Source organism: Macaca mulatta, chromosome 14 (assembly GCF_049350105.2).
Source record: "Macaca mulatta isolate MMU2019108-1 chromosome 14, T2T-MMU8v2.0, whole genome shotgun sequence".
NCBI lineage: Eukaryota > Metazoa > Chordata > Mammalia > Primates > Cercopithecidae > Macaca > Macaca mulatta.
Window position 1 is genome coordinate 105,571,506 of NC_133419.1, and position 72,089 is coordinate 105,643,594.

Sequence of the window (72,089 nt, forward strand, 5' to 3'; positions counted from 1 at the left end):
CTTAATAATTTTTGAGGTATTATAGAAAAGTGCCAGAATAGCTGTGATCATCACAGATCATCAAACATGATCCCAATTTTTCAAAGAAACAACATCAGGAACTACAAATGCATAAGCTTGATATCAGATTCTAGAAATACTCTATAATGTATTTTAGAGCATATAGTGAGCTTATTGAGAGCTGGAGTTACAGAGTAGATCTCTTGTAACCGGGGAACGTAATACATAGCACATAATAAATAGAACACATAATACATAGTAGGTGCTCAAGAATTATTTGTAAAACTAAGCAAGTAGTGTTGGGTTGCAAGACCAAAAAGATATCATTTCTAGGAATTAGCATAGATGAAGAATCAATATAGGAAGACAACCTAACTCCATAGGTTCTTTTAATCAGGTGACATCTAATTAGATTGGCCAAGCATAGGAAAGTCACAAGTAAAGCTTATTTGGATTTCAGCAGTGTGTTAAAATCTTTCATGATTTATTTGTTTACCAGTTGGAGAAATGTAAGCCAGGTGTCAGAAAAATCAAGTATTGACAGAGTTGGATGAGATAGATCCAAATGATTGAATGATGGTTTCCCAAGAGTCATCACACAGGATTCTGTCTTAAGCCTTGTCCTCGCTAAGATTTGTATCAGTGACTTGGATAAAGACAAAAATGTATGCTTATAAAATTTTTAGATAACAAAAAGCTGAGAGAAATGGTTAATGTGCTGCATAACAATCAATATTAGAAAAGATCTTGACAGCAATTTGTGTGAAAAAGACTTCAGGATTTTAAAGGACTGCCAGCTCCATCAGCTGTGACTGCCAAGGAAGTTAAATGTGTGTCTTATATAAATGCAGTAGCATGTGTGTGTGTTTGTGTGTGTGTATATGTGTGTGTATTTCACACATGGTTGTTAGAAATTATCTCTTAGGAAATCAGTGAATCTAGTAGAATTCACTGACAGAGTTGTCCTAACCCAAAATTCTTGGGTTTCCTCTCACAAGTCAGTTATTATGATTGTGACCAACCATGCCCTAGTGTGTGCTAGTGTGACCCAAAAAGCAGTTGTCCTAAGTGACCTTATTAATGCAGGAAAGTAAATTGTAAAATGGTATTAGGGCTTATTTCAATAAATATGTATTAAATTGTTTAAAGTGACCCACTGTAGCAAGAATTGTCTGTTACTGGTTGCTTTGAGATCAGAAGGGAGGAAAGATGGATGACCTGCCACAGAGCCACCTGTAAGTGGAAGTGAGAAAACAGGAAGTTTGTAGTTTATTTAAAATACCTGCCCCCAAAAAAGAAAAAGAAAAAATCCTGTGTGAGAAGGAAGACTGTTAAATTAATAAGCAAATCATTTTAAGTGAAACAGAGAAAGTCAAAATTTAAAAATATTGTTGGGACAACAGAAGTGTTCTAGCATGTTAAAATGGTTTCTCTGTGACCACCACCACCCTACTGTGAGGATCTGTAAGGCTCAGGAAGCTGCTGGGATTCTCTTCCTGTCGCCTTCCCACGTAGGTCTCTACTGGAGCTGTGCTCTCTGTACTGCACAATGCCCTTCAGTGAATCAAGGGGTCACACATCTCGTAGCTTTACTCACTTGCTTGCAAGGGAACCTGCAAGGTAAGCATGTGAGAATATAATTACTTTTGCTAATAAGGGCCTGGAAAGGGGACCACAGGTGAATACCGTGATAAGCTGCTGAAGTAGACTAGAAGGAATGCTGGATGTTAATACTTCAGCAAAAGCAGAAGGTGATTATTTTTTGCACAATTAAAGGCAGAATGTTAATTATGGCTATGTTTGTCACAAGAGAGTAAATGTGTAAAATATTTGGACAAATTGATCAGGGCTAGCTCCGGAAAAGACAAATAAGCATGAGTGAACTAGGGCCATCCGTTATCAATCACTGTCTTAACATGAAATAGCAAAAGATAGGCCCTAGGCTACTTGGAAGGAGTTAGGTTTATATCCTTTAAAATAATAATTTTTATATATATAGTATATATTTTACATATGCATAATTATATTTGTGTAATAAATTATACATAAAATAAAATAAATAATGATCTGTTATATAGACTTTTAAGGTGGGAATATAATTACTTGTTCTAGTTTTGTTAAATGAAACTTAGAAGTTTTAGATCATGCATTTATCCATAGCAAATTATTCAAATATCTAATATTTACTTGGAATTAGGGTATTGCATGAAATCATTAGCCTTTTACAGTGAAGAGTCTAGAGGGAGACAAGAAGAAGTATATCCTCAATTAAGAGATATTTACTGCCAATAAATTACAACTAATAATACCTTTACTTTTCTCAGTGACCTGGCTCATGAGGAAGAGAAAATGTTTGTAAGTTTCAGATAGAGAGAGAAAAAAAGAGACAGAGAAGAGATTAACTTGTCCATTTCTTTTCAAGGTTGTATTAGATTATAATAGCATCAATCATCATTAAACAAGGTAACTCCAACAAACAAAATTCTCCCTACTACATGGTGGCTGAATTAACTTAGAGAAAGTAAGGGGAATGGGATTAGAAGAGGAAGGCGTATGGTTTGGCTGTGTACCCACCCAATTCTCATCTTGAATTTTAATCCCCATAATCCCCACATGTCATGGGAGGAACGTGGTGGGAGGTAATTGGATTATGGGGCAGTTTCCCCTATGATGTTCTCATCAATGAGTTCTTGAGATCTGATGTTTTTGTAAGTGTCTGGCATTTCCCCTGCTGGCACTCATTCTCTCTCCTGCCGCCCTGTGAAAAGGTGTCTTCTGCCATGATTGTAAGTTTCCTGAGGCCTCCCCAGCCCTGTGGAACTGTGAGTCAATTAAACCTCTTTTCTTTATAAATTACCCTGTCTCAGGTATTTTCTTATAACAATGTGAGAATTGACTCATACAGAAGGCAATTGTATAAATAGCTTAGTTGAAAAAAGAAATACGAGGGAGGATTTACAGAATTAAATGTAGTCTGCAAGGATTCATTTCAACGTCATCTTAGGCCAGTTTCTTGGAAACAGACTCTGAGCTGACAATTTGCAAGCAGGAGGCTTATTGGTGTGTAACTGAGAAATGGTAACTGTAAGTAGTTAAGGAAAGAAGAACTGGGTGAAGGGAGAATTTGAACTGCAGTCCAGTTCCCATAGAGGCCTCAGCCAATCACACAATGGCCTATGGGACTACCATAGTCCTTTAGAGTTATAGTGAGTTGAAATAAATGACCCAAACATTGCCCCTGGCTCCCTTAACCAGTTGTTGGATCTGAGCTGCCCTTGGGAAAATGGCATTATATTGAGTGAGAGAGCTTTTATCAAATAAAAGCCATTTCAGGGAGTGACTCAACTGTGAGTGATCAATAGCCACTAGGGAAATAAATGTCAGGGATAAGGAAGGAGGTGTCTGGCCTGACTGTGTGACCCTGGTATCCATTACAGACATCTTGATGAATCCCATTCACTAGTTTATCCCCAGAATTTGCCTCTATACAGAGAGTATTCATCAGTTTTAAAGGCAAATACACAGGCAAAATAGTCCACCTTAAGGGGATTATATAACAAATAAGTATTTATTATATTTTATGTATAATTCATTATACTTACATAATAATATATGTATGTTATATGTACTACATATAAAACAGTTTTAAAGGATGTAAGCCTGACCCCTTTCATTAGCTTTCTCCTCCACCCAGACTCTCAGAATTCAGCTAAGTAACTCAAGTTTAGAGTTAGTAATCAAAAAGCATTTGGAGGCAGTTTAGAAGATGAATTGCAAGGGAAAAGGGGTAAAGGCTCTGAAAAAAAAAATAATATTGGTCACAGAAAACAGAATAGTGAAGTCAACATTCACAAAGTTAGTGTGCCAGAGGGGATTAAAGGGAAAGACCTGCTTGCATTTTTTTCCTTAGACCTACTTTCAGAGGTGTAGCAGACAAATTACAGAAGATAGAATTAAAATTGATTCCACCCATGGGGTCTGCCACTATTCCACCTAAATAATACAGAAGAGCCAGGAGCAGGCATAATGAGAATTCATAATTTCACAGCTTAAATAAAAGCTATAAAAGTCATCAGAATGTTAAACCTGCAAGGAGAGAGAGAAATGTGTTTTTATTTTTTTGTTAACTCCTTGGTGCAACTCCAAGAAAGGAAGCAAAAATTTCTAGAGGCCAAGAAATAGAAGCACAAGGGAGGCCTGTGGGGAAGGCAGCATTTTTCAAAGAAATGGCAAATCCTTTTTTAAATGAGATATCTCCTGAAATATTCCCTAGGACTAAAATTAACTCATAACCCCTAATTAAATAAAATACTGATATTTTAATTTATAAACGCATATGAATGGCTGTGCAATATATTTATTAGAATGTGTTTCAGTTGTGCAATCATTGTATACTTCTCTATGCCATAAAATTGCATAATTAGATACACCAGAACTTATATTTAATACCAACATTTAAGTCTTCTTGCAAATGGTGTTGTGTGGGAGTTACTGCATCTGATAAACTTGTCGAGGCAGAGAAAATTCCAAAGGATGCTTAGTCGGGGGAAAATGTATTGTAGATTTCATATGATAAAGTAGTGAATGTGAACTGGCTCTGGCATCTGGATGCCTGGTTCAAACACTAACTTTACTACTTACAAGTTGAGCTCAAACAAGTTATTTGAACTCTGGACTCAGTTTCCAAATCTGTAAATTGGGGTATTATTTGTAATTACCTCACAGGATACCAATTAATGTTTATGGCTTATTTTAGCATCTTGCATATTTTAATTATTTCATAAATGACAACTCTTATTATTAATATTAATCGCTGTAGTGAGCAGAAATATGTCTTTAGAATAGAAATGTATTAGGACAATAGTGTGGATGTGGAGAATATAATGAGTGAGGATCTAATGAGTAGAATCAATTATGTTTAGTAAAACTGAGTTACCTGAAATGTAAAAAAGCTAAAAGACTTGACGTATTTCTTCTTAATAAATTATTTTTATTATTATTTTGAGAAGCTCCTTAGTAATATACATTCAGTATGAGAAGCTCTTTAGTAATATACATTCAGTATGAGAAGCTCCTTAGTAATATACGTTCAGTAGTTTGATCGGGTCATGTGTTGGGACCCCTAATGTTTCTTCACATTTGACGACAATAAGAACAAACATTTATGAATTTTCTCACTGTTTGTCTGATACTGCTCTAAGCACTTTATATGCATAGACCCAATTAACCTTCCCCAAAACCTTTATCAGGTACATGTGAGTCTCGTTTCAAGGGGAAGAAAATATGATAAGAGAGTTTCTAGCAACTTCCATATTGTTAAATCACAGAGTCAAGACAGTCCCAGGCACTCTGGCTTCAGAGCCTGGGACCTTAAACAGTATACTACATTGTAGTATATCTGCTTACATGTGTCCACTGCACAAACATAGTTAAAAACATTGGTAAGTAAACCTGTTATTTATTAAGTCAATTCAAGAGAAAAAAAGTTTTCTGATTTCAGTGGCTCACCACTTCTATTATAGTCTGTCCCTGTTTACACTGTTAAGACTATTTACAATCTCACTTCCTGGTAATTCACAAACAGTGGTAATTACTATTACTATTTACAACCTCACTTCCTGGTAATTCACAAACAGTGAAAATGAAACAGGGTTTTTAGGTTTTCTCTACTCAACTCCTTTATGGCTCTCTGGCCAAAGGCAAGAGTGGGAGCTGTGGTTATGTACGTCCCACAGCATCTAACAATGGTGAGTGGCTTATCACGCAATTATGGGAATCAACTGGTGAGAAATAAGGGTGCCACAGTCAAAATAGCCTAATAGACCAACTATCAACACATGATATTGGCAGCCCCAGGGGGATTGCAGTAGGATTCAACTAAAAGGATTAACTTTATCTTATAGTCACACGTATTTGAGGTAATTTGAAAATCTACTTTCAGACGTTAGATGTTTTCTCTAACACTAAACAGGAATTATTTCTTTAAGATCATATGTTAGTTTGCTAAGGCTTCCTTAATGAAATACCACTATCTGGGCAGCTTAAAACAACAGAATTTTTTTTTTTTTCTGACAATTTTGGAGGTTAAAAGTCCAAGATCAAAGTGTTAGCAGGGTTGGTTTCTTCTTTCCTTGGCTGGTAGATGACTGTCTTCTTCCCGTGTCTTCACGTGGTCTTCTCTCTGTATATGTCTGTTTGCAAATTTTCTTTCCTTATGAAAACATGAGTCATATTAGATTAGGGTTCAATGACTTCATTTTAACTTTTTAAAGACTCTATCTCCTCTATAGTTGAATTCTGAAGTACTAGAAGTTAGGACTTCAACATACAAACTTTTTTGGAGGACACAATTAAGTCCATGGCACAGTATCAGTGGAATAAAAATCATTCTACTCTACCATACTAGAACAATATTTTGTGCCTGGCTCATGGCCCTGTAATCCCAGCACTTTGAGAAGCCGAGGCAGGGGAATCACCTGAGGTCACGAGTTTGAGACCAACCTGGCTAACATGATGAAACCCCATCTCTACTAAAAATACAAAAATTAGCCGGGCATGGTGGTGCACACCTGTAATCCCAGCTACTTGGGAGATTAAGGCAGGAGAATTGCTTGAACCCAGGAGGTGGAGGTTGCAGTGAGCCAAGTCGCACCACTGCACTTCAGCCTGGGTGACTGAGTGAGACTCTGTCTCGGAAAAAAAAAAAAAAGAACAGTATTTTTCCACTGTCACCCAAACTTACATATATTATTTCCAGTCCAACAGAAGCTTTAAGTTAAAAAAGATTATTTTAAACTTTGCTCAGCGTGGTCTACTAATAAGCTGGCTGCATGAAAGTGAGTTGGAATTTCTTCCCCACATAGTCTTTTGTTCCTTTGATGGGAGATGGCAAAAAGGAAAGCTTCGCAAAGTCACACCTCATTTTGCATACTTACTAGAATCAAAGATGAATGTTCAGAATATGCACAGATGAATAGAATGTCTGACCTTAATGTCATTTTTATTAGAATGTACTAAGCCTTTTGTTTCTCAACTAGCAGTAACTATGGTTACCCTTCTCATATTTTCTGAAAACCATTGGTGAGAGCAGTTTTGTACCCAAATATTCTTTGTCTTAATGATCTGAAAAACAAATTACTAGACACTAAATTACTAAACTTTTTATATATTAGGGTCCTCAAAATTTTACAAATTAACTGAAACTAAAAATTCAAGCAAAACAGTGACAAAACACTCAAAATGTAATTTCAAAGTTAGCGATTTTTTGTTAAGTACATAATTATGGAAGAAACATGCATCTTTATATGTCTGAAGTGTTGATTTACATTATTTTAGTTCAGTACTATTACTTTATTTCTTCTCCCAATGTTACTGAGAAGTAAAGAACAGATTAAGTAATTTCCATGTTCTTCCCTATGGCAGCAAAGAAAATATTATTTAAATACTGATACATGGAGTAAGTCTGAGCCTAAGTTAGAACTCTAGTGTATACAGTGGAAAACCGGAGAGGCTTAAGAAAGACTTAAAATCTCGTTTAATAGGAACTTCACATAATGATCCTCCATGTAACCATTATAGATAGCCTCAAGAGTTATTAAATAATGACAAATCCTTTTCTTTTTGATCCATAACTCCACTGACACCCCTTTTCACTTGATTATTTAAAAGTGAGAGCCTAAGCAACATAGCAAAACCCCATTTCTACAAAAAATTACAAATAAAAACTAGCCAGACATGGTGGTTTGTGCCTGTGTTCCTAGCTACTGGGGAAGCTAAGGCAAGAGAAGCACTTGAGCACAAGAGTTCAAGGCTATGGTGAGCCACGATTGTGTCACTGCACTCCAGCCTGGGTGACAGAGCGGGACCCCCATCTCTTAAAAAAAAAAAAAGAAATGAGTTCCAGGCATCAAAAAATTTAGAAATATATGTTTGAGTATGTAACTGTAAAATATAATGGTTCTTAATAAGTACCTCAGAGTAGGCTGGGTGCAGTGGCTCATATCTGTAATCCCAGCACTTCGGGAAGCCAAAGTGGGTAGATCACTTGAGGTCAGGAGTTTGAGACCAGCCTGGCCAACATGGCGAAACCCCATGTAATTTTTGTAAAAATACAAAAATTAGCTTGGTGTGGTGGCGCATGCCTGTAATCCCAGCTACATGGGAAGCTGAGGCAGGAGAATCACTCAAAACCCTGAGGTGGAAATTGCAGTGAGCTGAGATCATGCCACTCTACTCCAGCTGGGGCAACAGAGTGAGACTCCATCTCAAAACAAATTTTATATATATATATATATCACGGTAGTATTCACATGCTGTGCTGCTTCGATTAATTTCTTTTTTAATTAAATGTCTAGTCACTTCACATTTTCTAGATTATCATATATATAGTTATGTATTTATGTATAATAAAATACATGACATATATTTGCCATTATATTAGTATATGATGTATTCAATATATTCAATATGTATTCAAAAATATTTGAAAATTCAAATGCAGTCTCTATATTCCAACTGGTTAAAATGTTGCTTGTCTTTTTTCACTTGCTATCTCCACTTCCCTTTTTCTTTCTCTCTGTTTTTCCTGTCATTTTGCTGTTGTTTTTGAGGAAACTAAGTCATCTGTCCTAGAAAGCTCTCAACACAGAAACTGCTTTTTGCTGACTGTCAGTAATGACAGAAAAACAATTGCCTAAGTTGTCTGTTGCTAAGAATATGTTTTCCAGAATAGGAACAGATGAAGATAGGAGGCAGGGGAAATATTCTCTGATGTCCAAAGTTTGTGTGGAAAACTAGAAAGAAGGCCAGAACAGAGATTAAATCCTGACTCTGAGAAGGACTGACTTGGTATGAGGCAAATTTTTATTTTTCCGGGTGTCAGTGTCCAGGTATATAAAATCACATATAAGTCCATCATAGTTAAATCACTGAAAGCCAAATATATTTTTTTAAGTTGTGAAGGCAACTAGAGAATAAAAGACACGTTTTTTATAGGATAGCAGTAAGAATGATGGCTAATGTCACAATGAATACATAAAACAAGTATCTTGAAAGAAGAGTGGAGGTGAAATGTTTAGTGATGTTAAAAGTTTATGTGAAATATTAAAAGGAATAACCTGTGATAGAGAAACAAACAAACAAAAAGAAATTATATGGTTTAAAGCTTTGGTTTGGGGCAACTGAACCAAGGTCAAATCTCAGCTTCACCATTTTGTTTCTAAACAGCTTGTGGTAGTTACATTGGCTGATTCTTAATTTTCCTTATCTTTCAAATGGTTATAATCATGTCTATCTCATGGAGATGTTGTAAAGATCAAAAGATAAAAATCAGTAAGTTCCTTGATAAGTGTCATAGCTACCACAAATTGACAAATGTGATTAGGGGGAAGAGACTACGCTAAGGAAATATAAATAAAATGACCCTGAATTTTACATTTCGTTCATGTTTATGTACGTGTATGTGAGAGGCTGAAGTGACTCTCATCACAGTAAACCCAATATTTGAAATAATTCATTTGAAAAATTTATTTTCTTTACAGTTATTTTCTAGCTGAGTTAGAAGGTTTTTGGGTTTTTTTTATTTTGGTTTTTTGTTTGTTTGAGATGGAGTTTCACTCTTGTCACCCAGGTAGGAGTGCAATGGCACGATTTCAACTCACTGCAACCTCCACCTCCCGGGTTCAGGTGATTCTTCTGTCTCAGCCTCCAAAGTAGCTGGGATTACAGGCACCTGCCACCATGGCTGGCTAATTTTCATATTTTGAGTAGAGATGGAGTTTCACCATGTTGTCCAGGCGTGTCTCAAACTCCTAACCTCAGTTGATCCGCCTGCCTCAACCTCCCAAAGTGCTGGGATTACAGGTGTGAGCCACTGCGCTGAGCCTGGCTTTTTTTTTTTTTTTTTTTTTAATACATAAGGAAGACATAGCCAGAAGGATGTGAGAAGGGATATACAGGGGCTCAAACTTTATTTCCCTGGCTGAGGGTACGTGATTGTTCCTTGTATTATCCTCCATGCCTGTCTTTATGTCTAAAAGCTTTGTAATAATTTCCAAAATTATAATTTAATTATAGTTAGCTAGCACTAAGAAATGAAAAGTCTTCAACAAATCTGTGGGATAATTTAGTTTCAACTAATGACGTATAGGGGTGTGCAGAATGTGTTAATGATCTGTTATATTACAGCTGTCGATTACAAACATCTTTACTTCCTGTTTCTCTGCTCTTTATCTGTTTAATATCCTCTTTCTTATATACCCAAACACTTCTCTTCCTTTAAGGATATTAAGTCGCCTTTGCAGTTATTAATGTTATATTGGTTGAAATAATTTAGGGAATGAGGTCAACAATGTACAGACTAGATAATGTGACTCCTGGACTGCAGCAACATTGGCTGCAGTTAGCCAGGAAAAATTTGTTAGATTATTGGAAGCCGTTTTTATTATTTTTCATTAAATTTTAAGTACATTCTGCTTAGTCAAGGCTACATTGAAAAAAAATGCTCACAAAGGGTTTTAATTGATAGTTTTCAGTGCTCAATCTATTGTTTTAATGAATGATATATAAACACGTTTGTTTATATATTGTTATCTTACTTCATTGATATTTTTCATAATTATTGAAGCACGCTCTGGTATGAATTAATGAAGGTATGTCGATTTTAGCAAAATGCAAGGATGCTTCAAGTTTTATATTTTTATTTTTTATTTTTCAAATTACCCTTTAAATGTATCACATTTTTAGGGATCATAGTTCAGGCTTACTGTAGCTGGCATTGTTCTCTCTAGATATGTGTTTATCCCTTTGGAAGAACTGTTGTGTTGTTGAGTGTTTTGGAGAGAAATTTTTATAAGAAATAGTGTTTATTTAGAATAAATAATTTGATGTTTTCTTAGAGCGTTTATTTATTTGCCACTTAGAATGTACTTCAGGTTCTTCGGGTAGTAGAACTTAGTTTTTGGTTTGGGTCTCATTCATATAACCCATGTATATAGAATGATGCCAAATATAAGTCACCTCCAGAGCATATGTGAATTAAGGATCACGCCAGCTGTACATTCTTCTGTCAGACCACAGTAGTTGTTTCAAAGATGGGTACATTACCTACGTTAAGCCAATCAGAATGAACAAGTTGGATGTGGAGCGGTGAGAATGCACTTCTGGAGGAGCCAAGATCTGCTTGGGACAAAGAGAAGACAGCCTTGTTAATAATAAAACAGAAAATGGAGGAAAGATGATGGGAGAGAGGGAGGACAACTGAATTATTTTGACAAAGCACCTGATTGACCACATCAGAAGTTAGCATATCCCTTGATCCTGAAATCGAGTTTGGTTTTCGTTTTCTGGATTCACCAATAAATGAGTCCTTATTGATACAATTTCATTGATAACGTTTAAACTGATGGTGTTATAAAAATAAATTACTACAATATTAAAAATAATTCTAGGTGTTTATTATGTCTTTGTGAAACTAGCTTTTTGATCCCATGTAGCTTTTGAACTCAACATTTGAGTTTTTATCTGATGTTTGAAGTAGCCCAAAAAACAGCAACTACATTCTTGCCACATATTCACAGGCATACAGGCAAACTTTAAAAAAATATAGTCTAATTAATCCCCAAGTATCTACCCTGTTTAAGCCTCTTTGCTCCTCACCCTCCATGTATATCTTATGAAAATATTTAATCTTATGGATTTATGAGTTTGTTTAGTTAATTAGATAGTTCCAATATTCTGCTCAACATTTTATAAGTCACCAGAGTTTAGAAATGCCATATTCCCAGTATTAGGCATATACTGAAAAGTCTTTTATGTTATAGACAATTTCCTTTTTCAATCCCCAAGAGGGCATCAGGGTCAGAATCAATGACACCCTTATTCTCAGGTTGCTGGCAGAAGAACTAATTCTGTGACAACGGCTCTCTATCTCTGACCTCCAAACCTCTGCATTTCTGATGAATGGCACCCTAGGAAACGAGGCTTGACATGTTTGCTTGCTTGCTTGAAATCAATCGAGAAAGTAAAAAAGTACTTTAGAGATGCACGGGGTTCTCACATGGATTTATTGCAGAAAAAAATGTATTTATTTTCTAATAAATAATTTACTTCCCGAATTGGTTTTTAGGCAGAGAGAACCATTTGTGTTTCAAGAGGTATAAGCAAGAATGATGATTGAGAGCTTAATATAGACATAATCTCTAGCTCTCACTGATTAGTTCTCCATGGATTTTTGCCATGGATTAATACACAGCTGCAAAATTTATGCAGTAATCCTCAGCTATGCAATTTGGTGACAGGCTTTATTTTAGAGCCATTGTCCCTACAAAAAATTAGAACACAACATGTATCAGTGCTTAGTTTATATCTTCATACTGATAGATAAACAAAGGGAAGACAATAGCCTAAAACTACAATGAAGTCAACACAGAGATGAAATCTGACAGTAAGATACATTATGTGTGAGTGAATTGGGTTATTATCCAGTAAGCGCAGGGTGGCTTCAGAGCAGTGATGGCATGTGAGTTGTACCTCAAATACTGGCTTGGGTTGTATGAGAATTATGCATTTCTATTAGGAGTAGAGGTGGCAGGAACAAAGTAGGCAAGGCATGTTTGTGAGCAGGAGATAAAGCCTGGTGGAACAAAGTGGTAACACTTGGAAGAAATGAGACATAATGATAGAAGTGAATCCTGAGCACATGGTTGAGACAGTCAAAGGGTTTTGGAATTTATCCCGTGAACATTAAGTGTTATTACTGTTTTTAGGTCTCTGCAGGTAGCTAATGAGGAAAAAAAAAAAAAAAAAAAACCATCAGGTTAGCATGCATTTTTTTGGCTTCTGGAAAACCAAATTAGGGAATGTTTGAGAAAGCTCTTTTCATCATAATAACTGATTCTAAACAACAAAATGGAGTTGAAAGTAGCCAATGTACTGTTCTCTTTGAATGTGTGGAAATGACAGGATGAAATTCAATTAGTTTTGAAATCATCTCCTATGATTAGAGGAAGGCAGCATAGTTATCTCACCTTAATTGGCAGTAAAATGGAAGACAAAGTTATAGCAACATGGCTTTGGGGAGAGACCTGGGACAAGTAAGATAATATTATATGGCATTGTTGAGATGCCTTAGGTTATGGGAAATCACAGTTTCAAATACTAACTCATAGCATAGAGATGCCAAGAAATAGCTACCGTAAATAAATGAATATGCCACTCAGCAGACAGAAAGAAGGGAAATGAAGAAAATTATCTTTAAGACACATAACAATAATCAAGGTTCCAAAACTACTAGACTTAGTATATAGTTATCACCCAGACCGGAGACCACTGTAGGTCTGAGAAATAAAGAGATATTGTCAGTCAAGCAAAAAGCAGCACTGTCGGGAAGGTAGAGTGAAGAGTATTCTAGACTCAAGTGCAACTTCAGAGAAAGTGTAAAATTGATAGATACTGTTGGGATAGAAAGAATAAGGAAAGAATAGGCAGAAGACAGCTTAACGGTCGAGACAGGTTTATGGAGAGTAAATCTGAGAAGGACTTTTGGCTGGCAGGGTGAGGAGCAAAATTCTCTTACTGCCCAAGCCTTCTTTAAAGGGCCTGATGGAGAAGTGTGCTTTAAGGCAAAATTTTATTAGTAAGGGTTTGGCAAAGTGCTGACTGTTTTGTTATGGTTAGCGCGTTTATGCTCTGTTGAAGCTATGAGCAGGGCTGACATTTGCAGTTTTGGCCAGGTGGCTTAAGATGGTGGGATATTACAAAGATAACGGTACTCTTGTCCTATCAGTCTGGACTCTGTGGTTAGATAAGGAGATGGGCCAGCGTGCTTTTATGGCTACTTCCTGCTGAAAGGGGCTGTGAGATGATTGGTTCCAGATTGACTAGAGGAGTAGCACCGTTTTCAGGTGTTCCTGGGTGGTGGCTTGTGAGATAGCTGTGATCCTGTTGGTAAGGAACTTTCGGAAGAGGATTATTAAACATGGTAAAAACAGTAATTCCAGGCCTATTATTATTAGAAGGACTATGAAGGGGAGAATTCAGGTTAATAATTTACCACTTAACCAGGAACTGATTTGGTTTTTTTGTTGCTCCCTAATTCTTTGAGTTTTTTTCGTAGGTTTTGAGGCTGCATCCCTTATCAAGCCTGACTGGTGGAGATAAAAGCAGCATTCTTCCCCTAGAGAGAAGCAGAGACTTCCCTTCTCTGCTGTAAGGAGGCCAAGCCATCTCTGGTTTTGGAGGACTACTCTATTTGGGGAGTCTAGCTGGTCTTGAATTTTTACAAAGCCTTTGGCTATACTTCCCAGGGATTCTTGTAGGTCCATGGAGAGAGCCTCAAAATATGAGAGTGAAATGGCTCATTCCCCAGCTCCTAAACTGATGCCCATCACAGCCAATAAGGGAATGATTTGGATTGTCCTTTTCTGTTTGACATGTTGAACAGGAGGCACTGACAAGGATTGGTTAGGGGGTAGTATTCCAATGGCTAGAGAAAGGTAGCCCAGAGTACAGGTGCCTGTCCTATTGGTTGGGAGGCAGAGGTATGTGTTGGTGCCACACAAGAAAAATAAGCCTGCTTCGGAAATGCAGGTAGAGATGTGAAGGGCAAAAAGGTGGATTAAGGGCCTCTTTTTTGTGTGGTGGGTTTCTGGCTCCAAACAGACAGTGGAGATGCAAGGGAGGCTGCAGTGATTGTGGAGAGGTGTTAGGAGTTGACCTTTGTATATTTAATGCAATCTGAAGTGGCACCAGTTATGGATAGCCATGGATAGAGATGTGTGTTGGGGATACAGCAATTAAAAGATGCGACTGTGACTACAGTGGGGTGGGAGAGCTGTAAAGCAGACTCGTTGGAGGAACAACCTGTTGGCCTCGGTGAAACTCGATATTCAACCTGGTTAGTTTGATGCTCTGTAGGATGCTAGATAGAAATGGTTTTGTTACATTCTCCTGGGGTGAGGGATCCTATGGGGGATGTACCTGCATGGCTGAAAAACAGAGTAGAACCTGTTGAAGGAGGTGGGCATGAAGAGTAATAGGTCCTTCGATAAAGGGGTCAGAGGAGGCATATCTTGTTAGGGAGTTATAATCTGTTTGGAATAGTTTGTTGACTTTGTTAGCAAATTAGTTAGCGTACTTGCCAAGTAGAGCGCCTGCCCTTTCAAAGAAGGAAGACTCCTTTTGGAGTTTGTAAATTAGAAACGTTTTTTGAGTTAACACTGTAGGGAGAGGCACTGGTAGGGCGGTATATGCCGACCAGGAGAGTGATAGGCACATTCAACAATTATGAGCATAAGAGGAATTAGCTTGCCGCAGAAGGTACTGAGTGAGATTTAAAGAGCATTCCAGATGGTTAATGATTAGTAGTGACTTGATGGGAACTGAGGATTCCATTGTAGCGAGGAAAAGCAAACTTAGGTAAGAAGGAACAGCAGGCTGAAGGAAAAGAAAGTTATTTGGGTGGGGGAGAAATCCTGGAAGGTATCTTGAAGCCATAAGTCCCACAGAAGGTTAAGGATTTGATTAGCAGAAACTAGAGGCTCCTTGTGAGGGTACCAGATAAGATCTGAGCTAAAGAGTGTGAGGAAGAGGCAAAAATTTTGGAGAGAGAGACAGAGAGAGTTGATAGGTTTTTAATAGAGAGCCTATTAAGTGGAAATTTCTTCTTTGGGACTTTTGGTTAGGCAGATGGATGTAGGCCCTGTGGAAACACAGGAAAAGGTTGGGAGGCGTTTAGTTTGTGTTGGTTGGGGGCTGGATGAGGGAGGATTGTTTTTTTTGAGGGATGAAAGGTGGAACCAATTAACAATTTTCTGAGAGCATTTTTTAGAATGCCATTTGTCCTTTTTACCTTCCCAGAAGATTGAAGTCGGTAAGGGATATGGAATTTCCAGGTAATATGAAGGGCTTTTATAAGATTTGGAGTGATTTGGGTGGCGAATTTGGGATTATTATTAGATAGCCTCTGTGGATTTTGGAGTAGGAGGGCTGCTAGGGAGTTTATTTGGTTTTGTGTGTGCTCCAGTTGGGCTGCTAACTCCATTAGTTTCTCCTTTAGTTGAGCAGACAAGAGAAGTGAAAAAGCTAGACTTGTAGAACTAGGGCCTATTGCAGAGGAAATTCCCAGAGCAGGGAGGATGGCAATTAATTGGACCACCCTTTCTGTTTCCACATGTGTGTCTAGCGGGAGGGGAAATTTTTGATCCTTTGTGGTGACAGACAGGGAGGCGTTTAAGGGTGGTGTTTGCATAGGAGTTTCCTGAATGCCCCTCATGCCAACAACAGAGATGGAGGAACGGGTTAAAGGACCTTGGTATTTAGTTAAAACAGATGAGCTTGCCCCAGTATTTAAAAGGAAAGAAACAGTTTTACCAGATACCATCCCAATTATCCTGGGTTCTGGGGACTCACTGGGTGTGGGGGCAAAGGATCCTGGGCATTTTCAGTTGTTTGTTGACAGTGCCAGCAGAGGAAGAGATTTTCTTATGTGGTGGTTAAGGGGCTACTTTTTGGGCCGCACCTGAACGGGGAGGGTGTACCTGTTGGGGGCAGTCCATTTTCCAGTGTCCCCATTGACCACATGCCAGGCATGGCTTAGTGGGACAGGGATAGGGGTTGGGGAGGGCTTGGGCATGTCTTTGCCCAGTGTCCAGGATTGCCACAACAGAAGCCAACTCTTGGGGTATTGGGAGGATTCCCTTTTGGGTGTTCAAGTGGGGTTTGAACAGCAGAGACAAGCATTTGGTATTTTAAGCGAAGATGCTTTTTAAATTTGTTTTCCTTTTTTTATTTGTAGAAGACACGAAAGGCAGCACACACAGGTTCCACTAAGGAGTTTGGGGTTCCTTTCCTAGGTTTTGGAAATCCCACATGTATTCCAATTCTTCTGGTACACTGGGCAAGAACCCAGGCTGTCACACTGGCCCCCTGTCCTTGCAATAAGGCAGAGCGTCTATTGAGCTGATTAACGCAAGCCATCTGCAGATGGCAAAGCTGAAAGAGCACACTGTAACACATGCCCACTTGGGCTTCAGGAGTCCTAGATACTGTTGTGGGGTTGGAACCCAAAAGCTCTCCCCAGGGTCTCTGCACCTGCCCACCTCCATGCTTCCCTTAGGGATTTGGGCAGTGGGGCACCTAAGGAGCGAGCCATATCTCTGTCGCACACCTTGCGACAGGGAAGGGAACTCTCCCGTTTCAATGGTAAGCATGGTGCCCAGTGATAGAAGGATACTTTAAATGCTAATCACAAGAATGAATTGTCTTTCCAAATATCACAAAAAGATTATTAAAAATTATTTTATTGAGTAATTTGCCCTACCTAATTAAATTTTCTATTATCCTTGCTTTGCTATGTTTAACCTGAAACTTAAGCCAATATATACAGTTTATTGGAAAATCTTGATCCTAGGAGCATGTTTAAATTTTTAATTAAAACATTATCGACTGCTTGCTTGCTATGTTCTGTGCACGTTACTAAAGATACACAGATAATGTGACAAGGTGCAAATTCTAGAAAGTTACATCAGCTCATAAACAATTCCTCTAAAGAGTCAAATGAGTTAGTGAGGGGTGGAAAGGGAAGAAAGTAATCACAGTGTCAGAGGCATGTGATCTAGAGCAACTCCATCTTGAATAGAAGCTGGGTAAAATGAGGCTGAGACCTACTGGGCTCCATTCCCAGGTAGTTAAGGCATTCTAAGTCACAAGAAAAGATAGGAGGTCAGCACAAGATACAGGTCATAAAGACCTCGCTGATAAAACAGGTTGCAGTAAAGAAGCCAGCTAAAACCCCCAAAACCAAGATGGCGATGAGAGTGACCTCTGGTCGTTCTCACTGCTACACTCCGACCGACACCATGACAGTTTCCAAATGTCGTGGCAATGTCAGGAAGTTACCCTATGTGGTCTAAAAAGGGGAGACATACGTAATCCACCCCTTGTTTAGCATGTCATCAAGAAATAACCATAAAAATGGGCAACCAGCAGCCCTCAAGGTTGCTCTGTCAGTGGAGTAGCCATTCTTTTATTCCTTTACTTTGTTAATAAACTTGTTTTCACTACTCTGCAGACTCACCCTGAATTCTTTCCTGTGCAAGATCCAAGAACCTTCTCTTAGGGTCTGGATCTGGACCCTTTCCTGTAACAAAAGTGTTTAGAATTTTTGGAGTCTCAGTTTTGAATACTGGTTTAATAGTGAGGAAAGGTCACTCTTAATTTCAGTTGACTGTTTGATGGAAAGTCCTATATAAGCATTGAAAATGAGCTCACAACCTGGGACAAATTTAAGACTACAGGGAAAAAAAATCACAGAGTTTGACGTAGTGGAAAAAACATGGACACTGAAATCAGTCAAAAATGGGTTGAACTATTTAGTAATGTGCCAGGCATTCTCAGACCCAGGTGAATGAAACACAGTTTTTGCTCTGGGGAATCTTACAGTCTAGAGAAGGCTTGTCCAACCTGTGGCCAGCGGGCCACATGCGGCCCAGGACTGCGTTGAATGCGACCCAACACAAATTTGTAAACTTTCTTAAAACATGATTAGTTTTCCTGCGACTTTTTTTTTTTTATTTTTATTTTTTGACCAAAGTCTTGCCCTGTCGCCCAGGCTGGAGTGCAGTGGCACGATCGGCTCACTACAATCTCCACCTCTCGGGTTCAAGCGATTCTCCTGCCTCAGTTTCCTGAGTAGCAGGGACTACAGGTGTGCATCACCACACCTAATTTTTATATTTTTAGTAAAGAAGGGTTTTCACCGTGTTAGCAAGGGTAGTCTTGAACCACTGACCTCATAATCTGCCCACCTCGGCCTCCCAAAGTGTTGGGATTACAGGTGTGAGCCACTGCACCCAGCCCTCTGTGATTTTTTTTTAAAAGCTCATCAGCTATTGTTAGTGTTAATGTATTTTATGTGTGGCCCAAGACAAGTCTTATTCATCCAATGTGGCCCAGGGAAGCCAAAAGACTGGACACCACTGGTCTAGGGAGTGATTGTGACAATAAACAAGTAGTTATAGTATCAGGTGGAAATAAGATTTATAAAGAAAAAAAATAATAGTGTTAGGGAATAAAGAGTATTGGGGATGTTTTAAATCATACGTCATGGAAGGGACCTTGACAGAGGTGGCATTTCAACAAAGCCCTTGAATAAGTAAGGGAGCACTGCAGGTATCTTGTAGGAGACTCGCCTGGGCAGAGGGAAGAGTCCTTGCCTGGGCAGTACTCAACATTAAGTGTTCAATAAAGTTAATCTAAAATAACCCGAACTAGATGCATTAGCATTATCTACATGTTTAGAAAACTGTTTTCATCCTGGAATAAAAATGCCCCAAAGAATAAAATGCTATACCTTAAAGCCAAAGAAGATCTTAAAAAGGACTCAGTCCAATCACTTCAATTTGCCACTGAGAAAACTAGGTTATGAAAAACAAAACTATTGGCAGAACTGGGCTGGAACTAGAAATTAGGCCCTTTCAACCTCAGATTGTTTATTATTTTTCTGTGATTGCTGGTACATAAGAAAAGGTCTCAGGAGTTGTCTTGACATAGCATCTAGTTTAGTACCAAGTACAGTGAACTGCATGATTTATGAACCTTGTTCAAAATGACATGACAATTCAGAATCTTTTTTATTTCTTCATGAAGTACTACATATATTTTATTGAGGGTCAAAAATCCCACTTTTACACAGTAAAACTGCTTTAAACTTAGGATCCCAACATGAGCAGCATAAAAATATTTTTTAAAATCTAGAAAAAAATAGAATTTCATTTTTGAAAAAAATCCTTGTCTACTTTCAAAAAAAACAAAAAAAAACATTGCTCAATATGCTCCCATTAACTCTCCAGGAACATTTAAGATGACTAAGACTGACCTTTTTGCGTATTTTTCAGTTTAAAAAATGTGAATCGTTTTGCCATTTTCTATTTCTTTCATCTTTATTTGGATTTTGTGAATGTGCTGCAAGACATCTTTCCCCAGTAGGGCTCCTAGAGTCATTTGCCTCTGCAAGTGGTCCATTATTATTCCCTTGCTTCCCAACTACCACTCATGGGCTGGGAGGTTGTTGCTGACATGGTATTGTGATTCAGGTATGACTCTTGCCTGCCATTCTTCTAGCTCTGCTCTTCTTGAAAAAGTCACTGTGTGTCTCTGCCCCCATAATGCTAAGCGATTTTGGCATTAATGATAAGTATTTGTCTGCAGATAGTCAATGTATTTTTTTGTTGATGGCAATCTAGCTCCTCATACGACATGTTTTTAAAACAAAAGTTTGTAAGTATTCTTGCAAGAAAAAAGGTGATAAATTATGGTAATTTATTTGGTTATTCTATAAAAAGGCAATTTTATTCATAATGTGGTTCTTCTATAATACTTATAGTACCATCCTAAAATTTCAGCCCTAGGGCAGAGAGAGATGTTTTGTGTAGAAAGAAAAAAGCACATGGGCAAAAGGAGGAGAAATTGCAAAGAATGAGTTTGTCTTCTTCCTCATTCCTAGTTTTAGAGATGATAGGATAATTTTGAAAGCAGGGAAATTTGTATGTTTACATCAATTTTACTTTCTTCCTGGAAACCCTTCATTCAGAGGTCAAAGGTTTTAATGACTGTAATAAATTAAAAGTGGGCCAACCCAAAATCTTTTTACACTCCTTGCGTTATTAATAGGTGGGATGTAATTATCTTCCCTCTAATCTGGGCAGGGATTGTCCAAAGGAATAATGTAGAAGTGATTATTCTATTCATGCCATACTGATTTTTAGACCTAGATTTAAGAAACTTAGGCAGCTTCCACTCCTTGTCCCTTGAATACTTAGTGTTGAAACTCAGATGCTCACTCCATGGCAGCATAACCAGCTCTGAGAAGCCCTTATAGAAAAGAACTAAGATGTCTGACAATCCCAGCCAAACTCTCAGGTGATATCCAGAACCAACTTGGCAGCCATAGGAGTGAACTCATTTTGGAAAAAAACATCGTTTAGCTCCAGTCAAGCTGATGCAAAGAGACCAGTGATTAATTCCCCCTAACAATCCCTGCACAAATGACAGGTTAATAAGGAAAACAGATTATGTGGTTTTATGCCCAGAAGTTTTGGGTGCTACTTTATGCACCAGAACAGTACTCTTTTGTAAGCATCTTCACATGAATCAGGCTTGCTATTTCTATGAGAGTGTTTTATACATACCTGCACTAAATGAGTGCCCTCCCCACAAAGCCACCTCCCAAGAACTTCCCCAGATCAATGTTCACCTTCTTTTAGAGCAGATGGGCTAATTATTTGTTAGAAGGAAGCAATTTGGTTGAAGTAATTCTCAACAAGGCTTGAATGATTAATGCGTATTTAAGCTACTCAGAAAGATTTAATTGGCAACATGTCAACCAGTATAATAAAATAAATTGAAAAAATAGTAGACAGTATAGGGAAAGTTATTGTCAGTTAGTGGCCACAGTTTAGAGAATACAAACTATGCGGACTGTCATTAGTAATAGTTTAGGCCTCTGAATTGAGTAGGTTAAGTCAAGGATATGCATCTTGTGTTAGTTACTAGAAAAGGGGCACCTTATACTATATTGCATTGTATTTTAAAATAATCCCTTGTTTACCTCTGTGACTAGGTTGACTATTCCTTTATGGTAGGAGTGAAATCTACCTCCTCCATGTATGTTCCACCACACCTAGTACAGTGTATTTTGTATATGGTAGGTATTCAATAAGTGTTTGTTATATAATATAATAAGAAACATACCTGTATACATATTTACCTTTTGTTTGGATGTCAAAGTATACACAGACTTTATAAGATATTAACATAATATAATCAAATTGATATTATATCTTGTTTTTTTCTTTATTGCACTGGCTAAAATGTCTAATGCAATGTTGAACATAGTGATTAATTTTCAATTCTTATAGTTCCATTACATTCATTGAATAACCCCAAACTAGTAATATTGTACCGTTCTTTTTACGTATTTCCTGAGTCACTTTTCTTATATTTCACTCAAGATTTTTGCATTTATATTAATGAGATTGGCCTGTGATGTTTTTAACTGTAATTTTTAAGTCAGGTATTGTTATCAAGTTTAGGCTATCCTCATAAACAAATTAAAAAAGGGTCTGTCTTCTTATAATTTCTGAGATAATAAATATATGCTAGCAGTCATCATAAAAGTCATTTGGTGTTGCCTTGTCCTTTGTAGGAAAGATTTTTAAAATGAATTTAAATTTTTAGGTAGTTATGGGACTATTCATTATAACCACTGGAAAGAAAAAACATATTCACAGGTGATATATTTGTAGAAACTTCAAAGAGAATCTATTCATTGATATTAGAAATAATAACTTGGTTTAATAGCTTGCTGCATACAAGCTAAACTCAAAGAACGTATGTAAGAAAAAAAGTGAAACTTTAACAATAAAAGATACTATTTCAAATAGCATCACAAATATAAAATACCAAGTCATTAATGCAGCATATATTTTATGACCACTCATGGAAAATTATATTTTAAAAAACATTTATAGAGGATGTATAATAATTAGATGTCTTATGAAAAAAATTGAAATGATTCATGCTAAAAAGATGCCAGTTCTCCTAAAATTGGCCTATACATTTAAGACAATTACAATAAAAGTTCTAGCAATGTTATTTGTTTCTGACCACAGTTAATTTTAAGTTTATAGCAATTTGTAAAGGACTAAGAATAGCTATCATAAGAATAAATCAATAAACAACAGAACAACATTGGTAATGCAGAAAAAGATCTTATCTTAAAAGAATATGTAATTAATGACAACAGTAGAAGTTGCTATTAATCTTTTACAAAATATAAAACTTGGCCTCTACTTCAAACTGTTTCCAAAAGTTAATTCCAAAGAATTAATAGATATTTATGTGAAAGAAGAAAGAGCAAAGCTTTTAGAAAATGATCTGAGACTATTTTTAGTGAAACAGGGTTTCACCATGTTGGCCAGGATTAACATAAGCTATAGGTAGGCAGGAAAATTTTTACAAAGGGAACACATAAAGCACTTCTTATAAATGTAATTTAATGAATTAGAATACATTAAAATTAAAAATTCTCTGTAAATTCAAAATAAGAGTGAAATAGTAATCCATGAAGTAGACAAACTAATTCTAACACATATAATTAGCAAATGACCTGTATCCTTAATATAGAAAATTTTCTAAAAATCAATACAGAAAATACAGAAAATCCAATAGCATATCAATGGCACAGACATGTTACAAAACAACATATCTACATGGCAAGTAAATACGTGAAGAGATAATCAATCTCATTGGGAATCAAAATAATGTTGATTAAAATTGTAGTAGAATGCCATTAAAAACCAGTAAATGAATAAAAGTAAACAGACAAATAATATGGAAATTGGCAAGAGGTAGAGCAGCCAGAATCCTTATGCTCTGCTGCTCCAAGGTGGAATTAACACAGTGACTTTCAAAAACTCTTTAACCAGTATTTACTAAAGCTGAAGGTGTATGAGCTTCATTATGATTCAGCAATTCTAATTCTGGTTATAGACCCAGCAAAAACGTTGATGATACATAGATAGATAGATAGATAGATAGATAGATAGATAGATAGATAGATAGATAGATAGATAGATAGATAGATAGATAGATGGATGATAGGAAAGTTGGCATTATCTTTTAAAATCACAATTATACATACCCTTTGACACAGAAATTTTATTTCTAGTCATTCCCAAAGTTATACTAGTATGTATGTGAAAGGATTATCCACTGCTGTATTACTAAACAGGTTCAAAATCCCTTATCTGAACCTTTGGAATACATGTGTTATCAAATACAGATTTTGTGTTTATTTTTAGGAGGACACCACCATGCGTATGTCATCTACTACATAATACGCTCAGTAGGATTCAGGGCACAATCCCATATCGAAATCACTACCACTTCTGCAGTGAAATGTGTGTATATCCACACTAAGTAGAATTAACAAAAATATAACTAGTATTACTGTCTACATATGGTTGTTTTAATGGTAATCACTGATTTTTGAAATAATGCCATAATATAGGCCAGTGGTTTGCAAACATAAGCATACATCAGGGTCACCCCAAGCCTTGTGAAAAGCCAAATTGCTAGGTCTTCACTTCAGATTGCATGATTCTGTAGGTGTGGGGTAGGACCTTGTGATTTGCCTTTTTCATGAAGTTTATGAAGTTTTTTTGCCTTTTGCTGATGCTGTTGGTTCTAGGGGTCCCATTTTGAAAATGCCAATATTGGGGATAAACATTCTGTGCTTTTTCTATGAATAGTATTTAATAAAACTTCAAGCTAAACTTAAAGCCTGTACATTTACATACACTGAATTTTTGCTATACTAGCATGCCTTGGAAAAGGGGACACATCAGTGTGATCATTGTAATCAGAGTGAAGTTACATGTCTAAGGGTTGATGTATAGCAAGTTTCTCAAATGACAAAACCATACCACAGCATTATTAAACCTCATTATAGATGGCTTTATTTAAAATTTCTGGTGTCTTCTGTCTCATTACCATGGGTTTATAGTAAGTTTTAGTCTTTGGCTCACAGAAAAATGCATGTTATTTAAGGGCAGAACTTAATTGATCAGACATTCTCTCCCCATATTCCATGAACCATTTAAACAGTCATACAATTTCTGCATTATTTACGTAATACACAAGTGCTTTTTAACATTTTTAACACAATTAAACATTTAAACAGTCACACAATTTCTGCATTATTTACATAATACACAAGTGCTTTTTAAAAAGCTAACTTTTCCACACTCTTGGGTGATTAACTTTAGTCTGAGTGATGAGGTCTGTTATTAATTCTTATAATTATGCAGAAGTATCATTTAAAGTCTTCACCAGCAGGGTTTTTCAAACATCATTGCTAGTTTGATGGCTATGCCAAGTATTTGTTAATATTGATGTATCAAAATAATTCCAAGCATTTGAGACAATATGTCCTACAAACTGAATGCTTTTAGAAAATTTGGATTGTTCAACCTCTGCTAATTACTGCATGCTTGCATTTTAAAATGTGTTTGTGCTTGGTCTTCGTGAGTGTAATGATCATGTTACATATGTTATATTGAAGGGAAAATACTCATCCATGAATAATAACATATTAAAGTTATTTTTTCTAGTCATACTAATCTGCAATGGGTTCACATTAGCTGTTTCAATATTATTTTTGAGACAGTAAGAAAACATATCTCTAGTTATCCTTGTTTCATACCCAAGAAGAGTCAACATTATTTATTTGTATTATCTGTTGTTCTCTCCTAAGTAACATTAAGTTGCTTCTAGGAATGTAGCACAGTGCCAAACTTTTTATCAACGTTATAAATTTGCACAAAACTGCATTTTTCGTTATTACTTTAAGAAGTTTGTCAAAGTACCTTATTCGACATAGTTTGTTTTAGACGTATTTCACCATGGTGCTTCTTAACACTTTGGAGTCAACCTCCTAAAGATCCACATTCACCTTTCATTGTCTCTTCATGGTCTCTTCTAGATCCTTTAAAGGCCAGAAAATTTGTTGGAAGAATAGTTTTACTTCTGATTGTTGTATTAATATAATCAACACATGGTCATGACCTTTATTTTTCATGCCATATGTTGTGTTTCTCTGTTTCTTTAGTTCTTGCTTATCACAGCTGCAAAGTGAATACAAACATGCTAACCAATATATTACTGTCACAGAGTAGCATTTTCTGATGTTCTGACTTTCTGCTTCTGATTTTCACAGTCACCAGAGTAGTAGCTTTAAATATAAAAATATTTTCATAGTTTAAGGTCATAGTATAAGGTCAAAATATGAAATGTAAAAGGATGCCAAATACAGTAAAATATTATAAAAAATGCAATAGTATATCAGCAAACAGAAAGGACACCTGTGCCTGTTGGATGCACAGATACAAAAATTGTGACTCTGTACAGATTAGATTTTTTTAGTCAAATGAGGTTTGGTATAAAAATTATTTTTAAAAATATTTTCAGAGATTATCAGATTTTGAAATTGTAAATACAGAATATGAACCCACATAAACAAAGTATTAGTAAAAAATTAAATATTCATCATTAGAGTATTGATTAAATAAATTGTGGACCATGTTCTATAGTGTAATACTACGTAGCTCTCAAAAAGAATGAGGAAATTTTATTTTCATATCAAAATACCCCTAAGATTTATGAAGTGTGACTAGCAAGATGCTGAATAATATTCATAGTCTGTTTCTATTCCTGTAGAGAAGGGAAATAATTATAGGAAAACAGAAAGTGATGTATGAGAGAGGGGGGAAGAGAAGCTTTTCACTATATGGTTTTAATTTGGTAGTTTTTGCTACTTAACTATGTACAGCATATTACATAATGCTACTGATTCTACTGAAGCACTTGAAAATTAAAAGAGAATTTTGTTAGGAAAACTACAGGAAGAAAAAGTATGAGTCCTGATATGCTATGTGGCACAAAACCTGCTATATGATACAAAACTAAAATTTAGCCACTGTAGCCATCTAGTTTGGGGGAAGCCTCCACTAACAAATAAATCAATAACCATTGCCTTCTGGCATAGGTTTATTAGAACCTATTCCAGTGCTTTATTAGATCATCATCATTGCCATTTATAGCAGAAGACTAACAGAATACCTTTGTTTTATCAGTGGGGAAGTGGGAGAAAGGAGAACCTAGGACGGAACGTGGTTTTCATGTAACTGAGATTTTGTAAGTTTGAGTGCTTCCACTTCTAAGGTGCATAGGCTTTAGGCTCTTATTCCCAAAAGTACATGCCAGGCACAGACATTCTCCCAATGTACTAGTAGAGTCAGCAGCTGAGTTGCAATCAGGATGAATCATTTAAACTATTCTGGTGTTAGTTATTAGACTGGTAGGTCAAGGAAAGTTCGTTGACAGAGTTTAGCTAGCATTTTCAAAGGATTGGACAGTGTCTCCAGTGGTGGCCTGCTGAATGTGATTGAAATTATGTGAGCTCTATAGCAGTACATTTAGGTAGATCTATAACTATTTAAATATTTCTAGGAAATACTTGATTAACGGATCCTTGTTGAAAAGAAAGAAGGCTACTGGTGGGTTATGCATTCTATTAGCCCTGCTGTTTAACTTTTAAACTTTGACTTACTTGTTTATTTTATAACTTCTTATTGCAAACTCACTATATGTGAAAGTCTATTAGTCTACTGGGAACGTTAATAGTGGGCACTGCTTCAGCATGCAAAATTATAGTCTAAGAAGGTTACTGAGGAGGCTTCAGGATGGCTGATTAGAGACATCCAGCACTCCCCTCTTCCACAGGAGCCAAAATAGCAAGGAGATAATCACATTTCAAATAGAGAACATAAGAGAGGACACAAATTCAATAGAGAAGTAACAGAAAACATCTTAGGCATGGAAGGAGAGAGGTGAGACAGCCAGTTCAATCTGGATCAGCTGGGAGTCTGGAGTGTGGGGAAAGGGTGAGTGAGAGAGCCCAGAGATCCACATTCCCACTGTGTATCTCTGTAATCCTACCTACAGGAGAACCCTTCAGCCTTTTCAAGCCCTGAGACTAGCATAGGAAGATACCTGGATCATGTGATGGAATTGCTCCAGGGAGGGAGCTTATGCTAAGTCCCACACATGCCCCAAGTTCAAGCACAGCATTATTTTGAAAACTTATTCCCCACCAGCCTGCATCCTGTTCTGGCATCCAGCAGTCCCTGCATTGCCACATCCCCAAAGCTCTACTGACATTATCCCACATCCACATGGAGGGTTGCAACAGCACAATGCTGATTGGACCCAGCACTCTAGCACACAGTCTTCTGTGCCCCAGTGAATGGTGGTGCAGTGCACTAGGAAGGCTGTTGCCAGGGACAAAGAGAGTCCAAGTGTTTACTCACTAAAGCCTGAGAGCCATTTGCCTGGGGCAGCTAACACAGACAGCAACTCTGACACCCCCAGCAACAGGGCTGCTGTGCACATGCCCTGAGAACAGGCTCCCCATGCTCACCACTGCGACTGCTGTAGCACCCTGGCACTCCTCCAGGAAGCCTGAGGATCACTCTGCCCTGTTCACCAGAGCTAGGGCTTAAATGCATCACCAAGGGGCCTGAAGACAGGCCCACCCAACCTGGCACTACCTGTACCCCCACCAACAACCCCCAATGCCCAAACACACAGCCCAGATGCCTGAGGATTGCCCCACTCCCTCCACCACTGCTGGCATCTGTGCATTCCTTCTGGGGGCCTGAGAATGGCCTACCCAACCTACTACCACCACAACCAGAAACCACCTGAATACACCTAGGGGCCTGAAGACTGGCCTTCCTAGCATGTCACAGCTACTGCTAACACGAATGCTGCCACTTCAGAGCCAAAGGGGTGTTCTGCCACTGCTACTGACATCACCCACACCACACATGCTCCCCAGGGGACTGAGAAACCACCCATCTGCCCATCCCACCACTGCCACTGTTAACACCTAAGCAAGCCACCTGAAGGCTCAAGAATTGACCCAGTTGTACATGTTAATATCAGTGCCTGCATATACCACCTGGGGGCTAAAGGACAGACATGCTCATCCCATTACTGCCACCCTGGGGCCTGAGGACTGGCCCATCTTACTTTCTTATCCCCAGAAAAACTTCAACACAGCTTCCACTAATAACCATAGCTTAAGACCCTGAGGAAATCACAGGCATCACTGATGCTACTTACAGGTGAAGAAATCATAAGGAGACTACACTACTGCATATACCCAGAATCAAAACTAAAGTATTCTACCCAACTAACACCATACATATATCTTCAGAAAATGTATTCCTCTACAAAAGCCAATCCAAAAAATTAAAAGAAGTGAATATTATACCAGATGTGCAGATATCAATGTAAGGACACAAGAAATATTTTTTTAAAAAGGATATGTGACACCTCCAAAGGAACACAGTAATTCTCCAGTAACAGATTCCAATAAAAATAAATTTATGGAATGCCAAAAAGGAATTCAAAGTAATAATATTAAAGAAGCTCAGTGAGATACAAGAAAGCACAGATAATCATTACAGAGAAATCAGAAAAACAATTTAGGATAGGAACAAGAAATTCACCAGAGAGGCAGATTTTTATATATACACACATATACATACATACATATATATACACACACACACACACATACACACACACATATACATACATATATATAAATATATATATAAAACTTGAAACTGAAGAATTCAATGAATGAAATAAAGAATTCATTCAAGATCTTCAACAGTACACTAGGTTAAGGAGAAGAAAGGATCTCGGATCTCAGAACTTAAAAACAGGTCTTTTGAAATAGCTCAGCCTGACAAAATATTTTTAAAAATGAAAAAGAGTGAACAAGGCTTATATGACATATGGGACACCATAAAGTGAGCAAATATACAAATTTTGGGTATTCAAGAAAATGCGAAGAATATCAAAGTCATAAAAATGTTTTAACAAATTAATAGTTGAAAAATTCCCAACTCTAGCAAGAGGCTTAGACATCTAGATACATTAAGTTTACAGATCTCCAAATAGATAAAATTCAAAAGACTTTTTTTTTTATGGCACATTGTAGCCAAATTGTCATGTCAAAGAAGAAGAGTAAATTCTACAAACAGCAAAGGAAAGGTATCTAGTCATTCATAAGGGAGCTCTCCATTAGACAGTGATTTCTCAAGAGAAGCCTTACAGACCAAGAGAGAATGGGATGATATATTCAGACAGTGAAACAGAAAAAAACCTTGCCACCAAAGAATACTATACCCAGTAAAGCTATCTGTGGTGAATGAAAGATAAATGGTCTTTCCCAGACAAGCAAAAACTAAGAAAATTTATTATAACTACACCAGTCCTACAAGAAATTCTTAAGGGGGTTCTACATCTGGAAGAAAAGGTATGATACCTACTATCATGAAAACACATAAAAGTATAAAACTCATTTGTTAAGTAAATATACAAATGAGAAAGAGAAAAAAACTCAAATTTTACCACTAACCCCCTATTCACCAAACTGCAGTGATAAACGAGAGAAAATAAAGGATATATAAAGCAATCAGAAAACAATGAGCAAAATAACAGAAATAAGTCCTCCTATAGCAATACCCTTGAATGTAAACAGATTACATTAAAGATATAGACTGGTAGACTGAAAGAAAAAAAAAAAAACACTGACCCAAATGCATGTTGCCTACAAGAAATTGATTTTACTTGTAAAGATATAGGTACACGAAAAGTAAAGAGATGGAAAAAAAAAAAAAAACTATTCTATACAAACAGAAACCAAAAGTAAGTTGGGGTAGATATACCAGAAAAAAACTACTTTAAGTCAAAAACGGTAAAAAGAGACAAAGAGGGTCATTATGTAATGACAAAGAGAGCAATTCAGCAAAAGGATATAACAATTCTAAATAAATATGCAACAAACTTTGAGGCACCCAGATATATAAAGCAAATATTATTAACTCTAAAGGGAAAAATAGACTGTAATACAATAATATTTGGGAACTTCAACATCCCACTCTTAGCACTAGAAAGATCTTCTAGACAGAAAGTGAAGAAAGAAACACTGGATTTAAACTGGAGTTTAGACCAATGGACATAACAGACATCTACAAAACATTTTACCTAACAATTACAGAATACGGCACATGAAGCATTCTCCAGAATAGACCATACATTAGGCAACAAAACGAGTCTCAATACATTTCAAAAAATCAAAATCATAGCAAGCTTATTCTCAAAACTCAATGGAAAAAAAGAGAAATACAAGAGGAACTTCAGAAATTATACAAATACATGAAAATTAAACAATATATTCATGCACAAACACTGGGTCAATGAGGAAATTTAAAAAATAAATTAAAAAATATAAAACAAAAATGGAAACAACATACCAAGACTTACAGGATACAGCAAAAGTAATGCTAAGGGGGGAAGTTTATAATAATAAATGCCTATCTCAAAGAAAGTAGAAATATTTCAAAGAAACAATCTAACTGTGCACTTCAAGAAACTATATAGAAAAGGAAGAACAAACCAAACACAAAATCAGGAGAGGAAATAAATGATTATAAAGACCACAGCAAAACTAAATGATAGAGGGACTAAAGAAAAAACAATGCAATGGATCAACGAAACAAAAAGTTGGTTTTTTGAAGAGACTAATAAAATTGATAAACCACTAGTTCGACCTACCAAGAAAAAAAGAAAAAGAGGGAAAACTGAAACAAAATCAGAAAGAAAAAAATGAGACATAACAATTCATATCACCAAAATAAAAAAGATCATCAGACTATTATGAACAACTGTACGCTAACAAAATGGAAAACCTGGAGAAAATGATTAAATATCTGGACACTTGCCAGTCCAGCAAGATTGAATTAGGAAGAAATAAAAAGTTTAAGGAGACCCGGCTGGGCGCGGGGGCTCACGCCTGTAATTCCAGCACTTTGGGACGCCGAGGTGGGTGGATCACGAGGTCAGGAGATCGAGACCATCTTGGCTAACACGGTGAAACCCCATCGCTACTAAAAAACAACAACAACAACAACAACAACAACAAAATACCAATATATTAGGCGGGCGTGGTGGTGGACGCCTGTAGTCCCAGCTACTCAGGAGGCCAAGGCAGGAGAATGGCGTGAACCCGGGAGGCTGAGCTTGCAGTGAGCCAAGATCGCACCGCTGCACTCCAGCTTGGGCGACAGAGCGAGACTCCGTCTAAAAAAAAAAAGAAAAGATTAAGGAGACCCGTAACGTATTAAGATTGAATCAGTAATAAAAAGTCTTCCAACAAAGAAAAGTCCAAGATTGGATGGCTTCACCACTTAATTCTACAGAACGTTTAAAGAAGATTTAATATCAGTTCTTCTCAAACTTTCTGAAATACTGATTTATCTTTGTATTCCCAGAATAAGCCACATTTGATCATGAAAAAAGATAAAATGGTTTACCATTTCTAAAGCTAGAATCCTCTTACATCTTTGGACTTTGCATACGTGTGTGTGTATGTGTGTGTGTTTGTTTTCCATACACATCTACACCCCCAAGGCATTCACACAAAAACCATAGCTTCTTTCCTCAGCAAGGACCTTGAGTTTTCTTTTCTACTAAGGCCCATCTGTAGAACAAATTATATATAAAATGTGTTAGGGTGTTTTCTTAGGATACTAAAGTTAAAAAAAAAAAAAAAAACTTCCTGGTAAAGTACCCATAATTATAACAACTTAGAACTTTGACAAGTGTCACATTCCTAGCCAGAGCAATTTGTGGAATAGTTGAGGAAATATAGGTTATTCATCTATCCTTTCCTGTATCTCTCATGTTGATAATGGAGCTAATGGAGTTTGTTTGATTTTGAACATCAACTAGTAAACCACGGTCTGGTATTTCAAAGATGGTCTTACACCTGAGATGTTGAAATAAAATATACTATAAATTAAGGCAGTATTATTATGAAGTCAATTTTCAAGGAACAGTTTCTCAATAAAGGTTTATCACGTAAATCTTTAAATAAGTTTTCAGGACATGGCATGCTTTGAGCTTTTCCAGTTAATTAAATATAACTAATATTTTCCAGTAGAGGAGTTTAAATCAGTTAAAGCTACCAGAAATATTATAGGAAAAGATTGTATTATATTAATTTATTTGAAATATTAAAAATTATAGATAGTGCATGATTTCAATGGAATGCTGTTCTGCAGAATATTAACCACTATAACATCTAGAAACTTACAATATTCTCAGGACAAACTCTGAAAAACAGACCATAAATCCCACAGGTTGGATATACCAAGTTGCATATAAAGCAAACCAAACCCTTAAGACAGGAAAGAGAACATTCAATCTCATTCCAGAGAACTTTAGAAGAGATATGTTCAATTCAAAGTTTTCTTCATTGCTTGCATACTAGGCTCTGAGAAAGTCAAACAAGTAACCAAGAAATGTATACTCAGAACCAACTTTCTGAAGCGGACAAAGTAAAATCCCAAAATGATATAATATGTAGGCATGGGATGTATTTTTGACACCCAACTCAGATTGTATAACAAAGAAATGTCAAGGGCATTCCTTTCAAGCCTCACCTGGTTACAGCAAACTTAGAGACACATATAGACACAGACACCACTATAAATATTTTTTGCTCTAACATAAGCCAAAGCTTTGGAGAAAAGGTAATGTAAGGATATTTGGAGGACTCCACAAGTACATATAAGAAGCAACCTTGAATTTTAGGTGCCACGTATTAGACCAACAGGATGCACCCAGGTAGTGTGAGGCCCAAACTTTATTCAAATCAACATTACAAATGCAAAATTAGTTTTGAGAGTAAATATTTATGTGGAACAAAAATAAATCATAAGTTATAAATTTTTAAAAACTGGAACATTTCATAAACATGAAAAATATCCAAAAAAGATAATAGTTTTAACTACTTATTTTGACTGTTTACTCTTTAATTACTGCTTCTCAGAAAAACACTTTGTAGTATAATTTTCTCTAGAGAAAATGAATAGCTAATTCTACCTCTCCTTTAGCATGGTTGAATGAAATTTGTTTTTATTACTAATTGTAGAGATCAGAGGTGCAAGAGCCCTTTGCAGGAACTGGGAAGGGGTTGCAGAAATGTGTTCACATGTTTTTACTAATTTCTGCAAAAGTTAGATATTTTAACCAAGATCAGTTTAGACAACTATGTATTTTCACTCTGCTGTGGTCTATATGTTTGTGTTACCCTTCAAATTCATATGTTAAAACCTAATCACCAATGTGATAGTATTAGGAAATAGGGTCTTTGAAAGGTATTTAGGTCATGAGTTCAGAGTCCTTCTGAATGGAATTAGTGTCTGTTAGTGCCAAACAGCCCCCAAAGAACTGCTTACCACTTTCTGCTGTGTCAGATACGGCAAGATGGCACCATAAACCAGGAGAAAAACCCTTATCACCAAATCTGTTAATGCCTTGACATTGAAATTCCCACATTCCAGAACAGTTAGAAATACATTTCTGTTGTTTATAAGCAGTTTGTGATATTTTGTTATAATAGCACAAATGGACTAATGCACTGCAACTTCCCCTCTTATTCTATCACGTGACTTCATGTCAAGCGATATTCACATGGCCACAAGAAGTTCTGGAATTTGGCTGGGGGATATTGAGGAATATATGTAGTCTAGGTTTAGTGGGATGTGTTTGTGTGGTTTGTAGTCAGTTCTGATTTTACTTGGATTACTGCAGATTATCACAGTGTAGAAATAGCTTCCACCAATACACCTCAAAATATATATACGGTTAGCCACTGCACAAAAGCACAATCACAATGCCTTTCATATTGTACAGATAATATATGAAAAACATTGTATAGAGGTTTTTAAAAATTTGAAAGTACTAAAATTGACACGGCATTGCTGTTAATAAAGTCTGAAACTGAGGCTGAAAGTGTCATGAAGGGAAATACACAATGAAACTGTATAACCAGTTTCAGTTAAAATATCTTTTTTAAAAAAAGTGATGCTACGCCCACATTGCTTTGGTCCTTCCCAAAGCATAAATTTTCATTGGCTTCATGGTAAACCTATCTCTGTATATACTGTAAGGAAAGGTAGGACTTTAGATAGGTTTGGCTTAAAATCTCAGCTTCATTACTTAAGAGTTCAGTGTTGAGGACTACTTTTACAGCCTTAGTTTCCTCATCTATGAAATACTTCACTTGAAGAGCTTAAAAGATTCATTTATTCAACAGCTACTGATGGAGTATCTAAACAGCAGGTGCCGGGAATGAGTTTAGCATATGCCAGGAACTGAAAGATTTATCTGGCTGACAAAGAGTTGAGCAAAGCAGAAAACATTAGTGAGACCTGAGAGAAGGGACCTCACACATGGCAAGGAGTCTTAACTTTATTATTATTATTGCAAGTAACTTATTTTAAAATTTTAAACAGGAAGTGACATTCATGATTGTTTCATCTATGTGGAGATTTATAATGTTGACAGCAACAATTGTTTTGGGGGCATAGATTATGTTACAGGCAAGATACTAATCACTATGCAAATTTTTTTTTTTTTTTTTTTTTATGCAGTCCTCTTAGAAACCTGTTGAAATAGTGTCGTTACCTCCAATTTGCAGTGTTAGAAACCAAAACTTTGAAAAATTTAATTAACTTACTGGAAGCCAGGAGGTTAGATTTGGACAAAGTGGGTTCAAACCTATGTCTTTATTACTTCAAAGCCTCTTCTGCAAACTGTAGTTACCCTGTTACCACCTAGCATGAGTCTAATGACTTCAGTATCCCTGAGATTTAAGGGAGTGTTTCTGCCATTTGAGTATTATTGGAAACCCCTTGTCTGTGCTCTAAATTTTTCTGTGGGGAAAAATAGACTATCCTTTTAAATTGAGAAAATTTTGTAATGTTTTGTCAGTTAGCTCAGTAAAGAAAAGGTGTTCTTTTGCAGTTTTGAGTGTGGCTTTTTGCAAATGCAAACTATTTTAAAATGGCTTATTCAAAGGAAATATTTTCAAAAAATAGAAAAATAGATTTAAACCCCTGTGTTATGAAGTTCAAGGACAATCTTGATATGCTCCTAAAACAGCATCCAGTACAACAGATGTTTATTTGCACAATACACTTTGGGATATGGGTTCTTTATTTTCCTCTGCTCCAGCATCCACTCTGGATCAGAAATTCTTGGCATAAATGTAAGTGCTGAATCATATCAAATGAGTAAGAATCTCTACTATGAGAATTTGACTCATCTCCTAAGAGTCCTCTAATCTATTAAAAACAGAGTCTTCTATCCTCTTTAAGACCATTTTAAGCCCAAATTTCTTATTTGGGTCTCCTTTATCTAAATTAACTGGGTAATTTCATCAAGGTATGAGATATTTGCCTAATCTTCTCTATAGGCTTCTGTTTAGAGCTTATAATTAAAGAGTGAATGATAGCCCTTGGCAGATCCTCTAAAATAACTCAGGTTTAATATAGCCAAACACTTCCCTTCTAAAGGCACATCGGGCCAACCTATTTTTTCTAAAAAGTAGAGATTAGAGATGAGCCATGTGAAGATGCTTTTTCTTTGAAAGAAAACAGACAGTGACTGAGGATCTTTTAGGTCTGTGTATAAGATAGTAGAGTTGGATCCATGCCAGTGGGAGTTAAATCCACAATAAGCAAATAGTAACACACAAAAAAGGAGCTCTTCCCCAGGCAGAATGGCTCACGCTTGTAATCCTAGTATTTCGGGAGCCCGGAGATGGGCAGATCAACTGAGGTCATGAGTTCGAGAGCAGCCTGGCCAACATGGCGAAACTCCATCTCTACTAAAAATACAAAAATTAGATGGGTGTGGTGGTATGTGCCTGTAATCCCAGCTACTCAGGAGGCTGAGGCAGGAGAATCACTTGAACCCGGGAGGCGGAGGTTCTGGTGAGCCCAGATCTTGCCATTGCACTCCAGCCTGGTGACAAAGCTAGACTCCATCTCAAAAAAAAAAAAAAAAAAAAAAGAAACTTTTTTGTTGATGTTTCTACTGTCTGTATTCTACTTTCTTTTCATTTTTTTTCTTTGTTGAGAAAGCACTGAAAGATTATTTCCAATTTTGTGTTAATCAAGAAAATGATTGTTTTCTGATGGATTTCACCTTCATATTTCATCAATACAATTAAATTCTCTACAGATAAACCCACCTATTTCTTCATTTAGTAATTCTTTCCTTAACTTTATCCTTTATGATTTAACCACTAAATATTTGCATTTGATCAGTCAAGTGTTAGAAACTCAGCAGCAGTAAAGTCAGTGCAACATTTGGTAGATACAATTTCATAAATGACTGGAAATTTTCATTTCACATATCAGTCAATCTAGATAGACCAGTGGTACCAATGCCTGACTTTCATCCATGCCTTTATATAATTAATTAAGTCAAAAAATGCAACCTTTAAGTAGAAGTCAGTCATACTAAAGTGCCGAGAAGGAATCTGGAATCAGTTTGAAAGATTTGAATTTCTGTTAAACACTTAAGATGTCAGACTTGGTTGTGCTCTAGACAGAGAATTTCCTAGAACAACTGATAGTTACTTTAGATTGCTCTGTTTTTCAAACAGAAGATCATACAATTATTTTAGCACTTCAGAGATGAAAATACCTTTTGCATGCAAAAAAATGACAGAAAATGCAGTAGGTTACTATGTGACTTTGTGCTCATTTCCACCATACCTCAACCTAATTTAATTTTAAAGGATATTTTAAGTAATGTTTTGGCTATAAAGCTTTTGCATCTGATTAAAACATGACAAATCCTTATGTGAACTAAAGTTATAGGAACAAAAATATTTTTGAAGATGTGCAAAAGTGCTAAGAAGTTGACAATTTTGATTGTTGACAATCACTGATGGAATATGGTTGAAATCTGATACCAAAATAATAGCTATTAAATGGGCAATGGTGATGATCTTTGTGACTGAATAAGGGCTATGCCTAAACAATTATACTCTAAGGCCTGATATGGTAGCTACTAACAAGATGTGGCTGCTGAGCACCTTAAATGTGGCTATTCTAAATTTAGATGAGCTGTAAATGTAAAATACACACCAGCTTTAAAGACTTATTGTGAGAAAATATAAAACTCTCATAATAACTTCTATATTGAATACAGGTTAAAATGATAATATTTTGGGTATATTAAGCTGAGAAAAATTATTAAAATTAATTTTGTTTGTTTTGCTTTTTAAAAGTACTACTAGAAAATTTAAAATTACGTATGCAACTTGTATTTGTGACTCTCATTATATTTCTATTGATGGCATTGCTCCAAGGGGACTGACGGGGCAAATAAATTATTAAAGAGTAAATTAAAATCCATTTGAACAGATTTAGCAGTTATATTAACCTTCAAAATGTATCTTAGAAGCTTGTTCATAGCTTACCCAGTAATTCTGTCTTTTAGATAACCATCCTTATTAACATTTACATAGGACACCAACACGTACAAATGCACACGTGCACACACACAGAGTTCTCAGAAGGAGGAGAATGAAATAACTGGAAACAGCCTGGCACACTAAAAAGAAAACTGGAATGAGACTAACAAAATTCGGATATGTTAAAAATATTTGCCCACAACTATTTCTAGTGACAATAAGTCATTTATTTGACCTGATCCTTAGTCTTCCCATTTGTTAGTTGACTGTGTTAAAGAATCTTGAAGACTTTCCTTCTTGCACACGCAAGGAATCCTTAAGGCAGATGAAAAAGATATAGGATTGACATAAGAATTGATTAGAAAACTGGACTTCACTGGAGAAAATGGAGAAAAAAGTGCCCAGAGCAAGATAACCCTTGACGAGTGCAGAGACAAGCATCCCAGGAAAATGTCTTTTCCCATTAGCCTCTACCCACTGCTTACACATTTCATCTTCACAGAAGAAAGTGTATCCTCCTTCTCTCTGAGTCTATGTTCTTGTCGAGAAGATTATTTTTTCTCACAAGCAACCCAAGTCAGATTTGTGGCCTTTCCACATTTTGTCCCTCTTCTCACTTGGATTCTCAGGCACTTGCTCCTGCCTAACATCATTTGTTATCTTTTGATTTCATGTAGGAAGTTCTCCTGTGAATGATCTTGCATTTGCCTCCTTTCTGAATTAGTTTTCTATTTGTGAGCCCCTATCTTTAAAACAAGATTCAAAGTCAAATTTCTCTAACTTCCAACTTCCAAAGCTCTTATGCGACCTCATTCTTACCTTGCAGGTTCTGGATCTGTTATAGGAAAGAGCTTCCAATCCAGATCCCAAGAGAGGGTCCTTGGATCTCCTACAAGGAAGAATTCAAAGTGAGCCCATAAAGTGACAGCAAGATTATTAGGAAAGTAAATGAAAAGAAGAATGGCTATTCCATAGACAAAGCAACCACACGAACTGCTGGTTGTCCATGTTTATGGTTATTTCTTGATGATATGTTAAACAAGGGGTGGATTATTCATGCCTCCCCTTTTAGACCATCTAAGGTAACTTCCTGACCTTGCCATGGCATTTGTAAACTATCATGGTGCTGGTGGGAATGCGGCAGTGAGGACAACCAGAGGTCACTCTCGTGGTCATCTTGGTTTTGGGGGTTTTAGCTAGCTTCTTTACCACAACCTGTTTTATCAGCGAGGTCCTTATGACCTGTATCTTGAGCCGACCTCCTATCTCATCCTGTGACTTAGAATGCCTTAACCATCTGGGAATGCAACCCAGTAGGTCTCAGCATTATTTTACCCAGCTTCTATTCAAGATGGAGTTGTTCTTGAATAGAATACCTCTTACAGATCTTCTCAAAAGGTAAGGCACATTTAGGTCGCGGGTAGGATGGAAGGGTACAGAATGAGAGATTTTCCATTGTACAAAGGGAAAGCAGAAGTTAAAGTAGGAAGGCCAGGAAAGAAAAGAAAATCTCCTCCTTCCATGGCGTGAGTGTTGTCTTCCTTTATTTGTGATTCCAGTTATTTAATTACTTGTATTGAGTATTGAACTTTCCATCTAGAGGTAGACATATGCAGACAAATCATATTCTCTGCCCTTGGAAATCTGTACAAGCCTAATGTTTCAAAATATTAATATATGAGTTTTCTTCTTTCCTTTTCCAAATTTCCATTTCAGTAAGATGATCTCCCCAAAATCCCCTTTAGGTGCATGAGAACACACCCCAAAATGTCCTTTTTCACTTCAATCAACAATTCTGTCTTTTTAACCCAATTATTTCTGAAATGAGCTGAAATCTGTAGCCTGAATATATAAAAATAATGATGTGATTTTATAATCAGTTTAGATTAAGTGCAAAACATATTTAAAATATGAGGGTGTCACTTGTTCGAGATGATATCATTAAAGTGGTTGGTTGTTACTTATACATAAGTCCCTTGAGTAGTTAATGCAAGGCCATTCTCAGTAATACCCAGAGCCACTCAAATATGATTCATAAAAGAGACAGTCCTTGAATCTCCTCTCCAGGGTAACTTGAGGTAATAGGTAATCACTATATTCTGTCCTTTTGCTATTACAGCTATCAGAACTGCTTGACAAAATTGCTATCCCTCTCCTAACTAGGTAAGACTAACCCAAAGCTCCTTTGGAGAAGAGGAGAAAGGGAAAGTGTTGCTGGCCACCTGGAAACACAAAGTTCTTGACTCCCCACTTGACTCTCATAGGCTAATACGCTAACCCTTATTCTTCCTGGGCTAGAGAATCCCTTCTCGTCTCCTCATTGAGACTCAGAGACAAAAGGTGCTTGCATTTATTTTACTCATAGGTCTCAAGATTCCATTTTCCATGTTGAAGCTATTTCAAGTATCTTTAACCATACTACAAGAAATAGAGTAGTATGGAGACCCCGTAGGAAATGTGTAAATTGCACTGCCCAAAAACAATGCAGTTAAAAGTCAGAACAAAGAAAAGCCGGTGTGAACCCCAAATACCTGAGACAGGTCTCAGTTAATTTAGAAAGTTTATGTTGACAAAGTGAGGACATGCACCCAGGACACAGCCTCAGGAGGTCCTGACGACATGTGCCCGGGGTGGTCAGAGCACGGTTTGGTTTTTTACATTTTAGGGAGACATGAGACATCAATCAAAATATGTAAGATGAACATTGGTTCCATCCTGAAAGGTGGGAAAACTTGAAGCAAAGGAGGGACAACTCAAAGGGGGGAGGGGGGCTTACAGGTCATAGGTAGAAAAGAGACAAATGGTTGCATTCTTTTGAGTTTCTGGTTAGCCTCTCCAAAGAAGGCAATCAGATATGCATTTATATTAGTGAGCAGAAGGGCGACTTTATATAGAATATGAGGCAGGTTTGCCCTAAACAGTTCCCAGCTTGATTTTCCCTTTAGCTTAGTGATTTTGGGGACCCCAAGATTTATTTTCTTTTTAAACAAGATTCTCTGATTCCAGTTTACTTGTTAGATCTTATGTATTTGGCTGTCCTCATCTCTTGTACAAGTGAGGTCCACTAGTCCAAACCTCTTTACTTTCCATTTTGGCATCTTTTGGCAAGGGCACACTGAGTTTATACAGTGTCCCTGTGTCTAGGTTCATGGCTTTCCAAGTATGCCATCATAGAATAGCTTGTACTATTTTCCTGGGAAATTAATCCCAGGACTATAAATCTAATTCTTTCTGGATCTTCCTGTATCATTTTTGCTTTTTTTTTGGGGGGGGGAGGGGACAGAGTCTTGCTCTGTTGCCCAGGCTGGAGTACAGTGGTACGATCTTGGCTCATGCAACCTCCGCCTTCCAGGCTCGAGCGATTCTCCTGCCTTAGTCTCCTGAGTAGCTGGGACTGCAGGCATGAGCCACCACACCCATATAATTTTTGTACTTTTAGTAGAGACAGGGTTTCACCATGTTGCCCAGGCTTGTCTTGAACATCTGACCTCAGGTGATTCACCTGCCTCAGACTCCCAAAGTGCTGGGATTACAGGTGTGAGCCACCACACCCAACCTTCTTTATTTGACATCATATGTGATTCTAGCTCAAATTAAATTGAGAATTAAAACAGATAGTGAATGTAGCCCTTTGTATAGAAACACAAAGTTCAGGTCTCTGTGATTGTAGCTAACAAGCAGTCGAAATGTCAGTCTGCTTTTTCCTAAGCAATTATGATGTAACTAAGGCACTAAATCTGCCATGTATGTGGTTGTAGAGGCAGGAGAAGTCATTGAAATGCATCTTTATTTATGAATCTCATTGCAAAAAGTTGTTTTTGTTCTTCCTTAGACTGTCTTTAAATATGTAAAAAGGCTGTAATTAGCCTGTGTTGTTGTCATGGGATCCATAATTTAGCTAGGGCTCACCAGTGGTAAGGGACACAGTATGGCTCAGGAATTACTAGTAGAAACAGAACAGGGATCATGGAGGAGAAAAAGCTGTATGGGTGGGCCCTAGGACATCGGCCCCCACCAGGAGAAGAAAGACAACACCAGCTGCAGGGTTTGGGCAAGACAGGTAATTTCCTTGTGCAGTTTGCTAGTCCATGTATAAGATTTTGTGTAAGAACTGAGCAAATAGAGGAATCCATGACACTTACTGCCTGCCTATTTCCTGGGTGACGTTTGTTGTGTACATGCTGCCTGTTGCTTTTCAAAGCAAACCAGAAGAGTGAGGATGTTTTCCAAGAGCGAAGGTGTGATGGACTTCTTTGGAAATGCTTCCTGGAGAAGAGTTACTTTCTGTTAGTGGTTACATCCATTCCTCCCCTGTTGCAGTCTGTTCTATTGAGGGTCGGCAGGATACAGAGAAAGTCTATGATTCTTTCCTCTCTTCAATGTGCCATTCCTGGAGAGGAAACTACTGAGGAGAGAAAGGGGCAGAGTGGGCCACTTGAATAAAGCTGAATGAATACCAAAATTGTTATCCTAATGACCATAATCATTTTTCATTTTAATATAACAGAGACTTTGAATCCACGGGAAATTATCCTAGGTAACAACGTGACTACTAACATAACATTTACAATAGTGTTCAACTATTTATTACCATATGCTTGGATATTATTGGCATGACATTTATAACATTAAAAAAAAAACACCTTTCTCTGCTTACTCTTTTGTGTTCAGGGACAATGCTATTATATTCAAATATTAAATTGTGTCTGCTTCTCTTAGGCTGAGCTACATCGCGGGAAAATGTGCTCTAGGAAGAGCACTGCCTATTCTGTTTGCACTGCCTATTCTACTATGCAGAAGTCATGGGCCTACTGCTGAGTGATATATTTATATCTTAGATAAAATAATCGTTGCTTTCTCACAAGCAATAAAATTACTTTGCTTACATAGGGAGATGGAGAAAAACAAAACTCACAAAGAATGCTTAGTGGAGATTAAAAGACTGTTTAAACCAAAGAGCATGCGCATTTCAATTTATATATTGAACAAGTAGCAAATAATTATTGCTGGGAGAAAAACAACACATCTGAATATGGAGCACACTTGAAAATATGAACAATGCTCTGTTCATGAGCATAAGTATGAAGCGCCGGGCTTAGCATCCGGCTGATCAAAAGCATCTTGCAAAGCCAAGAGGAAGTGCTCATTATTCAATGACTTCCAGGCTTTCACACAACTGTAGTAACTTTGTTTACAAAGTCATCTGATTTTAATTGAAAAAGATCTTGAGATGCTCAGAGATGTATAGAGATGACAGATTAATGGCCTTCTCACACAGCCTAATATTCCTGCAAATCCTGAAAGCTGCATCTTGTGAAACTAATATGAGAAAAGGGTATGGCTTTCCACATTCCTGCCAGCTTAAGTTATCCATCCGATTGGCATATGACTTGCTGCTGGATTATGACTAAAGCAGGGACAGATGACTAATATGAGCTGTTGCTTCTAGAAACCAATAGAATGAATCCTAATTCAATCATGCCCACTCAGTATTATTTCTCCCTCTAAACTTCTCTTTGTATGCACTTTTAAATATCCGTTATTTTCTCATTTGTCTCATATGGGAGGTTAATGAGAATTACATAAACTGATAATGACTTTTCTTTAAGTGTTAAACACACTATTTATAGGCTAGAGAAATGACATAAATCATGCAAATAAGGAAATAAAAAGCTGAATCTGCAGAATAAAATGTTAGCAATAGATCACATTCAAGTTGCTGGTAATTAAATATTGTGAGCCCAAAATAAGTATGTCTGTTACCAAAGAATATGCTTTCAATATAATTTTCCTTTTGTCTTCTGAAGACCATGTTATTTTATTATATTTTCAACATTCTTTATTTTTGGTGGCATATAAACAATCTATAAAGAATCTGCATCAATATGGTTTATACCATCAAAATTATCACTTACAACTGACAGAATTTTAAACCCCAAATGAAACTATTTAGAAACCTAACCATAAATATATAATACCCTGTCATTTTTTTCATTTTTTTCAGTCTTATTTTTCTTTCTTCCTTTTTTTTTTTTTTTTTTTTTCCGACAGAGTCTTGCTCTGTCACAAAGACTGGAGTGCAATGGCACAATCTTGGCTCACTGCAACCTCCACCTCCGGCTCCGAGTGATTCCCCTGCCTCAGCCTCCCAAGTAGCTGGTGTTACTGATGCCTGCCACCACACCTGGCTAATTTTTGTATTTTTAGTACAGAGAGAGTGTCACCATATTGGTCAGGCTGGTCTTGAACTCCAGATCTCAGGTGATCCACCTGCCTTGGCCTCCCAGAGTTCTGGGATTACCAGCGTGAACTATCGCGCCGGGTCTCAGCCTTGCTTTTCTTAAGTAATAATCAGTGAAATCGCTCACTCAGGATGCCAATATATATGAATAAATTTTTCTGCACACACACACACAAAGTGAATTAGAAGATGGCTTAATATAAAATGTCCCAAACAAATCACAGAATGTTAAGAGATGGATGAAGCAGAACAGAATGTAAGAGACAAATAGAACATGCTTACAATGTTTAATCTGTGTACTGTTGGAGTCCCAGAAAGAAAAAAATTAAGCCAATGGTTCAAAATTAATATTTGAAGAGACATAACACGAAAATTTTGTAGGCCCAGGTGCAGTGGCTCACACCTGTAATCCCAACACTTGGGGAAGCCGAGGCAGGTGGATCACCTGAAGTCAAGAGTTCAAGACAACCCTGGCCAATATGGTGAAACCCTGTCTCTACTAAAAGTACAAAAAATTAGCTGGGCATGGTGGCAGACACCTGTAATCCCAGCTGCTCGGGAGGCTGAGGTAGGAGAATAGCTTGAACACGGGAGGCAGAGGTTGCAGTGAACCAAGATCGCGCCATTGCACTCCAGCCAAGGCAACAGAGGAGAGTGTGTACCCCACCCCCACACCAAAAAGAAAAAAAGAAGGAGAAAAGAAAAATTAACTATTAACATATATATTCCAGAAATGAAACAAATTGCCAACAAAATATATACAAATGAATCTACACCAGGTCACGTCATAGTAATACTGCTGAAAAACAAAGACAAAGAAAAAAGACCAATAGCAGCCTAAGGGAAAGCAACAACACCACAGTACATCGAAAGGGCAAGAGTGAGAGTGACATATGACTTCTCCATAAAAACTCTCAAAGCAAGAAGGCAAAGGAATGGGATCTTAACAGAGCTGAAGGAAAACAACTACTAAAAAAGAATGTTATACCTAGTGAATATATTCTTTTAAAATAAGGTAAAATAAAGATTTTTCAGACAAAAGTTTATCCCAGCAGTCTTCCACTATAAGAAAAATATAAAAGGGAAGATTTCTTCAGGCAGGAGAAAAATTACCCAAATAAAACATTAAAATATAACTAAAAAATTTAAAGTTCTGTTAACTTTAAATTGTATGGATGATTAAAATGAAGGATGATTACCAAAAAAAAAAAAAAAAAAAAAAAAGTAAAAGGTGGTCAATGCAGTATAAAATTTAGATTATTGCACTAGTATCAGAATTAGAGTGTAATGGGTTAAAGATGAATATTATAGTCTCTAGTGTAACAAAAAATAGTAAAAATATGGATTTCTACCAAGTTACTTATAGAATTTGATAAGAATGAATGATAAAATTATCCAGTGTATTCAAAAGAAAGCATCAGTCAAAGAAGATAGAACAGCATACAGATGGACCAAATACAAAAAGTTATATAGTGGTAGATTAAAACCACCCATATCAGTAATTATATTAACTATAAATGGACAAACACTCCAAGAAAAAGATTAAGTTATTACATTAGATTTAATGAAAAAGTACCGCTACTTGAAAGAGACACACATTAAATAAAAGAATGTACAAGGTTTGAAAGAAGGATGGAAAGTGATATACCATGTAATCACAAACCAAAAGCTAGGGGAGCCATAGTAACTTCAGGAGCACCAGATTTTTAAAAAGAAATATTGCTGGAGATAATTAAAGATAAGACATACCATAATAGTAATGGGAATGATCCAACAGGAATGTATCAGAATTCTATGTATTTTTCAATAACAATTTTCAAAATTATAAAGTGAAAAGTGAGATATATAAATAAAAAATACATAATTATCATGACAGACTTATAAATTATTAATAACTCCAATCTTCAAGGTCAAAGTCTTCAACTCTTCCTCTGCTCCGTCTTTGTATTACTTTTTCCTATGTGTATGAGCAATCTCCCTCCTTTTTATAGGGATTCATTTAAGACCCAACCAGGTAATCCTGGATAATCTCTCCATCTCAAGATCTTTAAATTAATCGTATCTGCACAAATCCCTTCTATTATTATTATTATTATTATTATCATATAAAGTAACATTCATGGGTTCCAAGGATTAGGGTGTGAACATCTTTTGAAGGCCATTTTTAAGCCTACTACAAGTCCAGTCAGATGCCCTTCCCTATCTGATGGATACTTGTTGAGATGACAAATCCAGCTTCGTATAAAGTGCTGATTCTCTTCCTGTAAAGTACTGATTCTTATCATTATGTCCTAGGCCTGATCTTCAACATAGTCAATGCTCTAGCCATAGGAAATGAGTCTATCTTTAAGCACTGCCAATTGTACCTTGAGTCAGTATTTGTCTGTTTTGGGGCTTTCATTTTCCTTCTTCAATGCATCAGTTATGTCCAACAATAACTAACAATATGAAAATACTTATAATTACAACATCCACCTTCTCTGTCCAGTATACTAGGTATTGCATATAACAATTTATTTCCTTCCAGCCAGAAACATTCCAATAATTGATGGTTGAAAATTTTGGTAATCTCACTGCTCTAGCTCCAGCCTAGCACAGTGCATAAGTAGTTCACTTACCCCCAATGATGAGGTCATGATACCGTCTGACCATGGAGGAATTCAACTCCAGATTCCTGTTTTTCCAGATTCCTTCCTGTGATGAACCAGTTTAGGTTATTCAGTCACATTTACCTGAGGTTGGGTTCTTCAGAAACATAACCTGAAATGAAGATTCATGTGCAAGTTCCCAGGAAAAGCCAGTACAGAAATGAGGGAATTGGAAGAAGCAAAGCAAGGGGGCAATTTCAGGCAAAGTTCTGCAGAAGGTAGCTTTAATTTTATCCTAGAAAGAGACTCAGGAGTATAATGACCTAAGGCAAGGGAGCTGGCTTTCCTTATGCTTCACCCATCAGTCAGTTGCTGTGGGGAGAGGTAGCTCTCAAGCACTAGTAGCTTTTTATGTTTTGGGAAAGGGGCTCTAGAAACCTGAGAAAAATTCTTCAGAGATGAATTCTAAAAGCAAGCACACTCAAGTCTAAGAAGGGAATATAGGAATAGTTAAAAAGGATCTGAGGGTACCTGAGCTTAGCACTTACAGTGACTGGAACACGTAACACAGGTGACGAGCTGTGTGCTACCACTGCCTCCCCTACCATGTCCCCTACCAACGTTCCTCTGCCCTGATGTGTTATCATTCTCTCCCTCACTCCCTCACTGTACTTCACACATATTTGCCTTCTCTTTGCTTTTTAAATGCACTGTCCTCAAGTATGTTTGATTTTTGCTATTCCCTCTGCTTAGAATGCTTGTCCCATAGATATCAGCATGATACCTCCTCTGCTTGAAATCAACCCTAGAAGAGAAGCTTTTGCTGACTACCATTTCCCAAATTATATACTATCCACCACCACCATGACTACTTTTTACTTTAGGTGACCTTTTCCTGCTCATTTGTCTTCAGAATTCTTACTGCTTCATATATATGGAATCTGTATTACCTGACTTCAAATTTCAGAATCATTACTCTGCAAAAAACTGTGTAAATTACTGAACTTGTCTTTTCTTCACTATCTTTAGCTAAAAAATAGAAGTAACAATACTACCCATTCAAGTCTCTATGAGTATTAGATGAGGGAATACAGGCAATGTTCTTAGAAAAATTCCCAGTCACAATTTAAATGTCCAATAGGCCTAAGCTAAGGTTTGTTTACTTCCTTTCTCACATGACAGGATACTAAGTCCATTAAGAGAGAATCTTTCATCTGTTTTAACTGCCATGCTCTCAGTGAGTATACCATTGTCTCACGTGTAGTGATATTCAGTAATTACATTTAATTTATTTATAAATGCACAGGTTGTTTATCTTGCTAATTCTATTAAAGTTTCCTTCTGCTTTCTTCAAATCAGTCGCGATGACTATGGATGAATTAGTTTCTAAAACAATTGAAATCCACAGATCAGCCCTGCCATGAAAACTCAATTTTCTGAAAGAATGCACTGTGCCTGCACTTTGCTGCCTACATGGATGACAGCGGTAAAATTAAATCAAATGCAACAGATAGTATATAAGTATCTGCACATGGCGATTACTCATTCTTGTGGGCAATTGAACACAATGATTATTTTGGCACCATGTTTTATACTTTCCTACTGTTTGCTTGTGATAACTTGCTTCAGTCTCCATGTTTCAACAATTGACATTAGTACTTCACTGGAGTGAATGAATGAGTGACTCTAACATGTCCTTCCTTCTGCCACCATCTCACAGCCATTAACTGGGTAATTTGATTCAGGAGAAGATAATTCTGTCACTTTAATTTCTATCAAAAACTCATAGTGCTGGCAGAAGCTCCACCCATAAGTATAATTATAAAACATGTAGCACAAATAGCTAAAAGTATATTGTTTAGTACCTGTTTTTCTAAATTACCCTTAGAAATCTGTGTCACAATAAAATTTGATCCCCAATAATATATTGGCCCTAGTGTACATAGGATTCTTTCTTTTCTCCCTTCTATTAATAACCAGTTTTAAATATTTCTCCTCCACTCGTCTTACTCAAAAAAATCTAGAGCTACACAAAAGTGTATATGTCTATTAAAAGCAAACACACACACAAACACACACACACAGCAGAATAAGAAAACAATTTTAAAAAACTGTACCATAAGTCATCAGCCTGGAGGCCCACCTTTATTCTCTTGGTTGCTCTAAACATTTGGACAAAAAGGGTGTGATCTAATGTTAATAGACTGAGTGGGGAAAACCTGCAAGTCCTCCCTGCTTAGATTCTTCTTGGTGTCTCTGAGGATGCATTCCTTTCTTCTGGGTGTGGGACAGGACCCTCTCTGGAATGGGGACTTATGACCTACAGTCAAAGAGTTAGATCAGATAATTTCTTTATGGCCAGGTTTTACAGAAAAATGTAGAGGAAAACTTGGAGTAATATTTTCACGTTTTATGACTGGCTTTGGACAAAAGAAGTTCTGGTTTCAATGACCCACATTGGGGAGGAGGGATCTTAGCTTCTATGGATAACTTCCGCGGGGGAACAGGGAGGGCAGAAGAAGGTCAGAGGAAAACTTGTTGCATCTAGAACTGCTGCGGAAGACTTCATTTTAGGATATTGTTTTCTGAGTCCCATACAGCTAATGGAGTAATATGTAAACATATAAATTTTTTGTAAGTTTAATTTTTTTTCAGAATTAAAGTTAAAAATGTGTATTGTTATTTAAGTGAGATTGAAATTGTTAAAAATAGCATTCAATTTACTATTTTATTCGTAGACAAAAAAATTATATGGAAACTGGATTTTTTTTTATTTTTATTTATTTATTTATGTATTTTTTTTTGAGACGGAGTTTCGCTCTTGTTGCCCAGGCTGGAGTACAATGGTGCGATCTCCGGCTCACTGCAACCTCCGCCTCCTGGGTTCAAGCAATTTTTCTGCCTCAGCCTCCCGAGCAGCTGGGATTGCAGGCATGTGCCACCACACCTGGCTAATTTTGTATTTTTAGTAGAGATGGGGTTTCTCCATGTTGGTCAGGGTGGTCTCAAACTCCCAACCTCAGGTGATCCACCCACCTCGGCCTCTCAAAGTGCTGGGATTACAGGCGTGAGCCACCGCGCCTGACTGGAAACTGGATCTTTTAATACTGTTCTTAAATTACTTTCAGCGTATGCCATCCTAATCAAGACAAAAAAGAGTATCAGAATACCGTGTGGTATCATTTGAATATCTTACGCATCCAAATCTCACATTGAATTGTAATCTCCAGTGTTGAAGGTGGGGCCTGATGGGAGGTTTTTGGGTTATGGGGGCAGATCTCTTATGGCTTGGTGCTGTACTGGTGGTAGTGAGTGAGTTTTGTAAAAGCTGGTTGTTGTAAAGTGTGGCACTTCTCCCTGTCACTCTCACTCTTGCTCCTGTTCTTGCCATTTTAAGTGCCTGCCTCCACTTTTCCCTCTGCCATGAGTAAAAGCTTCCTGAGATCTCTCCAGAAGCTGAGCAGATGTGGGCATCATGCTTACTGTAAAGCCTGCAGAACCATGAGCCAATTAAACTCTTTTTCTTTATAAATTGCCTACTCTCAAGTATTTCTTCATAGCAATCCAAAAATAGATTAACACACAGTGTTACAAAGTTAGAAAAATAGGCTTTCATCTAGGGAAACGATTTAGCAACCAACCAACATTTTCTTACTTGGGGCTATTCATGATATAGGCATAATAACTGCAAATACTGCTCTTGAATTCTTTTTTTTTTTTTTTGTTAAGATGAAGTCTCGCTCTGTCACCCAGCTGGAGTGCAATGGCACATGCTCGGCTCAGTGCAACCTCCATCTCCTGGGTACAAGGGATTCTCCTGCCTCAGCCTCCCGGGTAGCTGGGGTTAGAGGCAACGGCCACCAAGCCCAGCTAATTTTTTGTGTTTTTAGTAGAGATGGAGTTTCACCATGTTGGTCAGGCTGGTCTAGAACTCCTGACCTCCCATGATCCACCCTCTTCAGCCTCCCAAAGTGCTGGGATTGCAGGCATGAGCCACTGCTCCAGGCCTGAATTTTTTAAATATTAAATGATTCTAGAAATTTGATTTTTAAATATTCATTAGTGAGCACAAATATTTAGGATTAGAAGAAAAAGTGGTATGACAAATGTATTGAATTTAATTGTCAATAACAAAAGAATCAAACTCTGTAATATATTTGAAGTGATTTATTCATAGCCACATATGATTGAGTAAGGCCTGAGGTACAGTCTCAAGAGATCCTGAGACCACGTGCCCAAAGTGGATGGATTACAGCTTGATTTTATACATTTTAGGAGGACAGAAGTTACAGGCAAATATCAATCAATACATGTAAGGTGTACATTGGTTTGGTCTGGGAAGGAAAGAAAATTTGAAGCAAGGGATGAGGTTAAAGAGGGTGGATTGGGGGCTTCCAGGGTACAGGTAGATTCAAAAATTTCCTGAAGGCAATTGGTTGAAAGGGAAAGCTCTGCCTGAAGAGTTGAAGTCAACAGAGAGAAAAGTTTGTAGTTAAGATAAAGGGTGTTGTAGAAGCCAAGGTTCCTATTATGTAGATGAAGTCTCAAGTAGCAGACTTCAGAGAATAAACAGTAAATGTCGCTTATCACATTCTAAAAGGTGTCCGTCTCTTAGTTAACTCTCTTTTGGATCAGGAAAAGACCTAGAAAGGGAAGAGGGTTCTCTATAGAATGTAGATGTCCCCACAAGAGACAAGTTTGCAGAGCTATTTCAAAATATTTCAAAAAATATATTTTGGGGCAAAATACCTGGATTTCTTTCAGGTCCCACTATGTGTCATGGGATCTTATACTAGAGTCAGGTTGGAACTTTTTATCTTATTGCTGAGAACAGTCTGCTTTGTCCGTCTTAACATCTCTGTTTTAATGTTAATGCTGGTCATCTGTACCTGAATTCCAAAGGGAGAAGGGTAAAATGAGGGATGTCTGACCCACTCTTTCCATCATGACTTGACCTAGTTTTTCAGATTCACTTTGCAATGCCCTTGGCTAAGAGACGGATCCATTCAGTTGGTTGGAGGCTTAAATGTTATTTTTGGCATACAGAGTTAAATTTTCTTCATTTTGAACAAAATGAAAATATTTTATACTTTATTGAGGCTACTTTAAAATTGTTTATTAAGTTCTAGTTAGTAATTTTGTAAAACTCAAACTCAACTGGGCTGATAAAATATTCCCATAAAATTATGTCTTGGAATAAGACTATTTTGTTTGTTCAGTGAGCTGACATCAGTCAAAACATTAATTAGTCACTAATAAAAGCACCTAAGTGGTTTGTCCATTTAAGTTCTCACTTAGACCTGTACACACTGTGGTGCTCTCACTGCTTTTATAAGTATGAAAGGAAATTAAATCGTGGGACCCCAGATTCATTTAACCAAAGGGAAAAGTCAAGCTGGGAACTGGGTCACGCAAACCTGCCTCCCACTTTTGGTTCCTAAGTAAGATGGCTACAAAATGAAAGACTATATGCCTCCCTCATAGTTTGCCCATGAGGAAATTCCTGCTGAGCTGTTAAAACTTCACCATAGCAATGCAAACTGATAGCTTATCTTTACAGGTGCAGCACTTCAGCCCACCAGACACAAAGCATATCTGATGGTTCCCCTACCCCATCTTGTCTGTGTTTTCTTATGTAAAAGGCAGATTCCCCACATTGTTCCTCTGCCTGCTTTTGCTTATGTGAAAGCTGTGTGCTTCTCAATATCCCACCCTTTCCGCTTTAAATTTGAAGCCCTCAAATCATCTTCGGAGAAGGGCATAGACCTGTCTCCTGGGGGCGCGTCCTTAACTTTGGCAAATAAATCTCCTAAAATGATTCAGACTTTGTCTCATCATTTTCTTCAATTGACATAAGTGAGTGGATTATACATCGCATACTTATATATCACAGGCTGTTAAGAGTCAGAATATGCCCCCCAGGCAGAGATGTTTCTTACTTGCTTCACTTTCTTCAAAAATGTAAAACATTCCTTTACAGAGCCTTTCACACGTGAAATTTTAGCATAATGAAGAGGAATCTAAGATCTAGACAGATGCATTGACTATTAGGAGTCTATTAAGAGTTAAGTTGGAGACTAGTGGAAGCTTGGTAGAAGCTGTGCACCTCCCATTTTAATATCCATATGAGTCACCTGGAGGACTTGTTAAATGAAGTCAATTAAAAAATGCAAATTCTGTTTCAGTCCCTCAGAGAAGAGCCTGAGATTCTGCATTTCTATTGAGTGCCCAGGTGATGCTGTGCTGCTGGTCCCTGGTGCATACTCTTGTAGGACAGTCTTCTGGGTGACCTTGGACCAACCCAGCTCTACCCTATTCTTGCGGGTAGTGCTTCAGAATAACTGTAGAATTTTCTGGAAGTGAAACATGCTGAGATAGGGAAGGGCTGACTAGAAAAACTCTGACTTGTTTCCAGCCCCCCTTAGAAACAGGATGTCCTTCAACATTTTAACCCAGCATGTCTTGTTGCTCAGAGGGTATCAAACCCAAGGAGGTGAGCTGTTTTTTCAGAGTCCCTGAGCTGTGGTGCAGGTGGGGCATGCACAGACCAGACTATATCTGCCCCAGGCAGCTTTCCTCAACCTGGCTCATCATAAATCCTAGGCTTCTGTTATATACTGCTGCCTATCTGTAAGTAATAAATCCACTTCATATAACCTGTCTGTGTGTGTGTATGGGGGAGGTATTCTGTCTCACCAGACCCAGACAACTTGGTAACCAATGTACAGTGAACCTGCTTCACAACTCGGATTAACAAAGTATTATAAAGAAGAACATGATTTTCTGAGTTTCCTTTGGGCATCATACTTTTTGAAAAGTCTCAGCACCAAATGTTAAAACACCTTCCCTCTTGTTTCCCTCTTGTCCCAAGAGCATCACTATATATTGGAATAGGAGTGAGCTGTTCACTTAAAGCCTGTTATCAATACGTTTGTCAATGGCCTATTAGGTGGCCTGGCATAAAGGTACAGCCCAAGAAGATGTCTATATCAAATGGGGACTGCCTCACCCAATGATATGTGTAGAGGACTACGTGCTTGCAAACAGGGTGTTCCCAATAAGTCCTGCTCTCACAAACGAAGCAGGGCGTTCCCAATAAGTCCTGCTCTTGCAAAGGAAGCAGGGCGTTGGGGGCTTGTTTATGTGTAAATATCTTGAAAATCCAGAAAGTCAGGGAAAGGTCAGAAAAACAACATGTCTTGTGACTTGGCAACATTCCACAAACGACTGTATAAAATAAAGCAGAGCATGCCATTCGAGGCGGCCGCCATGTTTGTCTTGTGTTGTCTTGTGTGTTCATTCCTTTGTTCAGGAAACACGCAGACCCCTACAGATATGTACTTTAGGTTTTGTAGAGATTGTGTGTGTTTCAGCGGGGAGAGAGAAGAAGAGAGCGAGAGAGAGAATCAGCAGAGCAGAGAGAATACATAACAAACAGTGTCTTCATTCTTACAGAATATAAACGATACTTTCTACAGTTACTGCTGCATCACTGGAGTCTCTGACAGACACTACAACTGGAGTGAGTCCTACTGTGTACTCACTTCTTTCTGAGACCTGATATGCAATTCTTGAGACATCTTTAACTTACTTGCTATGGATCCTCACAAATAAACAAATTATTTACATATGAAGTAACTGAGTATCTAAGAACTCGCAACATTCTCTCAGAAAAGCCCCAAGCTCCTCCACTGTTTAGACTCTTCAAATGTCTACTTCTGTAGTTTGAAGAATTATAGTGAAAACTTTCCTCAAACTCTGTCATTGGGAGTATATAGAGAGCTAGGTGCTTTTCCAGTAATACTTATGCACAGACAAGATTTATAATCCAGAGAATTTCACCAACTTTAAGGCATCCTTGGTAGAAAGAGCAAATGGGAAAAAGCAAAGATAGATTCTTTTATTGTTATCAGTGGTAACCATAATACTCAACCTAATCAATCATTAGCAAACACAAAGCAGGGGGCAAGAATTCCATCCTTATGTTAAGGTGGTAGCTAGAGTCTTATTTAAAGACAACTTCAATTTAATCATCAGGGAGATATCTATGAAAATTCCATTGGATTTCAAATTGCAGGAAATCATAAGTTCAGGGAAAATCCTAACAAGTGTGGTAAAGGTAAAAAACATTATCAGATCCTTACCTCAAATATTTTTTTAAAATGTTACATGCAGACAACATGTATTAACCTGCCCTTTCTCCACTCCCAGGATACCTTATCTCTGAAAAAAAAAAAAAAAAAAAAAAGAATTATTTTAGCAGTGTGAAATGAACTGTGGGATGTTTGAAATGGAGTTTTAACAATAGACTTTATATTTTACATCTCACAGACTGAGGAATTACAAGGTAAGTTTATGGTATTAGGGAAGGAAAAGACATCTTGTAAAATCCACAAAGGTCATCAAGATAAGAGAAGTTGTCTGACTGAGATGAGTTTTCTAAAAATCTTGATTCCCCAAACTGGTGTTCATCTGACTGTAATCAGATTTTCTTTAAAAAAAAAACAAAACACCTCAATATTATAAAGCATTAAATTCATACAAATGAATAGACATTAACATGTATATATACATCTTATATTAAGTGCATAAATGAGTACATAGGCTGGGAACAAGACTGTCCAGCTAAGTGTAACTAGGGAAAATGAACTTGCCTGCTATCTTAATGACTATCTTTTAGGAAGAGTTACTTCCTAGAACCATGTGTCACTCACAGACAGGGAAAACCTATCAGAGAAAAAAATATGAGGTTGCCACAGAAACGTAAGTAAGCCCTACCTCTAGTAGGTGAGCAATTCCAGGGTTTCCATTTTTTTCTAACAGTCTATGAAAGAAAATGCTTAAAATTTTTCAGATTCTAGAATGAAAACAGCATCATGTAACTTTGTTCTCACTGCTTCAAAGTTTCAGCAGGAAACCATGGCTCCTTCATGTTCCCCATTGGCCCCTCCCCCCCAATAATTTTACTTGCATCTCCGTAGATATGACTTTCACTGGGGAATAAATCACATATGCCACTGGTTTGCAGTGGTTTGATTTGTTGTTTTACTAGAGGGCAAATGAAAATGTATTAGTTCTGGAACTTCATACTTCCATTCTTTTAGGAAACTTTATGAACTTCAAAGCCCTTTAGTTTTATTCTATTTAATCTTCATAAAAATAGTTTCAGGGTTATATTTAATTTAATTTAATTATGTATTTGTTTTCATTAAATAGATAATAGGAAATAACTCACATATATTTATTTATAAAACCTTTCTAAAAACCATGTGCTGTTATAAAAGCACCACATTCCTAGCACCTTACTCATTACACTTTCCTGTGCTATGCTCTTGGTAGTCTATACAGAAGCAAAGGTGAAAAGCATGTTTATGCTAAGTCAACACAAACTCGTATTTATGTATTTTTCTGCTATAAATGAGATTTAGAAAAGACCTAAACAGCATGAGTCACTATGGTCTTCTTCAAAAAAAGCATTTTCAAAAATAAAAGAGGCGGCCGGGCGCGGTGGCTCAAGCCTGTAATCCCAGCACTTTGGGAGGCCGAGACGGGCGGATCACGAGGTCAGGAGATCGAGACCATCCTGGCTAACACAGTGAAACCCCGTCTCTACTAAAAATACAAAAACTTAGCCGGGCGAGGTGGCGGGCGCCTGTAGTCCCAGCTACTCGGGAGGCTGAGGCAGGAGAATGGCGTAAACCCGGGAGGCGGAGCTTGCAGTGAGCTGAGATCCGGCCACTGCACTCCAGCCTGGGTGACAGAGCGAGACTCCGTCTCAAAAAAAAAAAATAAAATAAAATAAAAATAAAAGAGGCATGTTCTCATTTTCTTACTATATTAATATTATTTTAAAGGAAATAAAGTTAAACTTTCTGTGGATTGACACAGTAATAATCACTTGGTTTTGATGAACTTTCCTTTTAAGACAACTTCTAATTTTTGGAATCGAATTTTTAAATTTGTTAACAAGAAATTCTTACCAACCAATTTTTATTTATTTTTATTTTTGAGACAGGATCTTGCTCTGTCATTCAGGCTGGCTCACTGCAGCAGTAGCCTCCTGGGATCAAGCCATCCTCTTGCCTCAACCTCCCATGCCTCCCATGTAGCTAAGACCACAGGTGCATGCCATGGCACATCGCTATATATATTTTTTAATTTTACTTGTTGTGAAGATGGTGGGGACGGGTCTCACTTGGTTGCTCAGGTGGGTCTCAAAGTCTTGGGTTCTAGCAATCCTCTCACCTCAGCTCCCCAAAGTGCTAGGATTATAGGCGTGAGCCGCCACACGACCAGCCTCGCAAACAGTATTGACTTAAACTTTCTACATTATCAAGACAAATTTAAGGGCTTAACAAATGATAAGAAGGGATATAAATTTTGTTTATAATAATATTGGCATTAATGGGACTAGTGCTATACTCTTAAACATAAAACAGATTTGTTTTGATCAGATGAAATAGTTAATGAGACTTTCTTGTTAGTATCAATTTATATTTCAGTAATAAGTGAAAAAATCATCTGAAATATGTTCTTCATGGATGTCTTTATATTTTGGACACTTGAGGTGTATGTTTAGTAATACCATTTTATGGACATTATGTTGTTAATGTCTAATGATGGATTTTTTTTTAATTTTAGTAATCATCACATTCTTTTCCAAGTAGCTGGGTTCTTGAAAGTACTTAGCTTATGTATTGCTTATAAAGAAACACATGTACAAATACTTAATGAGTGGACATACATCACCTGTTGGGTTATGGCATATCAAAGGAGCATCAAAACTCTGAAAGAGACAAATATAAGAAAGGTTAATTTTAGTCTATTTTCTGTTAACCCTTTTTGTTATTGCAAAAAATGATTTTCTTTTCCTCATTCAAGTGAGATGGATTACAATAGATTCAACATTAAAGTAGCAAAAATAAATATATGTGATAACAACTGTACTATCACATTGAGACAGAATTGAGAAATTCATGGACTTACTCATTTTTTATTTCGGGAAGAGAACTTCAAGACTTTGATTCCAAGTTTCTTCTTTTATGTAAGTTGCAGAATGGTAATTGGCTTTCCCATGTTACAGAGTTAGTTTCCATAAAATTTAGTTGAAATCTCTGCTGACTTCTAGTTCCAAGCATTTTATAAGTATTACACTAATGAACTCTGCAGCTTAATTTCTTTTCAATTTTTCTGTTTAAACTATACTAAGTTCCTACCACTTAGCTTATTACAATATGTCTGTAAGATGATTTAGCCAGATTCGTTTTCAAAAATAAACTAAATGTGAACCTTCAAATATATACATATATATTTTTGTTTTATGTCCATTTTAGATAAAATTAAGTACAGTAACAGAGAATAGCAATTATTTTCTAATTTAAATTTGAAGTCCTAAAATTTACCCTTTCAAATAAAATGTTTGTTTTTTACAGTTCAAATTATAATATAAAATATTTTTTATAGACTTAAATTTGGTGGCATTTCAGAGGCTCGGCTGAACCCTATAGCTTGAACTTGTTAATGAAATAATTTAATATCCTTATAATAGATGAAGGAAAATTATTAATCTTCATCATAGCCAAAGACTACATTAATTAAAAGCATAGTTATCATTTAAGATCTCATGATTAGGATAATAATCATTGGAAAACACTTATTTTCATATGAACTATTGATTCCAATTACATTACCTTTTCAGAGTGAGATAAAGAGGTATGCAAATGCATACAGTTGAATTACAGATTATAGAGCTATATTTCCCCTTTAAAGCAAGTACCTCAATCTTTCTGGATCACTGTCCTACTTTTCAATGCTTTTCAACACTCATTTACACTATCATTTTACTTAAAGGGCCAGAGCATTATTTTGAGTTGAGTGATCATGGCACATACCATAACAGATGATGCATGCACTATTACTCTCCTTCATACACTGAGAGATTATGATGGAATAGAAGGAGATAGCGCATTCTTCCCACACTACTACAAGCACCTCAAAGGTGGATAATCAGGCCTTAGGGGTGTTCCAAGTCCTTAAATCACTTTAGAAAGAATCCTTAGCTACTGATCCACTGCTAGCATCTAACATGACCCACACATATTTACAACAATTTACCAAGGTAATGATGGAGCATCAACTTGGCAACTGTGAATAATGAAGACATCACTGGGTTGAACAAGGTCCATCCTGTCATTTCTGAGGCAAGTAATTGAAGCTCTTTGAGCCTCACCAGCATTCTCCTCTGTGAAATAGATAATAGAAATTACTGCAAAAGAGTATAATCTATTTAGAAAATACAGTGGGAAGAGATACTCTTGGAGGGCTCAAAAGGCAAAGGTTATAATGTTTGGGTCTAAAAAGGAAAATATGTAGGCAGAGGAACTACATATGGCTAATGACAAAAAAAAAAAAAAAAGAATTAATGTTTGCAAATTCCGTAATGATTGGGGGAAAGTTGTGATGACTAAGTAGAGGCTAGAAAGAAAATATCTACTACACAGCCTGCAGCATTACCTGTCCATTTCTAATAATTGGAGACAAGATCAGCTCCAGCAGAGAAGGGAAAAGAAAAAGGTAAATACCTGCATATTGATTTGAAAAGCATAAAAAAGGTACTAAAAATGCATAGTAATTGTTAATAAGTGTTTTTATTTTATTTTTTTCCTCTGTAGTCTGAAGTGGATAACAGGGAAGAGAGCAAGGACTTTCTAATAGTTAAATTTGGGGACAGACTGGGACACCTTTCTAATTTTCTCCAAGCCCCAACTCATATTGTAGAATAATAAATACACCAAGGATTGTTATGCTATTCTGGAAAAAGGAATAAATACCTGTGGTTGGCAATCTTTCCAACTATGTCTACATGGCAAGGTTAACATTCATACTCAAAGCAACCAAATATATCTCAAAATTTTTTAAAAAAATAACTAATCTCAATGACCAAATGAAGAGTCCATGAAGAGATTCATGCATGTGAAGTTATCTATTATATCATTAAGAGTGACATTTCAAATCCATGGAGCAAAGTAATAAAAAATGACTTAAAGGCAATTGCCTTTTCATTTGGAAAAAAAATAAAAACTGAATGCCTACTTCACATGATATAAAAATATATATTCCAGAAGGGATTAGAAGGTAACATGAAAAATATATAAATTACACTCCACTATAAGATAATATTGTTTTAATTTTTGTAAAATGGTTTTCTAAGCAGGACACAAATCTCTAAAACCATAAGGAAAAGGCTGAGTAATTTGTGCTCATAAAATTGAAAAAAAAAAAGTTCATAAAACAAGAGATTATATGTAGTTAAAATGATTTAGCAATTGCTTTACAGGGTATTTATCCAAAGGATAGGAAATAATTATATCAAAGGGATACCTGCACTCGCATGTTTACCATGGCACTATTCACAATAGCAAAGATATGGTGTCAAACTAAGTGTCCCACAGCAGATAAGTGAATAAAGAAAATGTGGCATATAGACACAGTGGAATAGTGTCCAGCCATAAAAAAGATGACATTCCTGTTGTTTTTAGCTACATGCAGGAAACTGGAAATCATTATGTTAAGTGAGTGAAATAAGTCAGACACAGAAAGACAAGTATTGCTTGATTGTCATACGCACTATGTGGGAATTAAAAGTTGATCTCACAGAGGGAGAGAGGAGAATGACAGTTAACAGAGGTCGGGAAGGGTGTTTATGTGGGGTTGGAGATGAAGAGAGCTTCGTGCATGGGTACAAACATACAGTTAAATTGAAGAAATAAGTTCCAATGTTTAATAGCAGAGTAGGATGATTGTAATTAACAATAATGTATTGTATATTTCAAAATAGTTAGAAGAGAGGACTTGAAATGTCCCTACCACATAGAAATGATAAATATTTGAGAGGATGAATACCCTAAATGGCTTGACTTTGATCACTACACATTCTATACATGTAACAAAATATGACATGTACTTCATAAAAATGTATAAATATTATATCAACAAAAATATCTTGACTGGCTAAAGATGTTGACAAATGACATTATTAATAAATGATTGGTACTTTTCAGTATTCTACTTTTATAAAACTACTATAAATGTTTATAAGAACTGCTTTTATAGTACTACTTTCATAGTTCTTAACTACTTTTATAGTTCTTATAAACATTAAGTGTTAATAATAGAGAATGTATTAAAAATATACTAACATATATTGAGCATTTTATATCTCAGTATGTTAGAGGCATTTTATATGTTATAAAATATATGCATTATATTTTAAATGTATATTATATGTTATATATTATATATTATATTATCTATTATAATATATTATATATTATATATTACATTATATAATATATATTATATTTAAATGTGTTATACATTATGTATAAAGTATATATATTATAAAGATGCCTTATACACTAACTATATGTATATAGTAGTATTATCTAATATTTACTAAATATTTACTAGATTGCAGGCTCTATGCTAAGGGCCTGTTACTTATTTAATACTCATAGTAACCCTTTGATGTTGGTACTTATTATTTCTTTTTTATAGATTAAGAATATTTAATCTCAAAATAGTTAAATAACTCAGTCAAGGGTTCACACTATTTAGATAGCAGAAAAGTCTGACCCCAGAGCCTGTGCTTAGAAGCATATTATGTGAAGTTGTAAGTTCTTATATTGTATGTTCTATTATTTATAATAGTGAACATTTTGGAAATAGGTGTCAACAAAATTATGATACATTCATAACATTCAGGAATATGCAGTGGTAAAAAATATATATATATATATATTCATTAACATGGAACACAACTTCAGCATATATTAAGTGGGAGGAAGAGTTACAGAGAACAATGATTCATTTAAGTTTTAAAAATTCTGTTATGTATGAAGAAAAAGGTAGCTACATGCATATTGACTTGAAAAGCATAAAAAGTTATGAAAAATGCATAGTAATTGTTAATAAGTATGTTTTTTTCCCTCTATGCTCTGAAGTGGATAACAGGGAGGAAGTTAAGGACTTTCTAATAGTATTTTCTTTGTTTAGTAATGTTTGAGTTTCTTACGAAGATAATATTGTCTTATATTACCATTTTTTAAAATTTCAAACCACATTTTCTTTGGAAAATATGAACAGATTGTTTTGACTATGATTTCCTAGGAATTATTGGTCTGTATGTAGCGCATGCAGAATGTTTGATATATGTAATGTCATTCCTAAGGAAAATGTCACAATACTCTGAAGTAGAACGCAGTATACAATGTTAGTTTTGATTAGGGTATATATATGAGTACACATGACATAAGTATTATATTTGATTAGGATATATATATACGCACACAGATGTAAGTATTGTATACAACACTTATATATTATTAATTATATTTTTATAATTATATTAAGTATATTTTAATATTATTAATTATATATAATACATATGTCTGTATATATAATATTTATGTTATGTGTATAAATATATATTATATATTTATATATAATACTTAAGATTGATTGTGTTAGAATTGATGTGATTATTTGAACATTTGTATGACCAATTAACCTAATGACAAATAATCCCCCATATCTAAAATATTACAAATTAATTATCTCCAAAAACATACACATTATTTTATGCATCAGTATCTTAAGATCAATGTGTTAAATAATGTCTCATCAAAATGTAATTTTATAGTCTACATTATGTTTAACTTTGATGGCTCTAAAATGGTTTAAATGTGTCAAACAGAGCATCTCCTAACTCCTTTCCCTCATATACATAATTCCCTATCCTAATCCTCCTCCAAAGAAGAAGTCTCCCTGAGTTTTGTATCTACACGTCCATTCTCGGACCCTCAGGTCGGAATGTGAGGCTCATATTTCTTTCCCTGTAATTCTTTCATGCGCAAGTTTTATGGCTCCCACCTTGAGATACCATTACCAGTGAAGCTGAGTTATTATATACCAAATTGAAATGAGCCAGGAAATGTTTCTTACAACATTTCACAATTCCTAATGCAGGCGCAGGTCCTGATAGAATCCTCAAAATTGCTATCAAAGTTCAAATTGAATGTGAACCATGGAATGCTTCAATTCACATAAGAAAGGTCTATCATTGCTTTGCATTTGGCATAGGGTTAATCTAAAACTGAGCTCTTAATTGGTTGAGTTGTAGTTTGGATATCCATAAATAATGCAGGTATGAATTTATCTGTAATCAGCCTTTTCTGTCTTTCAGTACTAGAGGGTAGACCTTCTTATATATATATAAAATATACATAATATATATATAATAAAATATATATAACAAAAATATATATTTTATATATATATATATTTTAACCATGTCCTGACTATTCTTGTTTTTTGTCTTAACCTTTTACTGAAATAGCACATGCACAGAAAAGTGCACATATCATAGTATAGAGCTCAATGATTTTCACACACTAAGCACCCTGGTAAGCAACACTCAGATGAATAAATAGGCAATTATCACCATCCCAGTTTAGTATCATTGCTGTTCATGGAGGAATTTCAGAGAAGCTGCCACCAAAGCTTCCATACCTAAGTGAGTGTTTCTAAGGAAGAAGCCTGAGAGCTGTAAGCAAAACTCTACTTCTGCGCTCTGCCAGTAGCCACATACACGCTTATGTATGCTTGCATCTGCTGCAAGCAAATGATGGTGTGACATAATAAAAAATATATATTTGGTCTTTACACCTGTGTCTTGACATAGAGCTCCTAAAACCCTTGTAATTCCCTGAGTGATAGGGTGCTAGGAGCATCCTTTGTTCAATTTGATCTTTGACCCTGGCTTGTGACATAGAGCTCCTTAACTCCTTGGAATTTCGCAGGTGATAAAAATATCTTTTGTTCTAATGAGGCAGCACTTGGTAGGGTACTGGATAGCTTCAAGATGGGGGCTGGTTGCCAGGAAGACCAAGCCATGATTAGAAGCTTGAAACTTTCAGCCTCAGAGAGGCTGGGAATTGAGTTAGTAATCAATCATGCCTATGTGATGTAGCCTCCATAACAATCCCTCAACTACAGGGTTCAGAGAACTTCTGGGCACCAATATATATATGTGCTTGGTGAGTGTCATATCACAACTCCATGGGCACAGAAGCTCTTGTGCTCAGGAACCCCCAGACCCCATTCTATGTACCTACCACTACATCTGGCTGTTCATCTGTCTTCTTTATAATATCCTTTATGATACACTGGTAAATTTAAGTAAATATTTGCTTGAGTTTTGTGAGCTGTTATAGCAAATTATTTGACATCCGGTGGGGTGAGAGGTTGTGAGAACGTCTGATTTATAGCTGGTTAGTCAGGAGTATAGGTGACAACCTGTAACTTGTGATTGGCATTTGAAGAGGGAAACAGACTTGTGGGGCTGAGCCCTTAACCTCTTGGATATGCACTAACTCCAGGTAGTTGCAGAATTAAACTGTAGGACAGCAAGTTGGTATCTGTACAGTTGGTGAGTCAGTTGGTGTGGGAAAACTTGATACACATTTGTTGTCAGAAATGTTCTGTGGGTAAAAATAGGTTTTCCTTTAAATGGCTTCTCCTTCTTCCCAGTCTGTCAAATTTCACCCGAGTGCCTTCCACTGAAGAATTAAAATAGAAAGCTATTAGAAAGGGCATATGGTAAATAATATTTTAAGGCTTTATACTGCCACAATCAAACAACAGGTCTAGAAGAGTAGGCAAGATACTGATTATCAACAAACACAACTGGCACGCTTTCTGAGTCTTCTGAAACCTAGAGAAATCATTTTTAATTGTACAAACACGATTTACTGTTGCTGTGTCACTAATAGGGAGTGAAAAATTGGAAAAAAATTAATATGTTGGGGTGTTTGATATTAATTATAGGAAGTCAAAAAGACTCACAATTTCCCCTTTGCATTTTAAATTTTTTAAAAAATTATACTTAATTTTTAAATTATGGATCAATATTTACAAATGTTGAAAGACTGATATGAAAAAATTCCATTGTCTCATCTCCCAATTTCAATCTTACATCTGTACTCCCACCTTCTTCCACCTCTTCCTTAAGGAAAATTGATACAAATTTAAAATATACGTACTTTAATCAATAAATATTTATTAGAGATATCTAAAATATAACACTTTTTCAACATAACCACAATATTGTTATTTATTATGCCTAAAACATGTATAAAATTAATTGTTTAATAATACCAAATATTTTGGCAGTGTTTAAGTATCTCTATTTGATAATTTTTAAAAGAATCAAGATCTTGATAAAATCTGTACATTGCATTTGAATGATGAATTGCAAGAGTCTCCTTTATATAGAGTCTCTCTCTCTCTCTCCCCCCTCCAACATCCCTCTCTCTCTCTAGAAGTTTATTTATTGATGATTCAGGTGCTTATGCACAGTATGAATTTGGTTGATTTCATCCCTGTGGTATTATTTAACATGTTTCTCTGTGCCATGTTACTGTTAAGAGTCTTGACCAGATTCTGAAGTGTGGTGCTGTGTACTAACACCAGGAGGCACATGATGTCTAGCTTTTTCTCCTTTGTGTTTTTAGCTGTTATTAGATCATTATTTTTCTTGAAGTTACAAAATGCTGACATTCTGACTCTACTATTCTTCATTTATAATCTAGAGGAGAATTTTCACAACTTAATTAATTGGTTATCCTTAAGTACAGTTCACAATGGAAAAGGTGGATAGACTCTTCATTTTTTTTCTTTATGTATCAGTTCTCAAATAGTTTTCTGGGACCTTAAATGTGAGCAATGTGTACTCAGTTCTAACACAATATTTAAAAGTTCTGTAACACTGAAAAAATTATGTTTCCTCTCTGTTGATATATAAATCTGGTGGAGATGTTTGAATAATTAGAAATAATTCACACAAAAAAATGCCTAGCTGACACTTTGCACATGGTAAAAACTCAATCCATTATTATAATCATTACTATTTGTTTAAATACTTCATATTCAGTGTTTACACATATGGCTTGAGGAAATAGAAATATTGAATATATGTATTATATAATTATATATAACAGATATATTATATATAACAGATATGATATATAATACATATATATCATCTTATGTATATTATATATAATATAGATACACAGAGAAAGAGAGCACAGTAGAGTTACCAAAGGAAAAAATGTTTATTTGGAGAATGTGCTCTAAAACACTGGATTATTTTTATATTACATGTAAACAACAGCTATACTACAAGCCCTTGTGCCACTTTTACATGCCCTCTTCTGGGTGAAGAGATTTCAGAAATGCCAGTTTTTCAGACAGGAGAGGAGATAAAGGGTTTGAGACAGCAAAACAATAGAGCTAAGAAATATAAACTTGGTCTAAGTCTTTTGACAAAATCTAGCATCAGTCTGAAAATTTATCATTCTTTTCAGTATGTGTTTCATGTAAGCTTGTTAGAAAAGAAGAATAAGATTACGTATACAGATGGCTAACTCAGCAGGTGAGAGCTTGATTAATCTCAGGTCAAGACCTCATGTCTCCTACGGGCTCATTATTTTCACACGTTTTCATGTCCACAGTGTACATATTTAACCCAGGTCAGTCATTTCATAAAAGCTTATTCAGATTCATTCATAATGGGTAAATTCTTGAAGTTCTAACTCTGCAATAAAATAAAAATTTAAAGCACATTCATAATAATATTGGACTTGTAGTTTCAACCACAAATTAAAACCAACAATAATGTTATTATGCCCATTATCCTTTGTCTCTGTATTGGTGAATTACATTGATCCATCAACTTATATTTAGGGTTTCTGATTGTCTATTTTACTGACAAGGCAATACCTTCAACTCATTTAAACCATGGAAAATTCATAAGATATGCAATAGATGTGAGTTGATATTATCAGATAGCTGTCTATCTGATAATTCTTCCCATGTGTGGGTTACTGTGACCCTTTGAGTATCAAAAAGAAAAAGTCCATCTCTTCCTAGAGAACTGTGAGATTTTCAGCATCTCTTGCAGCTAGATTGAGAGCATGTGATCTAGTTTTTTTTCAAATCAGTTTTCCCCACCTTAGACTTTGAATTGGAATTTAGGCCAAAAACCATAGAACATCAATTTTAGCAATAGTGGCAACATCACCAAGGCCCCAGGAATAGGAGCAGCAACAGTAGAAGCAGTGCAGTGCACAGGGAGAATACAGTATTTGGTGCTGACAGTGACAGAAGTGAAAGCTGGCATATGTGGTGTGCAGCAGCAGCAACAGCCAGACAGTTCTCACAGAGCTGATATTTGATGTGGCAGCCAGTCGCTGCTAGCTGCAACCTAGCTTTTCCTCTTCTTGGCCATTTTTCCAACCTGGTATTTCAATCTTCCTGACTCTTTTGTGTACTGCTTGCTACCCTCTACATAAATATTCTGTTTAAATTAACAAGTTTGCTCCTGTTACACAAAACAATCTAACTGGCACAAAAAGTGATCACGGAAGCTCAAGAAAATGCAGACAATCTGAGATGGATTTTCTGGACAGAGTTGATGTGAAAAACACAACTAAAATTTGGGGAAATAATTATGTTCATCCCTAGCATGCAATGGATAAATGAATGTATTCCATGCTATGTGAACTCTAATAATCTGAATAGATGTTATAATAACTTCCAATGAAATTAACCAATTCTTACTATCCAAATTGAAAACTTGGTATAACAAACCTACATGCAAGTTTCAGTGAAAACATTTAAATTGCATGGATATTAATGTGAAAATATGCAGAGTATATCGTAGTTTTACCTTGGTGATTTCCTCAATAAATTTTTGTCTTCGCCGGGCGCTGTGGCTCACGCCTGTAATCCCAGCACTTTGGGAGGCCGAAGCGGGCGGATCACAAGATCAGGAGATCGAGACCATCCTGGCTAACTGGTGAAACCCTGTCTCTACTAAAAATACAAAAAATTAGCCGGGCTTGGTGACAGGCGCCTGTAGTCCCAGCTACTTGGGAGGCTGAGGCAGGAGAATGGCGTGAACCCAGGAGGTGGTGCTTGCAGTGAGTGAAGATAGAGCCACTGCACTCCAGCCTGGGTAACAGAGCGAGACTCCGTCTCAAAAAAAAAAAAAAAAAAAAAATTTGTCTTGTACTTGCATTTAAAAAATGTGATGCGTACTTTGCTATCATTTTTTCCTACATGAGTAAGTTTAAAAAGTCTTCTAACAAAGTAGAAATGCTGTGAAGAAAGTGGGTGAGCCTAAGAGGCACCAAAATTATATATTAGAAAAAACATTTGAGGTAATAAAGCGTTTTAACAGAGGTGACTACATAAAAGACATAATCATGGTCATACACATATTCCCAATAACTGTTTAAGTGGGCTGTTCCTCAGCATGGGAAAATAAATAACAATTATGAAAGTCAGCTATTGCTAGTTTTACCAACGGAGAGTCTTGACTATGACTCATCCAGGTTCTTGTCGTTTTGAATAAAGAATTGGAAAAAATACACGAACAAAGCAGTGAAAGAATGAAGCAACAAAAGCACAGACGTAATGAAATGAAAGTACACTCCACAGAGTGGGAGTAGGTTACAGCAAGTGGCTAAAGAGCTCTGGTTACAGAAATTTCTGGGATTTAAATATACTCTAGAAGTTTCCCGTTGGTTAATTGGTTACACCCTATATAAATAAAGGAGTGGGCCATGATCAGTCTGATTGGTTGTGGGAGGGGCCCAATCAGAGGCTGAAGTAAAGTTACAAAGTCATACATGAAGACTGATTGGGGGAGGGGACCAATCAGAGATACTTTCTTTTTTTTTTTTTTTTTTGAGACGGAGTCTGGCTCTGTCGCCCGGGCTGGAGTGTAGTGGCCGGATCTCAGCTCACTGCAAGCTCCGCCCCCCGGGTTTACGCCATTCTCCTGCCTCAGCCTCCCGAGTAGCTGGGACTACAGGCGCCCGCCACCTCGCCCGGCTAGTTTTTTGTATTTTTTAGTAGAGACGGGGTTTCACCGTGTTAGCCAGGATGGTCTTGATCTCCTGACCTCGTGATCCGCCCGTCTCGGCCTCCCAAAGTGCTGGGATTACAGGCTTGAGCCACCGCGCCCGGCCCAGAGATACTTTCTATTTTTTATCTCGGCAAGGGAGTAGCCTCTGATCCTTTTGTTACTTGGATGTGAAGAGGTGGGGTTTTCCTTCTGATTCAGTTCCAGGAGGTCAGCTCAGTGTTAGGTTTCCTGACTGCAGACCCTATTGTCCTGTCTCACTGGTTCTGGAAAATTTCAACATGTTACCCGTATATGCCATATTAATTTTGAAAAAAATCAGAAAATTGACTTGCCCAGTGCATGTGAATCACAATCAGTGTTGGCTGCCCTTGAACATCATATTGGTATAGCAGAAAGTGCCAAACATATTGAAAGACCTGAATAAGGCCATAATAAAGGAGTATGATGACTTAGTGAAGGAGCTGAGAAGTAGACTGAGTTAGAATAGATTAAGATATTTAAGAATCGGCCGGGCGTGGTGGCTCAAGCCTGTAATCCCAGCACTTTGGGAGGCCGAGACGGGCGGATCACGAGGTCAGGAGTTCGAGACCATCCTGACTAACACGGTGAAACCCCGTCTCTACTAAAAAATACAAAAAACTAGCCGGGCGAGGTGGCGGGCGCCTGTAGTCCCGGCTACTCGGGAGGCTGAGGCAGGAGAATGGCGTAAAAACCCGGGAGGCAGAGCTTGCAGTGAGCTGAGATCCAGCCACTGCACTCCAGCCTGGGCGACACAGCGAGACTCCGTCTCAAAAAAAAAAAAAAAAAAAAAAAAAAAAAAAAAAAAAGATATTAAAGATATTTAAGAATCATGCAAGACTGCACAATTTGAAGATTATGGGTCAAGGAGTTTCTGCTGATTATAAGGCTGCAATAGTCTATGAATTGAAACATTCTATTGTTTCTGACTTCAGGCCATTGGGGAAATGATTGACAAAAAGTAAGAACATCATAAATCTTGATAAGAAGCTTGAATTTAGTGAGATGTCTAGAAATATGCTGATGAAATGTTATCAACGCATAGTGAATTGCTTACTATGAAGAAAGACATTCTACTTGATGCTCATCATTGCCCTGAGAAAGAAAGAAAAAGAAAGCCATAGCTGTATGCCATGTCTTTAAAAGAAACTACATTATTCAGAGCAATCCGTACTGCAAAAAGTGATCATAACATGAGCACTTCAAAATATCCACTTTTCAAAAAACAATTGTAAATGTAGGTAGCTTTTATAATTGATCTTAAGCATAAGTAATGCAAGCTGATAATCATTTTTAGTTTATTCATGTTTTTTTTTCTTCAGAAAACCCACTTCTGTTATTTTAAGTGCCAAATGAGCAGAATGTCTACCATGCATTTTGATTTGACCTTGTACACACTTTGGACACTTTTAACCTCTCTTTTATCAGTGCACTCCCAAGACTTCAGTGAACAGCAGGAAAAACCTACCTCCATCTACCTTCTTCCATCCCAAAATTGTATCAAGTTTTTCAAAGATTATAGACTGGTATGACACATTAAGGAGCCTGGGGCTTTTGTGAGTTTAATTTAGTTAGTTAACTGAAACTGGATTCAATAGCACCTTAGACTATAGGATATGAAGATGACAAAAATCTCTTCATTTAAACTATAAAAAGAAATCCATAGACTTGTGTATTAGGCACATGGAGCGCAACTTCCATGTCTGAAAAAAATTTTGGTTACTTAACCTCTTCAGTAGGTAAACAACCCCAAATAGAGGAGAAACACGGTTCTGTATTTTCATTCTTCTTTCATTTTCTTTCAGTTTCATTTCTTCTACTGTTTTCTATAGGGCATGCTTGGTAATAATTCTATAGTTAAAAATTATCAAGACATGATTTTGGCAATCATTTTGCAGTGTATATGTTTATCAAAACATAAAGTTGTGTACTTTCAATATATATAATTTTTATTTGTTAATGGTATTTCAATAAAGCAGGGAAAATATTTTACACAAAAATAAACAAAATAAGTAGCTGAACTGTGTGTGTGTGTGTGTGTGTGTGTGTGTGTGTGTGTACACCTATGAAGATGTTTTGAGGTCAGAAGAAGTAATAAACATTTCTCTAGAGATCCTGGTGTTCTAGCTAAATGTAGTAACTGATGAAATTTTGAGTTGCTCTTCTTTGCAGAAGGTGAGAATGCATTTTGGTTTCATAAAGCATAGTGTATTACATTAGGATGGGGTTACTTTATTTCATTTTCATTTTTGAAGTAGAACTATGTGAAAAGGTTTTGTGTGCTAGAGAGCCAAAAATAACAAATGCTTGGCAGACAAATAGGTATATGGTATATGGTGGTCACTTATCATGTCCTCTATGACAAGCATCCCAGTTCCCATTTTATGGATGGACAATTTCTTACTTGGAGTGTTAGTGGAGATACAGACTGCTTTCTACTATGCAAGCTGAAAATGCCAGATACCAGTTTTCTCAGGGCATGACATGAAATACTGGTTTTGTCAAACTGATTCACCAACTCTGGGCTTGAAATTGGGAGACAACAACAAAGAACCCATTCAGCCAGCGTGCAGCATTAGTTGCAGGGACAAATCCCAGAGGCGGCATAGCACAGTGTCTAGTGTTCAGTATTGCTAGCAACAATTTAAACAGGTTGCTCATATTCTGTGGAAACTGCAACAGTCTCTTCATTGGACTAAGGTTACTGATTTTGACTGCGGTCCTATCTGATGACCGTCCTCCTTTGTTCCTGCCCAATTTTCCAGGCATGATTCTCTAGCCTTCCTGAAATTTCCTGAGTTATTCAATATACTTTGATAAATATGTATTTTCTTTGATAAATATATATTTGATAAATACATGCCTGGGCCAATGTCTTTAGCTAATAAATAGGACTAATGACAGATTCTGGGTCCTACAAAGTGGCCTAAGATCTATGAATAGACAATGAATGTGCATTATCAGAGAACTTTCAAAAATAGGAGACTACATATCTGATCTGTAGTTACATGTGCTAAGCTGGAAGCTAAGATTCTCACTAAGCTAACAAGTCACAGATCCATTAGGAAATAGAATCCATACTTAGCTGATATTTTGAAATGAGACTTTATAGTTGACAAAGATAAGGGAACCAGCAAGACATAATGAGGCCCTAGAAACCAGCAGTGGTAAGAAAAAGCTCCATTGAGTGAAGGGGAGGAAACAGTTACCAGAGCCATGTGAGCACTGACATTAGGAAAGAGTGTAATCTGGTAGGAGCTATAGTTACAAAAACAC